At 56.2% G+C, this 60,936-nt stretch overlaps 2 protein-coding genes across 3 annotated transcripts in view; one reads left to right on the top strand and one right to left on the bottom strand.

Moving 5' to 3' along the window:
- Positions 1 to 11,512: 11,512 nt before the first annotated feature.
- On the top strand, positions 11,513 to 52,590 carry SLC22A23 (solute carrier family 22 member 23). Of its 2 annotated transcripts, XM_028485218.2 has the most exons (8): positions 11,513 to 11,681; positions 29,009 to 29,136; positions 32,143 to 32,193; positions 33,482 to 33,584; positions 35,744 to 35,976; positions 37,571 to 37,603; positions 38,673 to 38,796; positions 51,130 to 52,590. In XM_028485218.2, exons 1-8 carry the CDS (start codon positions 11,554 to 11,556, stop codon positions 51,476 to 51,478), a joined length of 1,149 nt encoding a protein of 382 aa, XP_028341019.1. In that variant the 5' UTR covers positions 11,513 to 11,553; the 3' UTR covers positions 51,479 to 52,590. The 2 variants fall into 2 exon arrangements, with proteins under 2 accessions (XP_028341019.1, XP_028341021.1); XM_028485220.2 differs by lacking the exon at positions 32,143 to 32,193 and having other exon boundaries at positions 51,130 to 52,585.
- Positions 52,591 to 56,184: 3,594 nt separating this feature from the next.
- PSMG4 (proteasome assembly chaperone 4) overlaps positions 56,185 to 60,936 on the bottom strand; it is a 5,231-nt gene continuing 479 nt past the window's right edge. The window contains exons 2-3 of the mRNA XM_024121895.3: positions 59,368 to 59,443; positions 56,185 to 56,400 (exon numbers count right to left, since the gene is read on the bottom strand). Coding sequence (XP_023977663.1) covers positions 56,279 to 56,400; positions 59,368 to 59,443 — 198 coding nt within the window. The 3' untranslated portion in view covers positions 56,185 to 56,278. The remainder of the gene's footprint in view (positions 56,401 to 59,367; positions 59,444 to 60,936) is intronic.

The following is a 60,936-nucleotide window of genomic DNA, read 5'->3' as shown; positions in this document are numbered from 1 at the left end:
ACTTCTACAAAAGGTCGTTTGTTTCGTGGTTACCTGGAGCTAAAGGGGCGTTTTGCGAGAGCCTCTGCCGTGGCCGTGGGCGGCTCCCGCAGCCCCGGGGCCGTTGGACTGAGTCCCTGAGCTGTTACCCGGATGTGCTGTGTCAGGCGCTGGGGCACACGAGCCCGGCACCTCACCGCCTGTCACCGGTCCTTCCGGCGGGGACTTGTCACCCTCTCCCGCGACAGCATGAGCATGTTAAGTACTCAGCTCAAGACCATGAGGCTGGTACTTGGAAAAGGGAAAAGGCCAGCCCATTTCAGCGCTTCTGCTCTTCTCGTTGCCGCCTCTGCGCCACCTGTCTTGGATGATGCTGTTTCCGTGGGAAAGGGGCGGCCGGCAGCTGGATGCTTACGGATACAGCCCTTTTTAATTTCGTACAACTGCAGAGGGAGGCTGGCCTCGGGGCAGATATTCCTCAAGGTCATGAACTGGAAAGCTGAGACTTCGCCCCAGGAGGGCCGGGGCCGGGGCTTGGGAACCCGGCTGCACCTGGCGAGGGATGGTCAGTGTCTGTCCCTATCGAAGCCTGTGAGCATGGTGCCAGGTTGTCACATTGTGGGGGAGGGCTGGGGAAGGAACGCCGGTTTCATTTTTATCAAAATTGGGGCAATTTTAAAGGCCACGAGCACCAGTTGGCAGCAGGCTAACCTCCATTCTAGTCGTGGTGGGAATGGGAGCCACGCGGCTGCCCTGTCACCTAAGGGGTGACTGACCACCCTCTCCCCTGCTCCCTCTGCCAACATGTCCTCTCCCACCTGGTCATCATCCCCTCCACCACATACATCAGGCTTCAGTCTGGGGGTTACTTCTTGAGCCCCCTGGGCCCACAGACCCTCCTCCTGGACCCCCTTCCTGGGGCCTCTCTTGCCCCTTCTGCCCCATGCAGTTACTCTCGATGGAACAGTGACCCTGGGCTAGAAAGGTCCAGCGTTCTCAGACAGAAGAAGAGAACCCAAAAGGCTACATCTCCCTGTGGGATTGAGCTCATCTTAATGCCTCCACTTTAAATTCTCTACAGACTTTTCATTCTCTAACAGCATTGTTCTCTTTTGATAATTATGACAGAGATGATCACACACTTAGGAAATGTTACAATTTTGAGGCTGCACCTGGAGGGGAGGAAAAATCTCTTCTCTGCCCTCTCAGGTATAGTGCCTGGGGCCCTGCAAATTAAACTGACAGAAGACAGATTAACAGGAGGAAAGGCGTACAAGTTTTGTTTGATGTTAATATTTTAACTTTTATGTGTACACAGTTCTCACGGAAAAGGAAGTGAAAACCCAAGGAATCAATTAGGCTTGAAAGCTTATATGCAGTTTTAGCAAAGGGTGTAGAAGTGAAAGGACAAAGGGAAAGGGTTTGGGCTTCTAGGGGGAGGTGAATTGTGCAGAGGTACATATACGGGGGAAACTCGTGGAAGAGGAGGGCTCTCCCAGGGAGGCATGTGAAGCGGACTCGGATGGGCCCCGTCCCCGGTGATGAGTCGTCCAGTCTCCTCTTCCTGGTACAGGGGCAGGGGGGCCTGCACAGAGGAGGCTGTGCCCTGCCTCCCGGCGGCAGGGAGGAAAGCAGAGAGCTTTCCCTGCCTCTGCTGGTTTTCCGTTGCCCTCAGCTCAAAACCAACCTTCCGCCAAAGCGGCACCTTCTGATCTCCTTCACAGCTTTGTAATCTTCTCCAACGTTCCTTTTACAGAACAGAAAACTCAGCAGCAGAGGAGCACTGCGGGGCCACTGGGGCGGAGCCGGGCCCGGGGCCTTGCTGGGCCCTCGCTGGCTGCTCACCCCCCGTGGAGCCTTTACCGGGCCCTGTCCCTTTCCCTCCTGTGACCTTCCCTCCAGGCTCCCCAGAATCAGCCTCCTCCCTGCCCAGCTGTGTGTACAAGGAAGGCTGTTAACACCCGCGAGGAGGGGGTCCTGCGGATGAGGTTTGGGGCGTGTGTTAAGGTGCCTGGCCCTGCGATGTGAGAACCCAGGGCAGTTCCAAAGCTCCCCTGGCCCGTCCATCCCATTCGAAGAAAAAGATAACGACTGCCTGCCTCGTAGGTTCCTTCCAAGAGTAAAAAGAAAAGGAAAGGAAGAGAACAGATGCCACGCGCGTGCTGGCAGAGCAGGCCGGGCTCGGCGGTGACAGCTGCCCCCCCAGCACCCAGGCAGCAGACCCTGAACGCGCTGCCACAGGTGCCTTTTCCACTGGGAGCCGCGGGGGCAGGCGGGGGCGGCCCTGATCAGTAGGCTGCCAGCTCTTCTGTGGTTGGCAGCTCCGAGGGGCTCCTTGCATCTGAGACCCACCTGCCCGGCTGGGGAGGTGCTGTAGAAGCTGCAGTTCCTCACGTAGGCAGCTCTTGGGCTCCCATGGAAATGTGTGCCTCCCTTGTTTCTGGCATTTTAGTGCAGCGTTTTTTGAGCATCTGCTGGGTGCTGGATGCAGTGCTGGGCGTTGAAGGGACAGGCAGGAGCGGGCCTGGTTGCTCCCAGCGGCCTCTGCGACCTTACTCTCCCCGTGAATGAAGCCAGCAGGCCGGCAGCGCGTGGCGGACCCTGGCCCCCCCGGGTTCCGTGCGACCCAGACAGAGGTTTTCTTCTAATTGAATTTGAAGGGCTTTAAACAGAGCCAGCGAGCCGTGATTCGCTGCAGGTCCACCCCTCATCCCAGGCCGGTTTGGCACGTTTCTTACCTGCCTGGCATTGGACTCTGCCAGCCCCGGGGGGTGTTCTCTGAGTTTCCTCTCATCTGACTTAGGCTGAGAGTTGAACTGCTTTGCGACCCCAGGTCTTTTAAGCCTCTGCCTGCCTTGCCCTGGGGGCACTGGAAGAGCTATTTTCTTCAGTGGGAAAGAAAGTCACACATATGGTGATGGGGAAAAAAGCAGGCATGTAGTCTCCCCAAAGCCTGCAGGCCAACAGGTGTTCTCAGCTGCAGTGTAGCCTTGAGCTGTGTTAGTTCTAATACGCTAATGCTGCAAAGGGGACATTAATATGGGATCTCAGGGCTAAGATGTGTAGAGCTCTCCCTACGGTGTTCACAGCGCTGGGTTTCAGAGCGTGGTCCCTGGACAAGCAGCACCTGCATCACCTGGGAACTTGTTAGAAGCACGGATTCTGGAACCCTGACCCAGACCCCCCGAATCAGCATCTCGAGGCTGGGGCCCAGGAATCTGTGTTCTGTGATCTCTAAAATTTAATGATAAAATAGTGCTACCTCCTAGAGTTATTGGAAGGATTGAATGACGTGCTATTAGTCACGTGCGCTGTAGGGCTTGTTAACACGGGTTGCCAGATGCAGCCCCAGGTACGGATTCAGCAGGTCTGGAGCAGGGCCCGAGAACTTGTGTCTCCAGCACGGTCCCAGGAGCCACCGCTGCTGCTTTGGGGCCACACTTGAGAAACTTGAGAACCACTGTCCGGAGACACTGTCCCCTGTGCGGCGAGTCATCAGGAAGAGCTTGGGGAGATGAGACAGGGTAGGGATGGCTGTTTTGGGTGGCGTGGTCGGGCAGAGCTTCCCTGATCCGGTGACACATGGCTGGAGGGAGCGTGGGACACTCTGGGGAGGGTGTTCCAGGCACGGGGACAGACGGCAGGTGCAGCAAGGGGGCCAGTGGGTGACGGGCAGGGGAAGTGGCAGATGGGGTCCGAGGGGGACGGGGCTGGAGAACACGTCAGGCCTCAAGTCACCGTGAAGGCCTCTGCTTTTGCTCTGAGCACGGTGGGAGCCTCAGAGGTGACGTGACCTGTGAAATTACCCATCGCCTGGTGTGACTGTGGTTCCGTAGCGCGGCCCCTTCTGAACGGCCCTCCCTGGTGAATAAAAGTTCTTCTGTACAAGTATAACTGAAGGCGAAAAACAACGCGCAGTGAACGACAGAATTAGAAAATCTTGCATCCCTGATGAAATCACTGATGTGGGCCTTGCCCGTCGGGGGAAGTTGAAGCCAGGAGGGAAGGCAGTGAGCGGCTCCGGATGGGAGGCTGAGACACCACCACGCGAGTCTCTTGGTCAAGCTCAGCATCTTCCAAAGTAGGTGCCCCTCCTGGGGGGCTGCAGCAGGAAGCACGGCCCCACCGCGAGCCATTCTTAGCGAAAATGTTGCACCTGCGTCCAGCTGGACCTTCAGGTCTAACTTACTGTTCAGAGATTAAAACAGCGAATGAAGGAGCAAGTCAGCACCCCCCGGGAAGTAGGTATTCAGACAGAACCAGAGCCCGTCGGGCCTCTTCAACAAGACGGCGCCCCGGGAGAGGGGACGGGGAGGGGCTTTTCTAGATTGAAGGAGACTTAGAGCCGAGCGTATGAATTTCGTTTGGACCTGGTGTTTTAAACATACACCCATAAAGAGATTTGGGGGGTAATTGAATAATTAGAGCATAGACTGGAGAATAAATAACATTAAAGAATTAGCAGAGATTTTGTCAGATGTGATGATGGTACTGGTCTTTACGTAAGAAAATATCCTTTTTACAGAGAGACATCTGCGGGCTTAGAAGTGAAATGACATGATTTCAAGAATTTGACTTCAAGTATTACAGGAAACAGTGAAAAAAAAAGTGGCAGAAGAACCAAGAGAGGCAAAATATTGATCATTGCTGACGCCACACGTGGTCTTCGGGGATTCATTACACGATTCTCGCTTCTTGGTGAATGTGTGAACTTTCAAAAGTTTTTAAAAATGCAGACATAAGAGAAACGGGAAGGTACGAAGAAGAGGCAAATGAGAAAAAAGGAAGGCCTTGTTTAGAAAGACTAATTGCTAAGAATTCCTCCCTGTTTAGGAAGAGTATGCTAAAGAGGGAAGTACACTGACCATTACCAGGCAGGTATTATACAGTGATGATACCGTGACCTCACGTTGAGATGTGTTCTGTTTACCATAAACCCAGCCCCTACTTCCCTGACTGCTTGTCAGGCTCATAAAACAACGACGGCGTCGGCGGAGCTGTTGAAGAGAATAAAAGCTGGGTGACCCTCCCTGCCCCCGACACCCGGGGAGCCGCGTGCCGCTAACGTGAGGCAGAGCTGGAAATAACTTAGGGCTGTTCTCTTGGGCCGCCTTCCTCCGAGGGTTCAAATCCGCCGTCTCTGAGGACTCTGCTTGGATGCGTAGTCTAGTGGTGCAGACGTGATAGGTCAGTGAGTGCGATTTTGACCCACAGGACGGGTGGGACCGAAGAAAACGGGGATGAGGACTGTCACCTTGGAACTGGCAGCTGGAAACCTGTGTTCTGGACCCGAAAATCACCCACTCTCTGTAACGGCTCCTTCACTCAGCAGGTGCAGAACGCAAGGATTTCAGCGGGCCTGAGGCTGTTCTGACGTCTCGAGTCCCTTCTCTCGCTGGGTTTTTCCTCTCTTACTAAATGCTGGGAGGCTGAAAGTGGCATTAATGTAAGTTCTTAAGCGTGCGCTGCTGAACCTCAGTCACTGTTTTGTTTTTTTTTTTGCGGGACGCGGGCCTCTCACTGTTGTGGCCCCTCCCATTGCGGAGCGCAGGCTCCGGACGCGCAGGCCCAGCGGCCGTGGCTCACGGGCCCAGCCGCTCCGCGGCACGTGGGATCCTCCCGGACCGGGACGCGAACCCGGTTCCCCTGCATCGGCAGGCGGACTCGCAATCGCTGCGCCACCAGGGAAGCCCTCAGTCACTGTTTTTAAACGAAGAGATGGCCAAGCGGAAACCGTGAGCATTTAAACCCTCTTTCCTCGTTTTGAGGAATCATAACGCTCGCTTAAAAGAGACAGAAGGCGATAGGAAGAATCCATCATCTGGGAGGGACGCTGGGCTCAGCGGCTCCTACTGCGTAGCTGGGCTCTGTGGCAGTGTCCCCCCAATAGCGATCCGCGTGTGAATCTGTGAACGATGAGCTCCCGTGTTAAGACCAGCTTCTGCAGATTTACTAACCAGTCTCAGCTACCGTGACCCTAATTGATTCCATCATAGAAATCTAAGGAAAGGAGAGCACAGGTAAAGGCACTGAACTAGACAGGAAGAGTCCATCACGAGGTTCTTCAGGTGACAGATAACCTGAGTCCCCGCCGTGTGCCAGGCACCATCCCAGGCTCTGAGGAAGGGCAGCGAGCAAAGCCGAGGAGGCCTGACCTCCAGGAGCTTAGATTCCGGTGGGCGCAGCAAAGAGGCCAGACCCACCAGGGACTCCTGTTGGAGACCTGCCTGCAGCCAGGCGGGTGGAGGCACCGGGGGACGGGGGAGGGGGGGGGGTACCTAGCTTCAGTTCCTACTCGGTTCCCTCCTTAGCTGTGTGATCTTGGACAAGTCACGTAATCACTCCGCGCTTTAGGGTCCTCTTGTGTAAAACGAGCGTTAAAAACAGTACCTACATCAGAGAGTTATGCAGATTGAGTGAGTTTAATGGATGAAAAATGCCCAGGGAGGGGCAGATGTGCCTTAGCCCAGCGCTGCAGACCTGGTGGGTAACGCAGCAGGTAGGTAATGTGGTTCTTCTGCGTTTGAGCATTAAAGGTTTGAGTCTGTGTGTCTGGCAGGCACTGGAATGTGATTTGTAGGAGATATTTACGTTTCCATATTTTTTTATCTTCTTTTCTCTAAATGGAGGTGGTTTTAACCGTTCCGCTGGGTTGGCAGGTCCTAAATTGAGAGGAGAAGGAAGTTTTCCACGGGGAAGGGAAGACATGGAGCTGTTGTGATAATAGCAGCCTTTTACAGTCACGCCCTCAGATGCTATTTGAGTCTCCGTGACTGGCGATTTCAGGCGCTCTTGCTATAATAAGGAATTCCAAAATCACATGTCACAGGTCTATTTTCCGGGGTTCTGGGGGCCCCGTGTCCTCAGCCAAGGCAGTAATTAGAGAGTGGTGTGTCCCCTTCCGGGCCAGCTTGGTGAGGGCAGGGAGCAGGGAAGAGGAGAGAGGCCAGCGGGTGTCGGGGCAGTGGCCCGTGAGCGCACCCCCCTTGCTGGGGAGGAGCCCGGGCCCGGGGCGGGGGGGGCCCATCAGCAGCCCGGAGGCTGGGCCGGGCCAGGCTGGAGGGAGCCGGTGCCCAAGGTGGGGGGCAGCGATGCCACCCCCTTCCATTCGGCGGGGCCCCCTTCCTCCTGCTTCGGGCAGTTTCTCCCCAGCGGCCCCTCAGCTACTCGGCTGATGACAGGTGGTTGGGAGGGTAGGGAGGGGCTCCACGTAGAAGGACGTGGGTCTGGCCCAGTGGCCCCTGAGTGGCCTGTGCTGCTGCCACGGGCTGCGAGGGGCCCGGCGGCCCTTGGTGGGCTTTCCCCTTCGTGGGGATGGCCGAGCCGCTCGGCGGTGCCCTGGGCTTTGATGGATTTCTCACTCCCCGGCGGATCCAGAAGCATGTTTCGTTCTGGTGCTTGAACACAGTTTGGGGGAGACTGTCCTTTCCTGAGCCCGTCTCCCTCCTCCAGCGAGTTGAGTCCCCCCAACCCCTGTCCCAGGTGGGGTGACGTCTGGGTCCAGCCGCAGTGACCCGGGTGGCGCCCCAGGGAAACCGCAGGGGCTGGCGCTTCTCGAGAAGTCGCGGGGACAGGAGCAGGGCTTGAAATCCTGCTGGGCTCGCTGGGGGCGCGTGCTGGCACCTGCGCGCAGGCTGGTTTCTTGCCAGTCCGGACTCCCTGTTTCTTTCCTGGGGCCCTGGTGCAGGAGTTCGTGAGGGTGGGGGGAGCTGGGTGTGGGCCTCACAGCCAGAGGGCAGGCGGAGGCAGCGAGAGAGGGACCGTCACCCAGAGGAGACTGTTCTTTCCACGCAGCCTCGTCAGCATCCCTGGAGAGCAGAGGCTACTGACGTCCAGGAATCCTGTCACAGGGGCTTGTACGCGTATCGTTTTGTCGGTTCCGACCGAGTTTTGCCTAAAACCCAGGATCGTTCAGGTCCCGCATGGGAGCGCTTATTTTACTGGCGTTAGTCTCTGGGGGACATGAGCCCACCCGGAGCCGGACCCAGACGGCCAGAGCCTGAGGTCTGTAGGGACGACAGCCTTGAATGGCGGTTGGATGTGCGTCACCTCGTGGCCGAGGAATGTTATCCACTTTGTAGGCCAGGAAGGAGCAGCACGGAGAGGCTGAGCGACTTCACCCGGACGGGAAGGGGCAGGGAAGGGGTCCCACGCCTGCCGTGCGCCCACGCTGGCGCCCCAGCCTCTCCCCTGCAGGGCGCGCTTCCTCCCCGTTCTGTGCGGATGCTGTCAGCCAGCTGCATGTGTTCCCTCCTCACGGCCGACTGCCATCCAGAAAAACCCTGGAGACTCATCTCAGAGCAGCTGGGAACACTTCGAGATCCCAAGAGAACGTAGACTCCCCGGACCTGCAGCAAAGCACGCACAGCTTTTTAAAAGTGCATTTAAGAAAGGGTAAGGGTTGAGTGCTCCTGTGCGCAGAGCTGGGATCTGACCTTCCTCGGGTAGAACCATCTACCTGCAGCCCCCGCCCCCTCCCAGATGCGGGGACTTAGGACGTTCTCGCTCTGATGTATTCCTTCCTCTCCTCTCTTCAGAAAAGCTGACTTCTCATCATCCAAAAGGAGCATGTGATTAACGGCAAACCCAAAGTGCCTGAGGTGCTTTGATAATTGCTTTTTCTTTTCTAAACATCTTTACAGCCACCTTCAGAACATAGTTGATTTCAGGCAGTTCGGAACGAATTCCTGGTGAGTCAAGGCAAAAGGGTCATTGTAAGTGTCATACCCGTGTCCTTACATCAAATGGCTGTGTTTTTCCATTGCCTCGGCAGGAATACTAAAATACTGTAGATCTGCTGGAATGCTTTACGTTTTTCTGCCTGATGAGATAAAGCAAAGTCTCTGCTAGGATTCCTAGCAAAACAGAAGCCCTGGAGAGGTCGGGAAATGATTTTACGTATTCCGCTCTCATAGACGTGTGCCTGGGAGACAAAAGCATTTCTCCTGCTGTGGGTGAAGCCCACGGTTTGGGAGAGGCACAGTGAGCCCCTGCTTGTCAGGGAGGCATCTGGGGCTCTCGTTAAAACGCAGGTGTGATCCTGGGGGCCTAGGCGGGGCCTGAGGCTCTGTGTGCCTAACAAGCTCCCAGGTGAGGCTGATGCTTCCCGTCCAGGTAGCTGGGAGTTAGAGGATGGCTCGGGCCACTTACGGGCGAGGAAGGAGGGACCCTGTAGAAGGAGAACCATGACAAGGTAATCATCGCCTGAGCAATGGTAACAGGGAGGGTAGAGAGAGGAGGAGCCAGACTGTGGAATCATCTGCCTATCGAGGGGCGGTGCTCCTTTGTCGCCCACAAACCTCGACCCGGGTCTGGGAAGTTGCCTGTGATCCTCGGTGTGACGGCACGTGGTGTAGATTGATGTGTGGGATTAGACGTCCCACAGGGGGCCTGGGGGGACAGAACGATAGCTGCAGATATCTTCATACTTAGCTGCGTTGCGAAATCAAAGAGCCAGGTAGAGGAGAACCGCCGGCCCCGCGCGGGGCCCGTCGAAACGGCAAACCCGAGGACGTGAAGCCTTTATGCCGTCTTGACGTTACCTCTGTGAGTGGCCAAGTGCTAAATTTTCTCTTCCGATCCTAACCCGTGCCGAGCCTCAGAGCATCACACTCGCCCTGGCTGATGCCAGAGTTCTGGTTTCCATAGCAGCGCGTCCACTGCTTGTGCTTATTTAATACGTGAAAACTAGAACCTGCAACTGTTAGTCTTTTCTAAAAGACCCTGATCTCTTTATTATGTTTACGAGCAGAAATGCCAGATGGGCCGGGGGAAGGGATAGTTAGGGAGTTTGGGATCGACCATATTTAAAATGGATAACCCGCGAGGACCTACTGTAGAGCACAGGGAGCTCTGCTCCATGTTATGTGGCAGCCTGGCTGGGAGGGGAGTCTGGGGGAGAATGGATACATGTAAATGTATGGCTGAGTCCCTTTGCTGTGCACCTGAAACTCTCACCACGTTGTTAATCGGCTATACTCCAAAATAAAATAAAAAGTTAAAAAAACAAAAAACAAAAAAAAAACGCCAGATGTGGGGTAAATACCAGAGCCCCGCTAGGAAGTGATCCTTTATGTGAACCTGGCCTGGGCGCTGCAAGGAACAGCAGCACAGTAAATGGCCAGAAGAGAACTGTTTGATCCTGTTTTCCTAATTAAATAGCAGAAGTTCTGTATTAGCCAGGCCAGGTTTCTCTCTCGCTCACAGATAGCTGTGATGCTGACCTCTTTGTCTGTGGCAGGGCAGGGACGGAGAGCCTGGTGACTGTTGTCTCTTCCTCACAGACGAGCTGGCGTAGGTATTGGCTGGCGTAGCGCGTGATCCTTGTTAACGCCGATTCCGTCCTGTGGCCAAATGTAGTCTGCCTGTTCCGCCCCCTCTCATCTGCTTCCCTTCTTACTGCCTTTTGACCTCTGACCTCTGCTCTGGCCTCTGGACAACCAGCAGATGGGCTGTAGCCACTGATCTACGAACAGTCTCTGGATACAGAGACGTGAGAAGTATTCTCTCCTGAGGGTCTGTCTTCTTCTTTTTTAAAAAATCATTTTAATTATGCTTTTTTTTTTTTTACAAAAAAAAAGAAAAAGAAAAAAAAGCTTTAGGGAATCCTGCAAACTGTTGGGGAAGAATAGCAGGCAAGTTGCAGGCTCTATCGGGGAAAATGCATAACACCTGGCTGCATTTTCTAGTACTGGGGACTTCTGTTCCAGGAGTTCTTGTAGTGGGTGGGCACTGGTTGTCACTTGGGTGCTGCAACTTAAGGTTTCGTGACCATCTTTTTTTGCACAAGGTCAAATTAAGAGCATAGATTCTTGCAAGCAGGAGGGACCGTGATGTCCTTGACATTTATTGAAGGCAGACACCGGTGTTTTGGGAGCTATGAAGGTGAATCAGACCTGCCCCTGCTGGCAGAGCCGTCATCCGAGGCGGGTGCGTGGGATGCCCAGGTCACGGGGGCAGCAGAATTCTGAGAGGGAGGCGGAGCTTGGGTGAGATCCGCCCTACGTGATCCAGTCTGCTTCATGGTTTGGCTTCTGTCTTGTTCGTTGGGTGCGACTGACCTGTCTTGGTCTCACGTGTGAGTGGGTTGCCTGGAACTCAGAGCTCGGGGAGCGCTGGGACGGAAGGAGCGGTGGTGAGGTGGGGGGAGCTGGGCTGGGCTTCCTGTGCCCCGTGCGGAGGTTGGGAGGGCCACGCGGTCCAGCAGCGGAGACGGAAGGAAGGACGGCAGAGGAAGCTCAGAGAGGCCGAGAGAGCAGAGGTATGGGGGCCGCGTGTGACGCACACGCTCCGTCTCCCCGCGAGGCAGCCCCTCCTAGTTCCTGGGCCGGCCGCCCTCCATCACAGCCTTCTTCGGCCACGACTTGCTCTGTGACCCTGAGCGATGATCTGGCTCCCTTTGCAGGGGGAGCCTCAGCTCGTCCAGCTGTGAAAACGAGCATCTCAGCCTTGACGTACCACCTTGCAGTCCTTGGCCAGATGGGAAGCGTGCTGGCCCGGCGCTCACGGCTCTCTTGTCCCTTCTGTGTTCCAGGCATAGAGCTCTGCCCCCCGGGAAAACGGTTCCTGATCACGATGGTGGCGAGCTTCGTGGCCACGGCAGGGCAGCTCCTCATGCCCGGGCTGGCCGCCCTGTGCCGGGACTGGCAGGTGCTGCAGGCCCTCATCATCTGCCCCTTCCTGCTTATGCTGCTCTACTGGTCGTGAGTATCCTCCCTGCCACCCCCCGGGCCACCTGCATCGCGTCCCAGGGCCGCGCCCCGGGCTTGGGCCCCGCGGTCCCCAGACGTCCCGCCAGTTTCAGCTTGTGGTTTTTTTAATGAGGGAATTTTCCTCTCTTTTTAAAAAAATTTCCTCTTCTAAACGTTTCATCTTGGAAAACGTTCTAACATACACAGAAGTAGACGGAGGAGTGGAGTGACACCTAGGCGCCCCTGCCCGGCTCAGGCGGCCTACCCTCCACGGTCTGGCTGAACACACGCTTGCTGGGTGTTCGACATGACTTTCATGACCGGGTTTGCAAAGGGCGGGGTCTCGTGTTGGGAGGGGAAATGTGTTTGGAGGTGTTCAGGAGAGATTTAGCAGAGCCACTGTCCCCTGTCTCCTCTGGGCTAGGGATGGGCAAACGCCAGCCCGTGGGCCAACTCTGGCCCGCTGTCTGTTTCTGTAAATAAAGTTTTATTGGAACACGGCTGTGCTCATGTGTTTCCACATGTGTCATCCGTGACCACTTTCATGCCACGGTGGCAGAACTGAGCAGACATGACCAAGACGATGTGGCCCTACAAAGCTGAAAGCGTTTAGTCTCTGGTCCTTTGCTGAAGAAGTCTGTCCACCCCTGCTCTGGACGAGCCCACTAGGCCTTTTAGAACCGTGTGTAACTTTTAGTGTTTGCCTTGCTGACTTTAGGGAAAAAACAACAACACGCTGGCCTGGCCCGGGGGTGTGAGCTGGGCAACCAGATGCTTTTAAACCCCTCAGGGGATTAATGTTTAGCCAAGGTTGAGAAACACCGCTCTCGGATAGAGAGGTGTTTACCCGAAGAATGCGCGCTGTGCCCTTTCTGGAAAAACCTCTTCTCTCTTTCCTTCCCTCCATCCCCATCCTGTGCCAAACTCTCCCGCCGGCCCGCACCGGGTACAAGGTACTGGAGAGGAGATTTTACCCGCTACACCGTGTTTCTCTTATTTAGTCACTAATGAAAACCCGATTTGTGGCCAGAAGTCAGTTGTGTCTTAGCTTTAAATGCGCGGCCGTAGGGGACACGGCTGTTAATTGGGCTTCGTTTCCTAAGGTGCGGGGGAGGGGAAGAAAGCGCGACCTTGCAGCTTAATAGGCTGGCCCCGCCCTCACCCTGGCAGCAGACCCCCCCCCAGCAGAGAAATCACATGAGCCAGACTCACGTGTCTTTTCCTCAAGAGCCGGGTTCTCGCTCACAGTGTCCTCAGAGCCTCGGCAGTGGTGGGGAGGCTACAAGGACGGATGAGAAAAAGGCCACCTGTCAGGAAAAGCGTCTCCCGCCCGAGGCTGGACGGCACCCGTTCGGCAGGAGCCCGCGTGTTTGGGGACATCCTGCTCTTTCCTGCAGGGTCTTAAGAGGCAAAGAGCGAAGTCGATCCCCAAAGCAGGATGGAGTGGGCAGCCCTCCCTTAGATCCCTAAGGAGGCTCTTCTGGTCCTCCCCTTGCTGCCTCCAGAGCTGGGCTTTGCTTGGTTTGGAATTTCGGGACATTTCCTTATTGAACACTTGTTTGTACCGTGTTTGTGCCAGATGCAAATGGCAAGCACCGTATTAATAGTAGATCATTCACTCTGGGCATTTCATGGCCCCATTGTACAGATGACAAAGCTGAGGACAGCCAGCTGACCCTTGAGCCCCGAGTTTTGCTGTCTCCTGCTCTGCAGTCAGGAATCCCCCCACCCCACTCCTCTGGCTTCCTGGGCTCCACTGCGCCCAAGGGCAGTGGTGCTGTCTGCCGGCCCCTGGAGACACAGCCTCTTGGAGACTCACACACCTGTATGGATAGGCAGCGTTGTCTCCATCACCTCCAGGCTTTGAGGCTCGGCCCAGGCTCTGCTCCCACCTGTCCCAGGTAGGAGGAAACCTGACAGAGAGAAAAGGCAGAGAAGGGTTTCCTGGAGCAGGTCTGGGGGCCTGGCCCATGTGGGAAAGCATTAGGGGTTTTGTTTATCTTATTTTTTTATTTTAAAATTTGAAAATATATCAAGGTTTAGTGTTAGGCAAGGTAAAAATGTTCATTTATTTAAATCCATTGTAAAACATAAAAAATAATTCTTTGAAACACACAAATGTAAAAATATGACTTTATGGTGCACAGGGCACCCAGGTACTTTGATAAGTGAGATGTGTGTGTGGACAGACAGATGGACAGCGTCCGCAGGCACCAGGGACCCCGGTGTGGGGTAGACCCGCTCCACCCACCCGTGTACTTGTCCCTTGTGTTATTACGTAAGGCCCCTGACGCGTGTCCGGCCTGCAGTAGCGCTTGCAGAGGCCAGCTACTGCTCTTACTGTTACTCTATCCCCGCCTTCCCAGGTGGAAGCCTGGGTGTATCCGGGCCAGTCGAGGGAATCGCGGTAACGGGTGTGTCCCACCTCGGCCTGCAGTGGTGGGCGGCTCCGGGGGTGTCACTGGCTTTTAAAGGCCATTGAGGTGCCCCCTCTTTCTCGCCCCCTAATGACCACCCTTCCTCCCCTCTGCTGCGGTGGAAGATTGATCGCAGAAGGCTCTGTGGTTTGACAGGATGAACTGGCCTCTGGGGAGAGCAGTGAGCTGCAGCGGCCAGCACGACGGGCTGTTGGTGACAAAACGTTGAAAGTCACTCTTTCCTTTAAGAGAGAGCAAGTATTTATCGCATGTGCCCTGGGTGCCCGCAGACTGCTTGGTGCTTTGGAGCAGCCCTGAGGAGCAGGTGTGTTAGCAGGGCCATAAAGCAGAGCGCACGACATGAAGTCCATAAAGCAGAGCGCACGACATGAAGTCCCCGGGACGCAGGGTCGGGTCAGGAGCACAAAGGAAAAGGGTGCAGGTGAGGGATCTTCTGGTCCAGATGGAAGCTGGGAGCATCCAGGCACACCAGGTAAGAGTTGACACTAACCAAATACGGACACAGTGCTGACCTCCAGCACAGGGAAGGGGGTGCTGGGGCAAAGACCCAGGACAGCATTCAAGCTGGAGTGACACAGAGGCCACCGCAGGGCAGCCGAACCAGAAAGGGGCCCAGGGGCCTGGGTTAATAACCCCTGCGCGGGGCCCGGGGCCCAGGGCTGAGATCTCAGGCCCCTTCTGCACTTAGAACTGAGCCCCCGGGACGAAGCCGGGCCTCAGAGCATCAGTGATAACAGACCTCTGCGCAGCACAGGGCCTCAGCTCCAAAGCTGGCCAACTGCCCCCGGCCGTGGGCGGGAAGGATTCACCCTCAAGACATCAGCGCCTTGGAGTCTGCGCCACACATGGCTACATGTTCCGTTCCAAATTCCAGCTGCTCTCCAAGGCTGACAGAAGAACCAGGGGAGCTCGCTGGCACCTCGGGGTCAGAAATGAAACCTCCGAGGGAATCGCCGGAGCCGAGACTCACACGGAAGAGAATTCTCACCAAGGATGAGCTCACCGAGCCCAGGGGACCCATTACCAGGGCCACAAACTGGACTTCAGGGAGTTTGCATCTCAGGAATTCTGCAAAACAGACCAATCTGAAAGAGAAGTTAATTCACCTCATTTATTATAAGTAGTTTCCACTTACGCACACCGCATGCCGCTCTAGACACGAGGGATTCTGGATACTGCCGTGTACGTCCCAAACCTCTGCCCACTAAGACGAACTTGATGGGGTGATGGGGGGCCCACAGCCCATAACTCACAAGTCAGCCAACAACATGCTTTCAAATAACCAGCACTAGGAAGAAATGGAATAAAGCGGTGGATGAAGAGGAACAGGTGGGGGTCAGGAGCAGCCTCTCTGAGGAAGTGGCTTTTGGGCTGAGACTAAATGCCCGGCACACGGTGACGGCCAGGGTGAAAGCTGGCGCCACTCGGCTTTTTGTGGAAGAGGAAGGCGGCGGTCAGTGTGGCCGGAGCCCGAGTGGCCACTTGGGGTGGAAGATGACCCTGGACACAGAGGTGGGTCAGACGTGGGGGGCCTTGGGCACTGAGGTTCCTCTGCCACCTGAAAACGCCAGCGGGCGAAGTGGGGCAGGGCGGTGCCCTGAGAGCCTCGCTCTGGCCGCGGGGGTGGGGGGACGGTGGCGCCTGCGCTCCAGTGGGCATGGCAGTCACCTCACGGGGTCTGGTTCCAGGTCTGTTCTGCAAGTAGCCCTGGGAGGTCTCGTTTGTGGATCCGCTGGGGCACAGGTGGGTAAGAGGGCGAATGGCCCGGGCTTGGACCGGCTCCCGAAATGGGAGACTGGGGGCCTCTGAAACGTGGAGCCCCGCTGGGGAGCAGAGCATGAAGTCCCGAGGGAGGAGGCTGCAGGGTAACCGAAATGCGAGCGGGAGCTGAGGGAGGGCTTGGAAAGGGAGGGAGGGTTTTGATCCTGAAACGTGGAGCCCCGCTGGGGAGCAGTGCCAGCGGGAGCTGAGGGAGGGCTTGGAAAGGGAGGGTTTTGATCTCGAGGGAGACGGAGGAACCAAGGGAAGAGCTTAGCTTAGTGACTTGGTCGAAACCACGCCCATGTTGAAATGTAGGGTGTATCATTATCCAGGGGTGGGGAGAAGACAGCTCCCAAGAGGAGGGGCCTCCCCACGCCATGGGGGCGGGGCCACGCGAGGAAGCACCAGGGTCTCGGGAGGCCGAGGGAGAGAGAGAAGGCGGGCAAGAGGCTTCATTATGGTTTCTGGGGAGACGGAGGGGTGAGGCAGGTGAGCAGGCTTGGGCTCTGCTAGGCTGAATCATTTCAGTGGAATCTGGGGCGTAGGGCTGTCTCCGTCTTCTGGTGCCCGGCCCTGGCTGGTGGGCGCGGCCAGGGTGTCAGAGCCCACGGAGGGGGCTTGGGATGGATCGGTTTTGCATCTGAAAGGTGCTGTCACGGGCAGGTTGTTTGCTATATCTAGGAACTAGCTAACTCTGGGAGGGGCAGCCCTCCCTCCCAGAAACATCAGAAAATACAGACAACAAAAAGGCATGATTAATACACAGCCCTAGGGCAGCTACAGGGTTACAGAAAGCTCTGGAATGAGGTGAGCCTAGGGCTGGAGAAGCAGCTGGGAGAGGTGGCAGCAGCAGAGGTACGAGGTTCCTGGGGACTGGAGGGGCTCGGCGGGGGTGTAGTGAGTGCAGGCGGGTCTGGTGGGGGGTGTGACGTGCAGGTGATTTGTGCCCCAGCAAGTGGAGCTGCCGGAGGTGTGAGCTGCTGTCGTCCCGTGGCCTTTAGGTGGAGGGATAGCTTCGGGAGCCGAGTGCTGGGATGCCGTGCCCCAGACGGCTTCTCAGAGTCAGACTGAAGCAGGAGAAGTGGTGGGGGGGAGCCCTGGGAATGTTGCCTACCTGGACGTGAGCCCCATCACGGCTGCTGGCGCTTCCACTGACAGGTGTCAGTGCCGGAGGTTAGACCCACACAGCCTGCGCACCCCAGACCTCAGGACCGGACAGAAATGCTGGTTCCTGCTTGGGCATTTGCTGTCGCTTGAGGAAGGGCTGCAGAGTTTCACTGCTAACCTGGAAGGAGCTCATCCTGATCGATCTGTTTTCCGGAATAAATGTAGAATTCTTCCAGGGCCACAGAAAACAGGATGCAGAATACAAGAATGATGGAGACTTCAGGAAAAGCTCTGCTTAGACAGACACGCTGGGGGTATAGCAGTAACGCCAGGATGGAGAGAGGCTGGCTGGCTTCCCAGTGTGCAGGGCCCACGACAGGAGTCCCTCGGGGGCCGAGCCTGCTCCAGGGCACGTGCTTTTGGAGCCAGAGGGCCTCCCTCAGCCCGGAGCCCCATGGGCACAGCCTGTATTCGGGCTGTATTCGGGGGTCCGGGAGTGTGTCCAGTGAGAGCATCAGGGAGACTGCAGGGTGGGCGATCAGGAAGGTGTACACGGAAGACGTGACCTCGGCTTTCCTGGGCGGAAGTCACTGTTGAGGAGTGAGACGGGGGAGGAGGAGGTGGAGGGGGCCACCCACATGGCATCTGCCTGTAGCGTTTGGGAGGGCACCCCGGGAAGAGGCATTCCGGGACATGATGGAGATGTTCCGGCCACTCTCCCAAAACGCCGGTGCGTGCCGCCACCTGCCTTAGAGCATCACTGTTGGTGCCGAGTACCTGTGACGGTTTGTGAGAGGAAGCACGTCTGCTTTGGACCTGGCATGTGCTGGGCACGGTCGTGACACCAAGGCAGCGAGGCCTCTCCTCAGGCAGCGTCTGCCAGGTGTCGGGTGCCACGTGCCCACGCCCCTGCCTGGTGGAGCAGCTCACCAAGGAGGGCAACCTCACGTGCCTCCTTCGAGGCAGGTGCACCGTCACGTATGGCGATGTGAACACATCTTAAAGTTTGCAGGACACGCTTTTCCCGAGATCAGCTGCAGGTTTCTATGTGCGAGGCTGTATCAACCTGATATTTTCGGATTAGGTACAAGCTGCTGGTTGGTGGGATTATTCCTGTTTTTAGCTGGGGAAACCAGGACATGAAAAAGCTGCACCAAAGACACGAGTGTGGCGAGTCATTAAAAACTGGTTTCTGAATGTCAGTGGTTCTCAGAGTGTGGCCACCGGGCCAGCGTCACCACCACCACCTGGGAACTTGTTAGCAATATCAGTGCTCAGACCCCACGCCAGGCTGACTGAGTCACAGCGTCTGCGGGTAGTTTAAGAAGCCCTCCAGGGGTGCTGGTGGTGGCTCAAGTCCCAGAGGGCTGCTGTACACCAGGCTGCCCAGTGAGAAGGAAAAGCCAGACATCTGCTTATGGGATAAGGGACCCGGTCCACTTCCAATAAAGTGAAAGATGTTGTCAAGGAGTGGAAGGAGGTGTGGGTGGGCTGGGGTGACTCACCCTTCTTAAAAGCAGCGGTTCTTGGGTCTGCAAGGACGTGAAACAGTTGCTGTCCTTGAGGGTCTGTGAGGTGCCACACAGGACCTAGCTGCCCAGTCCAGCTCCGCTGTGAGTCACCTCAGACGGCAGAAGTCATAGGCCTTTCCTGGATCTGACAGACGAAGACAAAAAACCCTCAGTACTGAACCCAGTGATTTTTATCTGCACTGTGAGAACATAAACCCACGTGCGTGTACGTCCGGGAGTCTTCAGCTGTGTCCCGTGATGGAAGTTGCTGGAGGGAAAGGTCCCACCTTGCTTACCTGTCCTAGAACCCGTGTGTCCGTCACCCCTGCAGGGAGCCTGGGTGCGGTTTTCCTTCACACTCCCAGACTCCCAGCCAAGTCCCTGGGTAGGACAGGGTCTCACCCGAGACTCACCTGATGTGTGTGTCGCGTGAACTGCCTCGAAGTTTCAGAACGTGGGAAGATGCTGGATTATTAACCGAGTGCTGTTGGGAGTCAGCGTGATCGTGGGAAACGTTGGGGAGAACGAGAAGGAGAAAATGAACGCCGTGGGAATAAAATGAGGAACTTAGAGGAAGATCAAGCTGCGCCGGTAACACTGGAGAATAAGCAACAGTGTCCATTCCTCAAATGGAAGATAAACCTTGAAACCCAGCACGTTCGAGCGGGCTGAGCTCGGGACTCACTGGTAGAGGAGAAACAATTAAAACCCTCGGGAAAAAGGCATGTGCTAAAGGCGATCTTAATTTTTAAAAATTTCAAGAAACAAGCCATTGTATTGGGTTGGCCAAAAAGTTCGTTCGGTTCTTTTCCTGTTAAGATGTGATGGAAAAACCCAAACGAACTTTTTGGCCAAGCCAATAAAACATTTAAGGGACCTCATGTTAGGTAGATATCCAGAAAAAAAAAAATCACTAACAATTCCAATAGATAAGCGTTCCTCAATATCACTTGGCTCTTTTAAATAGCATCGGAAATCTTCTGGCCAAAATAAGACTACTTTTTAACGTTTCTTGAGGGCCTGCTCTGAGTCAGACCCTCTGAGGGAAGTTCCATGGCGCATGGAGAATCAAGGCACAGAGATTGGAACCAGCACTGGTCCGAGGTCAGAGCCGCTAGGCCACTCCAGAGCCAGCATGACGATCGGTGTATACATGCGTTCCAGCGGCTGCCAGCCTTTTTCTCTTGCCTGTACACTTGAGGGACAAAACACCTTTCTCCATCAAAACCAGTTTTACTTCAATAGGGGGTCAAAATAACACTATGCAAACAGGCAAAACAAGGGCCTCGGGGCGCCCCGCACACCAGGAGGGAGACCGGAATCAGTTACACCATCACCAAAGGTTAAGCCTCACAGGACGGTGTTTTCCTTCCAGGAACGCGGAAGCAGTGAGAAGCTTGAATGAATCTGTAGTAATTATTTGTACAGGTTATCGGATAGTTCATTTGGGGAGAGTTTCAGGAAACTTAGAGCAAAAAAACATTTTTTAGCCAAATCCTGTTTGTCTACAGATTATCTCGATGGGGGAAGACTAGGGAATACTGACAAAGGCAAACGTAGACATAAAAATGATAGCCCGTATGTCAATCGTAAGCATAGGGTGAGCAGTGAAAAGTGAGATCAAAGTGTTCTCTAAACTGGCGTTTGGGGGATTTGCCGATGGTGTGGAATTTTCAGGAGCCCTCAGGCCAGAGGCAGCCCCATCTTTGCCTTCTGAGCGGGCAGAGATTACGTGAAATACTAGGAACCCCTGCAGTTAACTGACATGCTTCCAAGTAGATGTGGAGAGAGGCGCTACCACAGGGTCTGGCCTCCGCTCTGAAGGCCAGCGTCACAGACCCCGGAGCCACACCGTGGTCCACGCGGACCCCGTGCCTGGCACGTGCTCCAATGTTCCATCCCACCACCACCCCCCGCCCACCCCTAGGAGGCTGGGGGTCGCTTAAGGCCAGCTTGAGGAGCTCCGAGCCTCGAGACCAGGCAGGGTTCAGGCAGCGTGCGTGCGAGCCTGTGTTTTCAGGTGTGCGCGTGCGCGTGTGCGTGTGGTGGGAGCGGTGAGGTCGAGCTGTTGGCCGCTGGCAGAAATTGGGGAAATGGCCCTCTGGTGACGGGTGGCTAGTGAGAGCTGCCAAGTGTTTGCCCGGCTGGCAGCTGGCGAAAGTCCATGTGGACGGATAGAGAGAGAGGGGCCAGGTGCCAGAGCCGGGTCTGAGGTCAGGGCAGAACCAGCAGGGGGCCCCCCGATGGTGAGTGGCGTCCGTGGCCTCCGTTAGCATAATCCTGTCGGGACGAGACTGCAGCCGCAGGTCGGGGGAGGCTGGGCCCCCGGGGAGGGTCTGTGGAGCCCCCTGTAACCGGTTGCTGATTCAGAGGTGCCGACAAAGTTCCAGTTAGAAGCAGGACCACCCAAAGCCTCGGTTCTTTCTGCCCACCTATCTCCTCGAATTGCTTTTCAACATCTCATTTTATTTTTATCATTTGCAAAAATGCCAAATTAGTTCCCCTACCGTATTACGTTTTACACGCTCTGTGTGCCCTGCACCGTCTTCGGCCTGGTCACTGTGCACGCGGATGAGTTAGTAAAAGGGGTGGAAGGAGAGAAAGTGGAGAAAACCAGCCCAGATGAGTTCCAAGTATTCCCGTTCCTCGTGCGAACCGAGGAACATCTTAAATTTATCGCAGCCGTTACACACTGTCGTACGTTCCGAGCTGCTTAGCCTTTAAAAGGCCAGCTCCGGGGGCTTCCCTGGTGGCGCAGTGGTTGCGCGTCCACCTGCCGATGCAGGGGACACGGGTTCGCGCCCCGGTCCGGGAGGATCCCACATGCCGCGGAGCGGCTGGGCCCGTGAGCCGTGGCCGCTGAGCCTGCGCGTCCGGAGCCTGTGCTCCGCAACGGGAGAGGCCACAACAGAGGAAGGCCCGTGTACCACCAAAAAAAAAAAAAAAAAAAAAAAAAAGGCCAGCTCCGAAGGCATTTTAGGAGCCAGCTCCACTCCTCCTGGCAACACCTAAAGCAGCATTAGGATATTTGTTCAAGTGCACCGCGTGAGCAGCAATTTCTTTAACTTTCAGAAGGGGTCATGGTTACCGTCAGCCCCTTGAAATAAACTAGGGAGAGAATGTTGGAGCTGGGGCGAGGCCTTGGCGTGACTCCACACACCCCACGCCCACCCCATTCTACAGATGGGGAAGCAGAGGCCCGGAGGTTTAGGTGACTTGTCCAAGGTCACGAAACTGGCCTACAAACCGGCCTCCTGATATAGTCCCTCCACAGTTTTGCTGTAGTGGAAGGACTCTAGAGCTTAGGTGTGTATCATTTTGAAAAACAAGAGATGCAGTGTTCCAGATTTATGTGACAGATAAGCTAGTGCGGTGGCCATTTAATTATGAAAGAATTCCTTGTTCTACAAAGATTTACAAGAAGAGTTGATTTGCCTTAGGAAGACTTCAGGGTTTAACCATCCTAAGAGCCAAATTTTCTTTAATTTCATACTTGTCCCTAATCTACTAAATTTAACTCAAGTCATGACCTTGACTTTTTTTTAAAGAGCTAATTCATATCCATTTGCTCTACCCTGAACTGAACCTACTTACCTTTTCTTTTTTTTTTTAATACACCAAACAGAACTAAAGTTTAAAAAAAAAATTCAACTGAAAGCTTATCTACCGGAACCGAGTGTATATTTTTGTAAGAGCTTTGAATCAGAAACTTAGGATATTCTCCCAACTGGTGTTTAATTCAATTCTAGTCTCTGAATTTTTTCATTTTGAAAATCTTTACAGAATGTCATAAGTTTGACACTTGGTAATACCCCAAAGCATTAACAGCTAGAATCACCTCTTTCAATCAAAGCACCCTTAGAACAACTGTCTAAGACTCTTTTCACACACACGTTCAGGGAAACGGCAGCTCTGCAAAGCCTTTCATGGCTGTGCTCCTCCAACTTCACTTACGTGCTTCCCTCTGTGTTTTCTAACCTGTTTGATAGAAGCCCCTCCCTGTAAGGCATTTATTAATTTACATGTTTTCGCCCCCGGCAGGCTGATCACGTTCAGTACACATTTATCCCAAGAGTGCAGTGGTGTCACATCACCAGTACGAGAGCACACCTGTCGACAGGTGTGTCGCCCAAAACGAACTACATCAGAAACACAGACAAAACAACTTGAGGGTAAAATTAATTTCCAAGAGCGTTAGCAGTTAGCCTTACTTCCTGTCCATATTTTCTTTGTGAGTAAATGTTCCAGTTCGGTGATTTGAAGAGAGAGACATACTTGGACTGTAGAGCGTCTCCAAGCGCAGGTGTTAGATGGGTGTCAGGTCCTCCAGTGGGGTAGAAGGAATACTTGCTTTTATTGTTAAACGTTAAGGAAAAAACATCAACTTCATAGTATTATGAAAGGATCACAGTATCGCATTTTAATTTCTGATTCTTCTGAGAGACCGTACAGTGCAAGTAAAAGAGATCCAGGAATGCAGGTCAGACGTACTTGAGACAGAGCCGGATAACAGAGAAGGCAGGAAGGAAGACCGAGATGGGAAAGCAGATCAGAAGCAACACGTTACTATTCAATCATAAAGCGTCGAGGTCCGAGAAGCATGTGGTGAACCAGAGGCCTAAAGAGGGGAAGCCAGCAGGGTCCTCCTGTTGGAATGGCTTCTGAGGCTTAGCTTGAAGGAACAACCCAAGGGCTTCGATCAGAAAACAGGGAAAGGGCTTCCCTGGTGGCGCAGTGGTGAGGAATCCGCCTGCCGACGCAGGGGACACGGGTTCGAGCCCCGGTCCGGGAGGATCCCACGTGCGCGGAGCAACTAAGCCCGTGTGCCACAACTACTGAGCCTGCGCTCTAGAGCCCGCGAGCCACAACTACTGAGCCTGCACTCTGGAGTCCGCGAGCCACAACTACTGAGCCCGCGCGCGCCTAGAGTCTGTGCTCCGCAGCAAGAGAAGCCACCACAATGAGAAGCCCGTGCACTGCAACAAAGAAGAGCCCCCGCTCGCTGCAACTAGAGAAGGACCGCACACAGCAAAGACCCAACGCAGCCAAAAATAAATAAATTAATTATTTTTTAAAAAGGTTCTTCCTTTAAAGAAAAAAAAAGAAACAGGGAAAGCTTTCTCTCTTGATAGAGTAACATCATTTACATTGGTACCATTGGAAAAGTAGTTCCACGTAAATAAATTTTCCATATAATTCTTTAAGAATCGATACTTTATTGTAGCTATTTAGGGTGGGCATCTTTCTAAAATATTTTTTTCCTGCTTTTTAAGTAGTACTGTAAGCCTGAAGTGGGAAAAGTGACGCTGCCCTAGGGATTCAAAGGCCAGGTCCCAGACCTGTGAATCAGTGCCACCAGGGAAGGGCTAAGTGCAAATCAGAGACCCCCTCGGGCTTCAAGTGCAGATGTGTGACTCTGCCTTCTTCTCTAAGTGATTCACGGGTTTTCATGTCAGCAGACGCGCGTGTGCTGCAGAAGCGTGATCCTGCAGCAGCGTCTGTGGTGTGGGGTGCAGTCTGGTGCCCCCGCAAGGTCGGGAAGCCCGTGCCTTCCCAGTTGGGGGTTTCCTGCGGCCCCCGCCCAGCCTCTCTGCCCCTCTCCGCCTCCCCGACCCCCATCGCCGCCTGGGGCTTCCTGACCCAGGACTCGGTTGTCTGAGCGAGGCCTGGGGGTTCTCCTCTGAAGAAAGCCTGGGTTTGCAGCGCGTCCTCTGTAACCTCCCTGGCGTTCAGTCAGAGCCTCTTCCTTAAATTTCTGGTTCTTGGCTTTCGTGGAATAACGGAGGCCACGGGGTTCACGGCCTGTAGATCCAGGCGGAGTTCGGATGTTCTCGGGATGCGCTGGGAAACGAGGTGGCCCAGGTAGGAGTGACCTGCGTTGGTGTCCCCAGTGCACAGGTAGGATGTGAGCGTGGCTTCTTCCCAGGATCTCGGGGTGGACACCACCGTGCACACCCCTCGGGTGACGGTCTCCGGACCCCGACGGGGGCAGGTGTGTGCCCACCTGGAAGGAAGGGGCTTTCGGAGAAGGGCGGAACTGGCATTTTCCACTGAAGGTGGGGGCGGCGTGACAGCCGAGGGAGCACCTTGACATAAACGGGGCTCCAGTGGTTGGAAGGACGCGCACCCACAGGGCAGGGGTCCGCTCGGGGCGGGGCGGGGAGGGCAGTGCAGGGGCGCCGGGACTGGGGCGGGAGGGCGGCGGAGTTCCCTGGAATATTTTAGTTGCTAAGTAGAGAATGGGTTTATCTGTGATTTGCTTAATTAAAACTTAGCTTCGTGGCTGAAGTCTTTAAGCACGGCTTCCTCACCTGTGACTCATGCCCGCTGCCGGGAAGACGTGGCAGGTGACACGGGCAAGGCGGGGGTGGGGCACCGTCCACCTGCAGCCCCTCCACCGCCCGGGGGGTGCTGACTGGCCACCGGATGCTCACACTTCTGCAGGGAAGTGTCTGCGTCTCAGGAGAGCGATGCCCGAGGCTGACGCCCATAGCCGTAGGCCCCGTTCTGCCTCAGGGAGTTCAGGCCTCTTCCCAAGTGAGTTAAAGGAAGAGGTTTTAGATTTCAGAATCTTCTGGATTCTGGAATTGTGAATGAGGGATCCTGGACCTTCTAACCATCCTGAGTGTACTTCGGAGGCCTCAGGACCACGTGCCTTGGGGCGAGAGGTCCATCAACCTGTGACCACCCTCAGGGAGGGGATGGGACTTCCGCCCAGGGCTCTGCGTGTGCCCTTCCTGTGCCGCTCGCTTCCCGCCAGGGCCTTAGGACTTGAACTGGTCGAGAAGAGACTTGTAGTTTTGCCCACATCCTCCCGCAGAAGCCCTGGAGCCATTGCACCCCTGGCTTTGGAGGGATCACAGCCTGGAAGTCTCCTGCGTTCACATCCAGCTCTGCCCCTTTAACAGCTACATGCTCCGGGCAACGCGCTTGAACCTGCGCTGCCTCGGTTTTCCCATCTGTGGAAGAGGGGTGATAATAGTTCTGCCACACGGTGCGCTTGAGAGAACCAGATACTTCCAGTTTTCAGACACTCCTGTCTCCCCACCCACCCCAGGGGCCACTACCTGTCCCCGTAGCCATCGCCCCTTCTGGCAGCAACGGCAGAGCTCCCTCCTAGAGGTGCCGCTGTGGCTTTTATGCACATTACTGTGTTCGCAGAGGTCGTCCTCAAGGTCGCTTTTCCTTAGTATCCACACGGGAGGGTCCACCAGCAGACGTGGGCTCCAGCCACCGGCCGTGCTTTTTCATTTTTGTTGAAAACGTTGGGTATTTTTGAGGCTCAGGTACACTCCTGCCAGATCCTGGGCCACTGGCCAGTTTTTAAATTTTCATGGTGTTACTACATGATGTGCCTGTCAGCAGACATTTCGTTAAATTCCCGTAACATGGCCACACTGCGCATTATCCAAGCTAGAACCGCCATCTCTGGGCTTTCTCGTAGGCTGACAATTCAGCGAGTTCTTTATGACTTTGCAGCAGGTTTAAATACCCAGAGGGCAGCGTGGCATCTGGAAGGGCTGAGGAGGTGGCGCTGGAACAGTATCTCCCAAACCCCAGTCATGGGAGCGACGTCTCCGCACGCGGGTTGGTTTCTCTGCTGCATCCCCCGGGGTTAAGGATGTGGGGTCCTGAGTCAGGCTGCCTGGGGTCAAATCCAGCTCTGCATTTCACTGCCCTGGAATCTGGAACACATCCTTGGGTGCTTTGCCTGAGTTTCCCCATCTGTGAAGTGGGGATAACGTTACAACAACATGATGAGCTGGAAAGATGCAAATTCATGGGAAACGTGTAGAAGGGGGAGTGTAGGCCAGGCAGGCGTGGAGGAAGCGGCCTGCAGTGCTGTCCGCCACCGGAGACGGGACGTGTGGCTAGCAGAGTCCTCCTGGTGGCCCCGTGCCTGGGGCTCCTGGGAGAGCCCTGTTTCTTAACTCAGCTTCATTCCGGCCCGAGGGCTCCTCCAGAACCTCAGGTCCTCCCCTCCCTGGGCCCTGCCTCTCTCCTCTCCTCCTCTTTCCTCCTCTTGGATCCAGGATTCTGGTTGTACCAGTTTGCAGTAACACAGACTGTGTTTTCTCAAAATGACTGAATAAAATTAAAAGTCAATGAGGGCTTCCCTGGCGGCGCAGCGGTTGAGAGTCCGCCTGCCGATGCAGGGGACGCGGGTTCGCGCCCCGGTCCGGGAGGATCCCACGTGCCGCGGAGCGGCTGGGCCCGTGAGCCGTGGCCGCTGAGCCTGCGCGTCCGGAGCCCGTGCTCCGCAACGGGAGAGGCCACCACGGTGAGAGGCCCGCGTACCTCAAAAAATAATAATAATAATAAGTCAATGAAACAAGATTGTAACCCCGCCACTACCCCCCTCTCAAAACTGGTATGTTTGGACACGTTATGTGTATATATGAGCTATGTCTGTCTCTCTAACTGGCTATCATAGGTTAAGGAAGAATCCTGATAGAAATCACAAAATATTTATAATCAAATCGCAGCAAGAACTATTTATCAAAACTTGTGAAATGTTGCTAAAGTGATACTTAGGTGAAATTTTGAAGTCTGAAATGCATATATTAGAAAAGAATTAAAGTTATAAGAAATGAGGGGGCTTCCCTGGTGGCGCAGTGGTTGAGAGTCCACCTGCCGATGCAGGGGACGCGGGTTCGCGCCCCGGTCCGGGAGGATCCCACGTGCCGCGGAGCGGCTGGGCCCGTGAGCCGTGGCCGCTGAGCCTGCGCGTCCGGAGCCTGTGCTCCGCAGCGGGAGAGGCCACAGCAGTGAGAGGCCCGCGTACCACCAAAAAAAAAAAAAGAGAGAAAGTGACACTAAACCCAACTAAATCAGAGAGATGGATGGAGATAACATAGGTGAGAGCTATAGGGGTGGGCATTTGTGTTACGTTATTTCATTATAAAGAGAAGATCTGATAAAATATGGCAAGATGTTAATATCTAATATTGATGTCTGTTATGTTATATTCTGAGTGTTTCTGTTGGCTTGAATTATATTCAAAATTAATTTGTAAAAACTAGAGGCTAGTAAAGCAAACATTAACTTGTATTATTAAAAAAAAAAATCAGTGCTTACAGTTTGAAACCCGTGTTTTATCAGCTTTCCAATATGGGCTCCTGGGCGAAGAGACACGAGACTTTCTGGGCCCGTCTTAATGCTCCGGCCGCACCTCACCAGGGTGGGCCCCCAGCTCACCTGCACCTTTGTGCGGCCACGTGGGACGGTGGCTTTGTGACGCCTGGTGACAACCCAGGTCTCCCAGCGTAGGTTAACACTCTGATCAGACCACCCCAGCGTACCACTGAAGTCAGCTGCTTCTGCAGAATACATCGTGAACGTTTAGAAACTTGATTTTTGTTCAAACAGGTAAGGGAGTGGACAGCCGTTACATCATTAGTGATACGACCATGAAATAGAAATTTACCACTGATAGCTTCTGCGCGTCTGGCTTCCTTTGACTAGCGGCTCCCCAGAGCTGCTAGGGCAGGTGTTGGGTAGTAGCAAAGGTAACTTCTTAGCAGCAGCAGCCATGATCCCTCGCCACTCTGTAACTGACATGAAACACAGGGATGCCTGGAGCGCCGGGCCCACAGAGGCTATGCTGTCAGCCCAACCTCGACTTCCAGCTTTTGCTTCTCCCACTCAGGGGTGCCACCTGCTTCAAAATCAAGTCCTGAGGGAACACAGCCTCCATCGCTGGGCATGTGGCAGTGGCTGGTTTCTCAAGAGACCTTGTGACCTGCAAAGTCTAAAATAGTCACTATTCGGACTTTGACAGAAAAAGCAAGCCGACCCCCTGCTCCACACAGGCACGTGGTTCTCCTTGACGGACTTGCAAATCTCGCTATAAACGTAAAATTACAGAACGCATTGATAAGACACTAGTCTTGTTTCGTTTTGTTTCGTTTTTCTTACGGGACTCCTCACCAGATTTCATCCTAAACACGGACAAAGCAGCAAGGAGTCTGTTGCTAATTACACTTGAAAACCATCACCCACCTCAGGGAGGCGTTCTGGGCAGATAGCAGCAAGATGAAAATAATTCTACGGTTGAGCCCTGGGAAAGTCAGCCTCCAGATGTTCAAAACGGAAAGTGCCTGTCAGGTTGCTAGGATGGGGGGCATTTCTTTTAAACTTGAAATCATTCTATGAACATTTGTTTTTTGAGACAAAATATCACAAAAGCAGCCCTTCAGTGAATCGCTGGAACGTGTTTTAGTAATCCAGCGATCTGGTGAAAAGTATACGCAGATTTCTTGACACAGCTGGGAGGATACTGCTCCTTTCTGCCTCATTTTAAAAATTGCAACTTCTACACTTTCTAAGAGAAAACCAGAAATATCCAGGGCCACGGTCTTCTCTCGTCTGCTTGGGCCAAGAGAGAGTCCTGAGCTAGCCTCCACCGCTCACAGACGGATACCCAGTCCTACCCGGCTGGGCGCTCCCAGCCCCCGACGGAGCTGCGCCTTCGCGCCTCCCCCGATGGCAAGAGCCTCACCCGCTCCCTGTCTCTTCGCAGGATCTTCCCAGAGTCCCTGCGCTGGCTCATGGCCACGCACCAGTTTGCATCGGCAAAGAAGCTGATCCTGCGCTTCACCCAGAAGAACCGCATGAACCCCGAGAGCGACATCAAAGGCGTGATGCCTGGTGAGCATGCGTTCCCTTCAAACCCACAGCCCCGCCAGGCTTGGGGGACCCGCCACCCATCCCGCCGGGACCGGGAGTCACCCCACATCACCCCTGGTGCCTTCGTTGCCCAGCCAGCTGTCCAGCTTCCTGTGACGGTCGGTCCTCAGCTAGACCAGGAACACGGCCAAGTCCAAATCCAGAGGGAGGCATGACCTTGCGTGCCCCTGCCCCCCCCGGGGGAACCTTGAGGGCTGAGCCGCACCTGGCACACAGCCTTGCCTGCCTGCGGTTCGGTGCCGGCAGTCCTGGCCGGGGGCCGCTGGCCTTCGCTCCCTCTGTCTCCCAAGCAGGACCCTCAGAGAGCTGCTGTGTTGTCTGTGTCTGTCAGGACCGATTGGTTGGGCCTCTGAGGAAGCGGGAAAGTTCGGATCCATAGAATCCCCGTTTATCAGGAATATCAGCACAAGCTAGATCAGATCCAGGAGAGCACCTGGAGGGCGTTAAACCAGACTCCTGGGCCCCTCCCGGCACCCAGAGATTCTCATCCAGTAGATCTCGGAAGGAACCCTGAACATTTGTGTGTTTAATAAGCACTAGAAGTGATTTACTGTGACCTGCAAAGTCTAAAATTTTGACTATTTGGACTTTTACAGGAAAAGCAAGCTTCTAATATCAATATTAGAAGTGTATTTATATTAACTTAAATCTTTTCACAGCAGTTCTGTGCAAGGTACTGTAATTATCCCCATTTGCAGACGAGGAAACTGAGGCACAGAGAGGTTGAGTATCTTGCCAGAGGTCACACAGCTAGTGAGTAGTATGCTGGGACTTGAGCCCAGGAAGCCCAGCAGAGGCAGCTTCCCTGTGCTGCTTCCGAGAGAGAGGGAGACGGACGTGCTGGCGTGGCGGGCAGGGGGGTGAGGGGTGAGTGGCCCTCGCTCATTCCAGGCCACGTTGGCTCCTTTCGGAGTGTCTGGCTCTTGTCCCCGAACTTGTCCAGGCCCATCCATTAGCAGGTCAGCGCTCTTAAGTCAAAGTGCCTTGTTTCTGGCATTTCCCTAATTAAATCACCACACTCCACTTCTTTCAGGTTAAAATATTGTCTGCGAGAAGCTTGTTTTCTCCATCCTAATTATGCTGATTCATTTCCCTCCTGTTTTTAGAAAGTGGTATCCTCGTTCAGGAGCCGGGCTGGTGCTGGTCTCTGTGCTGGGGGGCAGGCAGCAGCATGCATGACCCCCCCTCCCGACTGGGGGCTGGGGTGGCATGCGCTCACGCCCCGGGGCACGCGGCTCTCACCCGCCTCTGGGTCTCCGCTCCCTCCCAGCTGTCAGGCGCACGGTGACGGTGACGGTGACATGATGGCACCAGGGCAAAGCTGGAGGAAGGCGGGTGTCTGTTTCCTCAAAAGTGGCCCCTTGCACCTCCCTAGGCTGGACCGGTTTGCCTGCTTGAATGCTGCGTCCCCGCATCTTATCTAGGCCACCGACCAGCATCCCGTCCCCGACGCAGGCTCTCACCCGCCGCCCTGACTCTATCCTGCCTCCTGCCCCGCCCGCAGCCCTGCCTCGGGGGCTGAGACGCCATACAGGCGTTTGACCCTCATCGGAACCTTTACGGTGGGTCAGATCGCCCCTGCTTTACGTACGGGAAAGGCACGGCTTCCCGGCTCCCCTTTTCCTCCTTGGACGTGAGCCAGGTGCAGAGAGGGGGTCCCCAGCATCAGGCCCTCTCCAGGCAGCCTGACCACAGGGAAGCAGCCGAGTCCGGCGTCACCAGGTCAGGCGGCGAGTCAGGGGCTACGAGGCCCCCATCAGGCCCACAGGGGCCTTACCCGAGCCCTCTCGGTAACCGAGCGGGGATCCCACCCCACGTGCCTCACTCTGTCTTGTCCGTCCGTCCTGAGCCCGAGGTGAGGAGCGGGTCCCTGTATCGGGCCACCTCAGGGTCCCCAGCGTCAGGTGACTTGCACCAGTCGCGCCCCAGCAGGAGATGAAGCCAAGGCGGCCCCAGGCAGCCGCGCCCGGCGCCCTGCCTCTGACCCTCCGCCCTGCCTCTGACCCTCCGCGCCTACTTCCTGCTCCTGCAAGAGGCCTCGGGCCGCTGGAGCCTCGCGTTGAGAGGGAATCTCTGGGGTCAGCAGGTGTCCCCGCAGGCCCAGGAAGGAGTCTCCGCAGTGGGTGGGGAGAGGCCAGGATGGTCTGGGTCGGCCGCAGCGCGGGGCCAGGAAGGCCTCACGGCTTCTTGCGTGTCCGTGGTGGTGTCAAGAGGCTGGGCGTGCATGTGACAGGCAACATACCAACAGCCCCGGAGAGGTTAGTGTAATTCCACTTAGAATAATGCAGTTACCTCTGTAGGCTACAGTCAGCTTGGGCTCCAGAGTTTAAAGCTTTAAAAAAAGAAAGAAAAAAGGTCATAATTACAGTTACTACAGCTTCTTAACATCTATTTCATACGCTAGAAAGAATCAGGAATTACGTTTTAGCCGCATTACAAAAAAAAAAAAAAAATTTAAACCTATACAGCCATGCGAATGCACATTTAGTTTTTCTTCCTGGAAGGTTTCCATGGTGGGCAAGTGTCGCTGTGATAAATAGGTTCCTGACCAGTTTCACAACAGTGAGGATACTCAGATCGTTGGATCAACGCTATGTGTTAACCATGTTCCCATGTTCTTTAAAAGTTTTCTAGTGTTTTGACCATGGGGAAAGTATGTCTGTAAGTCAAATGAGCCTGTTTTTGCAGAGGGGGTAATAAAGGTCAGGAGGATCTCAGGAGCTGAGCGTCCATGGATGGATGGCCGAAAGGCCAGCCGTTCTGGCTGGTGCACAGGCCTCCAGCTCTGTGCCTGAATATTGACACGGAAGAAAGTTCTGGAAACTGAGGGAGCATGGTATCCCTCGGACGTAGGACAGGTGTCCCCTTCTCCCTTCCGTGCCCCAGCTGGTGACACTGATCCAAACATTTTTTTAAATAAAAAATTCCTAAACCGTTAACGGTTAAGCAACCTGTTTTTCCTTCCAGCTGTAACTAGTGAGGTTGGTGACCCTCTCGCCATTGGATGGCAGGAAAGAGGTAGGACGTCCAGGGGTGAGAGTGCCCCTAAGAAGTACAGGGAGGGGGACACACCTCAGAGACCCTCCGAGGGGGCTGCAGCTCCTGGGCCCCCCTTGAGGCAACCCCACTTCCTCCGGGCCTTCCCACCCCACTGCGTGCTTTGTTTTTAGTAAACTTGTTTTGGATTCATCTTAGGTTTATAGTAAAGTTACAGAGAGAGCACAGAATTTTGAAAAACCCCCAGTCAGTCTCCCTGTTGTAACATCTCACATCCCCTGCACCTGTTACGACTGGGAAACTGCCATCGCTGCACTGCTGTCAGCCCAGCTGCAGCCTGGACCGGACGTCACCCCCAGGGACCCTGCCATAGGGTCCCACCCAGGGCTGCCTGCTCCTCTCACCTCCCAGCCGCCTTGGTCGGTGCGCTGTCAGTCTTTCCTTGCTTCCCCTGACCTCGGCAGTCGTGATTGGTTAAGTCTCCTTTTTCTTCTCTGGCCCCTGAGAAGGGGTCCACTCCCCCAAGGGCACGCCTGGCCGGGGAGCAGGGACAGACTCGGAGGCTGAATGTGCGGCATTTCTGCTCACAGATGCCGGGAGATGGGGAGGCTGGGGCGTTTCCTTGTTGGATCTTCCCTGTTGAGCCGTCAGCCCCAGGACGGCGGCAAACCCCTCGACCTCGCTGACACGGGCCTGGCGTCTGCTCAGAGCTGGTCTGGGCCCCCCGAGAAGCTGGGTCTCGTGACCAAGCTGTAGTTGGTCCCGTCACCTGAGCCGAGACGCCGTCTGTCTGGCTCAGCGCACATATGTGCACGGGCCGCGCCTCTGTGCACGCGTATGCACACGCGTTCATTCAGTCACTCATTTCCCCTCCTAATATGCGGGCCGTGCAGGGGCAGGTGCAGAGGAAGCAGCCTCAGCCTGTCTGGCCCACGGAGTTGGTTTGGGGACCAGAGCAGCGCGTGCGTCTCCTGGTCCCTGCGCAGAGGGGTCAGACCCCGTAAGGAAGAGGAGCCCTGCCCGAGCCCGACCAAGGTCTCCGCGCCCGCCAGCGGCCTCCGCAGCCCCGACAAGTGGACGGAGCCCGCGCGGGTGGCTGCTTTGTGTGTCCTGCTGCCTCCCTGCGGGCCCCGTGGGCAGCTGCACCTGCCAAGTCAGTGTCTCTGTGGCGAGTTTTCTACCCTGAGAGCCAGGCCCTACCCCGGCCTTAAAGAAAAACACTCTCCTTCTCCTGACCCCCGAATCCGCGCATCGGGCCGTCGGTGGGGCCGCCTGGCCGAGCGTGGCTCACGGGTCCCCCTCCCTGCAGAGCTGGAGAAGGAGCTTTCCCGGAGGCCCAAGAAGGTCTGCATCGTGAAAGTGGCGGGAACCCGGAACCTGTGGAAGAACATCGTGGTGCTGTGCGTGAACTCGTGAGTCACGGGCGCGGGCGGGCTCGGGCCCGGGGCGGGGGAGAGGCGGCAGGGCCGGGGTGAGCCTGAGCAGCCCCGTCAGAGCTTCTGAGCAGCCGTGTGAAGGGCTACGAGTGCCGGCAGACGCGGACCCCCAGCCTCGGGGCAGCCCGGCATCTCCCCCCGCGTGCCACTCGGGGCCGCGCAGACGTGTCCCGGGGGGACGGGGCTGCCGGAGAGCAGGCTCACGTCCAGGGGCGTCCTGGGAGCACGGTGGCGGGGGGCTTGGGGGGCGACGGGACCCCCACGTGTGGGCCTCCAGGCACCACCACGGGCAAGGGGAGCAGGCTGCTGCGTGGAGCCAGCGCCGGCAGAGGCCCCGACCCCAGGGCCGCCGCGGGTGGTGATGGGCCGGCCCGGCCCTGGGTCTGACCTCCGCGCGTGGCCAGAGGCCCTCCCGCCTTGCCGACCACATCCAGCCCGGCGCCCCAGGTTTGGACCCGCACCCCCGTGGCCCACACGGTTTCCTGCCATCCCGGTCCTGGGTCCGGTGTGCACCGGCAAGCCTCTGCCGCTGACGCACAGCTCGTAGCCCCGCCCCTCCCTGCTGCTCAGGCGGGGCCTCGTTCAGGGTCACAGGTCATCTAGGCGGTAGGGGGTTAGCGGTCACGGGGGAGGGGAGCTTGCTCCCCTCCGTGCACAGTCTCAGGACTGCCGTTGTCGGTAGAGAGCAAGGCCCGGGGGCGGGCCTCTGGCCCTGCGTCCCACAGCTGCTCCATTTAATCAGCTCTCGGGAGTGGGGTTCCAGGTTAAATACTTTGGGGGAGGATACAAAACATCCCAGCACCAAAGCAGTGGAAGCGCCCGGATCTAACGGACACCTCGTCCCGCAGCCGAGCGGCCGAGGCCCAGGCAGGGGAAGGGGCAGCCGCGCCGCACGCCTGGTCGGGGCCGAGCCCTCCGGCCCGTCTCTGCACAGAGTCAGCTCCAGCCCGGCCACCCGCTTGCCCGGTCTCAGGCAGACGCCGGCTGGGCTAGTGGGACCGTTTACGGTGGGGTCACCTCTCCAACTTCTATTTTGGAAAAAACACAAATGGTGACATAGACAAGATGGGGAGTTTCCACCTTAATGATTCTTGTTTTGGGGGAGGGCGAGCCAGTCTCTCCGGCTTTGTTGTGGTCGGAGGACGTCCTTGCACCAGAACAACAAGGTGGGAGACCCGCCCTGAGACCAGGAGCCCCGCCGAACTCACAGCTGTTAGGCTGTCCAACGTGGCCCGGGGGAGCCGGGTCTGCCTGTCCCCAAGGGGAAACGCATGGGTTTGGCGGAGGGCGGCTCCCTCCTGCAGGGCCGGGTCTGTAGTTGACCTCGATGCGTCCTCAAGTTCTGCTGAAAGCACGGAGGGAGGCTGGGAGAGAAGGGCGTTTCAGCCCAGGGACGGATGCAGCGATCGCAGCCCTGCTCCCACGGGGCACGTCCACCGGGGCCTCAGAGCCCCGCTGCCCCGTGCTCCCAGGGAACACGACACATCTTTATTCCTGAATCCAGAGTGGACATCCGCCTGAGCGGCTGGGACACACGTTTCCCTACGGGGTTTTGTGACCCTGTGGGGCGGGAGGGGGCTGAACCCGGGGCAGGGGAGGGAAACGGTAAATTAAGCGTTGAACGGCCTCCAAGACCAGATGTCCTCACCGGCCTGACCCTTCCCGCCCCTCCAGGCCACGTGAGCCGCGGGTAGCAGCGCGAGGGGGGGAGGAGCCAGTTCTCGGGGCGGGTCCCCGAGTTGCCAGAACCCCGGGAGAGGCAGAGGTGTAGACGGGCGGTGCGTCCTGGAGGCTGTGCTCACCCGCTGTGCTGTCAGCCCGTCGGCCCGCCTGGAAAGTGGGTCTGATGGGCCCCCTCGGTGCCCACGATGCGGGCTCGAACGCAGGGACCCTGGGGGTGCCCGCGTCACACCTGGACTCCGTGAGAGACGGCGTTTGAGCAGAGGGTCTCCCTGCTTTTACGCCCACCCCCCCGAAAGGCCACGGCAGGGAGGTGACCACGCACATGCCCTCCCTGAAGTCCTCTCTGACGTGCGTTCCCCACCGCCTTCCGAGTGGCTGCTGAGCCCCTGGACGCGGCGCGGTGTGTCCGCGCCCGCTGGGAGGCGGTGGCCCCAGGCGCTGTGTCCCCGCAGGCTGACCGGCTTCGGGATCCACCACTGCTTCGCACGCAGCATGATGGGGCACGAGGTGAAGGTGCCGCTGCTCGAGAACTTCTACGCCGACTACTACACGGCGGCCGGCATCGCCCTGGCGTCCTGCCTGGCCATGTGCCCGGTGGTGCGGTTCCTGGGGCGCCGGGGAGGCCTCCTGCTGTTCATGATCGTCACGGCCCTGGCCTCGCTCCTGCAGCTGGGGCTGCTCAACCGTGAGTGGCCCGGGCCCCGGCGGGCGGCGGGCAGGGCCCGGCATGCCGGAGGGGCGCTCCAGAGCCCTGGGTGGGTGGGCAGCCCGGGGTGTCCTCCCAGAACCCCCAGCTGCAGGGGGCCGCTCTGGGAAGGACGAGCTTTCACTGGGACACGCGCGCGGCGTGGCCCCTCCTCCCGCCCGACCCCAAGGCTTCTCGCCGCCCTGGGGCTCCCTGGTACCCGGGCCCCCACAGCCCTGGTGGACGTGGTGACCCCGCTGGGGGCCACGCTCTCCCGTTGTGATCCATCACACGAGGAGGAACGGAGGACTTTTTCCTCGTGTGAAATCAAGGGCGAGATAGATACACTGTGACACCCTTGCACTGGGACACCGCCTCTCAGTACGTGTTTCCAAGTTCCTCAGCTGCTCTTGGGGCCAGAGGGTTTCTCAGTAAGCGTTAAAAGTAATTTAAAGAACAGCTAGCCAATCCGTGTCGCCCACCCAACTCTACGAGGCAAGCTCGGTGCAGCTCCTGGTGAACAAAAGCCCTCGCCGCGGGGACGGGCCGCAGGGTATCCGACCGCCTGGGGCGAGGCGGGAGTGAGCCGGGCAGCCGAGCCTTCTCGCCCAGGACCGTGCCCCCCGGCGGACTCAGGCGCCGCGGGGACCACGTGGCTCTGGTGGCTGCCCTCCCCGCCGAGCTGTCAGAGCTCCATCAGCGCTGCTGGGAAAGTCAGAAGCCTGCAGTAGTGTCTCAGGTCTGCGTGATGTCCAGGTGGGGAGGGGGTATCCAGAACAGAAGGAAGAGAAAGAACACCGAGGACTTTCTCAGCCTCGTTGTGCGAACTGGATTCTAGAGTGGCCAGCGTCAGACTCGGGAGCGGTTTTCTGACTTGGGCAGGTTCACGCGCGTTCCGCATCTCGCCGGGAGACCGGTCTCATTTTCAGCTGTGACTACATGGGGTCTGTCCCCTGGTGGGGCCGCCCGAGCTGCCCTTCGGGGAGTCTTCTGCAGCTCCCGCTGCTCGGGCGGACGTGCCAGGGGCACGGCAGCCCCGGGGCTCACAGCCGCCCTTCTTAGTCCCTGAGCAGGGATGCCCAGGAGACCAGGGACCGTGGGGACCAGGCCGGGAGGGCATAGCAATGCCGTCTGCCAGGTCTGCCCACAGCACTTGGTGCCCCGCACACAGACCAGCAGTGGCTTGAGTAACTTTGGACATGGCGAGATGCCCCCTTTGGCTTGAGGGCGGGCGCTGCGCGAGGGCCCCCGCTCTCAGGGGCTGGCATCCTCCCCAGGTTATGAGGCCAGAGGGGCCCAGCCCTCCCTTCCGAACAGAAGGAGCTCCATTTGGTCAAATGCCAGCCCTGGTGCCCTGGACCCTCCCCCACGTCTGCGCCACGTCCCTCCTGCTCTCCGGCCCCTGGCGGCGTCAGCTGGGCTCCCCGAGTGGGCCTGGCGGGCTGGCTGCAAGGCCACCCCCGCTGGTCCCGGAGGGGCTGTGCTTAGAAACCGGTCACGGGGAAGCACGCGGTGCTAACTTCCGTCCGACCTGCTCTCTTTCTTCCCTCCCTGCCCGCCTTCCTCCTCGTCTGCCGCCGTTTCTGCGGTCCAGTGATCGGAAAATACAGCCAGCATCCAGACTCAGGTGAGCCGAACGCACGTGCGGCACCGTTGTCTTCTTTATTGCCCCTGCAAGGTGTTTTCACAAAGACTCACAGACCTGTGGTTTCCCTTTCCTCTCTCTCCCCTCCCCCTTCCACCCCAAGAGTTGCAGCTGAAGTTGGCCGTAGGTTGGACACGACACGCATCCACTTGTCCTCTCCGCCCCTCGCGCCTCTAGAGAGTCAGGCTGCCCCCCGCCCCCTTGTGCCCGGCTTGCACGCTGCCCTCGCCCCTGCCCCTGGCACCAGTGGCCAGCACAGCCCAGCAGCCTCCACTGCGATGCAGGGCCTTGGGGACAGGCCTGGGCTGGGCCCCACGCCGCCAGGGGAAGCAGCCGTCCCCGCCTGAGAGCGACGCACGCCCGCTGCTCTCGGCCTCTGGGACGGCGTAGCCGCTGCCCCGCACGCGACACTGCTGCGCACACGTGCCCGGCTGACCGAGCCCACGCCGCCAGGGCTCCCAGGGAAGCCTCGTGGGGAACCGGGCTGCACCCCAAATGTGGGACCCCAGCGGCTTGCTGTGCCCGCCTAGCGCCACCTGGGTGTGAGGTCAGACCCGGTGCCACTGGCAAGATGCTCAAGTTGGTCCAGCTCGTTCCCTCCAGGCCCCTAAGTTCTCCTCGTGGGGTTGAGTTCTCGTTCCCCTCAGTCAAGCCTGGGCTGCCCTGTCCCTTGTATTGGACTGGTCAGGCCTGAGGCCAGGATGGCCAGGCTCTCTGGAACCAGAGACCTTTCTCTGGAGCTGAGCCGGAAGGCTGGACAGGAGGGCGTTGCCATAGCGTCGGGGAGACCGCCAGCCTCCCTCCCTGCCGGCCGCTCTCTAGGCTACGGCGTCCGGCAGAGTCAGCCTGAGCCCCACGTTTTAGACCCGCAGGGACTCCCGGGGGACCCGACAAAGGCTCCTGCCAGAAGGGCTCTGACCTCCCACCCCGGGACATGCTGCTGCATCTCCCACGTCTGCACCTCAATCCGGGCAGAGGGGAGGAGGGGAGGACCCTTCGTCGGCCCCAGGCCGCCCTCCGCCCCCCTCACCACCCCCTGGCTCTCCCCCAGGAATGAGCGAGAGTGTCAAGGACAAGTTCTCCATCGCCTTCTCCATCGTGGGCATGTTCGCGTCCCACGCAGCGGGGAGCCTCAGTGTGTTCTTCTGTGCAGAGATCACTCCCACAGTAATAAGGTGCGTGGCGGGCCGCCGGTGCAGGGGCGTGTTTCTTCTGAGGACGCGGGGGGCGGGGCTTCCCGTCTGGCAGGGCTCCCGGTGAACGAACCACCAGCTCTGCTCCCGCCTCCGGACGAGCTGCGGCCCGTGCTGGACACGGAACAGGCCGCTGTTCCGCCCTGACCCCCAGGGAACCCAGAGTCGGGTGAGGACTGGACCCTGGCTCCTGCCCGGGCAGCTGGAGGGACGGGGAGCGTTGGGGGCACAAGCAGCACGGCAGGGCCTGGAAAAGGAGTGGTGAAGTGGGGAGGCCGCTGAGTTTACGCCTGTGCTGCAGCCCGAACGCTGTGCACCCTCCTAGGAGGACTCAGGAGACGGTCTGTTTCACATGCAAAGCAGAGTAGAAAGGGCCTTGGTTTTCTACTGGCCTGAGAGGCCAATGTCTCAAGTCCAAAGAAGGGCCTCGGAGAGAAAGCCCAGCAAGTTACATCACTGATTGGTTTGACAGATATTTGTTAAGAAACCCCCGTGTGTCCGGCAGAGGCCGAGTGTGCAGCCCGGCCCCCAGGAGTCCGTGATGGGTCTGTTTTCTGAGAGGCGGGGTGACCTGCACTCGGCTGCCTTTGCTCTCCTGGGGTGGGGGGCGGGGGGGCGTCTGCTCCGTCCGGCACCGTCCCGGGCAGCGGTACGCGGGCGGGCACACCCTCTGGTGCTGTCGAGGTTACAGCGACACGGAAGGGTTTCCTTTTGCAAAGGGCATCCCCTCCCTGCCATCACGCTGTCTCCCCGGTAGCAACTGTTGCGACTTTCGATCAAGCTCCTGAACTTGGTGTGGGAATGTCCGCAGCTTGCCCAGCGCACATGCTCCATTAAAGTGTAACTGGGAGTGTGGCAGCTCATCGGCTGTGGGATACCGCCCAGAAGCCAGCATGACGGCGCCCTTCCATCCTCCCTTTCCCACGTGGGCGACAAGCAGCGGCCAGTCCCATTCAGGCAGGACGCCCGGGACTGACCATCTGGCCCCTGGTGCCGGGCTCTGGGAGGAGGCCCACGTCTGCTGGCGTCACGCTGACGCAGCATCTTCACTGGCCTCGCTCTGATTCATCCTCCTGGATTCTTACATACAGACGCCAAGCCTGAAGGCTGCCCCATACCCAGGGAATAAAATGCCAGGCAATTGTGCATTTAAGAAAAAGCAAGCAAATGCAAGTAATTCACCCTGGTTCAACCCTCTGCTTAACCTGACACGGGAAGTGAGCCTGGAGCTCATTTCACGCGGGACGTCGCAAAGCACCCCAGGCAGACAGCAGCCCCTCGGTGTCTTTCTTTACCCGGTTAATGTCCTTCCTTTACCAAGGAGCCCAGCAAGGAGGGCTCTTTCAGGAGACCAGAAGTCGAGGTCAGACCTGTGCGTGGTTGTGTCTTTCTCTGCGGGTGGCCGCCCTCCCCTCCAGCGGTCGGCAGACCTCGTGAATCATCATTAGATTTTGCTGAAGAAAGCTAAACAAGCTAAACTGAAGGAAACGCAGTGTATCCTTTTTCTCTCTGAGGCAAACCTGCAAAGATTATTTTGGGGATAGAAAATGTCCTCGGGGTCAGCCTGCCAGGATGACAAACTAGAAAACATGTTCACTTGACCCTAGGTGATGCGTTTACAGTTGCAGAGGAAGGAGATGAGGTCCGGGGTGGGGGGGGGGGTCTCCTGGTGGGGACAGAAGGCTCTCTGGTGTTGCCGCTGAGTCGCTCTCCCCGCTGGACACCCCTCGCCCCGGCCCTTCCCGGCATGCCGACCCAGGGACAGTCCCACGGAGTCGCTGGGAGGAAATGGACTTCCTGCCCTCCCCCGACTTCTCACGGGCGAGCCAGGAGGAGCGGGAGGGCCGCTCAGGTCTGCGAGCTTCGTGTTGCCTAGTGCAAAACTAGCCTCTTCTATGGCACGGCGTTAAAAACACACCCCCTGAACAAGAACAGTAGCGAAGGTTAGGGGTCGGCCAACGAGAAGCGAAGTAGAGGGTAAGAACTCCTTTGCACAGAGCCCGGGGGACGTCGGCTGTCCACACGTGACAGCTGTCCAGCGCGCCCACCCAGACGCTGACGGCGCCCTCCCCGTGGCCTGCAGCTACAGCAGGCGCTTCTCGGCATCCTCCCCTCGGGCCTCGGCGGCGTAGGGGCAGCTGGTGGCTTTGGTGCGTCAGGCCCAGTGTCAGCTGGAAGCTGCAGCCGGGTCCTTGAGGCCTCGCTGTCTCCCTTTGCCCTCACAAAGCCGGGCGGCGGCGGGGGGGGGGGGGGGGCGGGGTGCAGGGCAGGCGCTGGTGGCAGGGACGCAACCTTCACCTCCCGACACCTCCTCAGGCTCCCTGAGCACCAGGGCCCGGCTGCAGGGTATTTCTTCCTTTTTTATTGAGATATAGTTGATATACAATATTATGTTTCAGGTGTACAACATAGTGAGTCACAATTTTTGAGGGTTAACATATAGCAATTTAAAGGTAAATTATAAAATACTGGCTGTAGGCCCCGTGTTGTACAGTACATCCTCGTAGCTTGTTTCATACCTAATAGTTGGTACTTCTCACCCCCTACCCCTATTCGCCCCTCCCTGCTTCCCGCTCCCCACTGGTAACCACTAACTAGTTTGTTCTCTATCTCTGAGTCTGTTTCCTTTTTGTTATGTTCCCTAGTTTGTTGTATTTTTTAGATTCCAAATCTAAGTGATATCATACAGTATTTGTCTTTCCCTGACTTGTTTCACTTAGCATAATGCCCTCCAAGTCCATCCATGTTGCAAATGGCAAAATTTCATTCTTTTTGATGGCTGAGTAATATTCCACTGCATATGTGTACCACATCTTCTTTGTCAGTAGACCTTTAGACTTCCATGTCTTGGCTATTGTAAATAATACTGCTACGAACACAGGTGCATGTATCTTTTTGAATCAGTATTTTCAGTTTTTTGGGATATATACCCAAAAGTGGAATTACTGGATCATATGGTAGTTCTATTTTTAGTTTTTTGAGAAACCCCCATACTGGTTTCCATAGTGGCTGCACCATTTCACATTCCCACCAACGGTGTACGAGGGTTCTTTTCTCCATATCCTTGTCAACATGTGTTAACCTGTGTTCTTTCTGATGACGGCCATTCTGACAGGTATGAGGTGATACCTCATTGTGGTTTTGATTTGCATCTCCCTGATGACTAGCAGCGTTGAACATCTTTTCATGTGCCTGTTGCCCACCTGCCTTTCTTCCTTGGAAAAATGCCTATTCAGTTCTTGTGCCGTTGTTTCAATCGGGGTTTTGTTTTTGACGTTGACTTGTATGAGCTGTTTGTATGTTTTGGATGTCAACCCCTTATTGGTCATATCATTTGCAAATAGGGTCTGCCATTCAGTTGGTTGTCTTTTCATTTTGTCCATCGTTTCCTTTACTGTGCAAAATCTTTAACTTTAAAAAGTTAAATTAGGTCCCATTTGTTTCTTTTTGCTTCGTTTCCTTTGCCTGAGGAGACGGGCCACTTCAGCTCCTGACACCTCCTCACCCGCTCCCTGGCTGCTCACCCCTTTCTCCGGCTGAGCTCTTCCCTCCCCTCAGGTGCCCACCCCTTCCTCCTAGCATCTTCCTTCCAGAGACCTTCCTTCTGGCTCCTCCTTGTACCCACCCCCAATGGACCCCACCCGCTGTCACTGCTCCAGACTTGCCTCAGGAACGGGCACCAGGGACAAAGATGGCCTGTGTGTCACGTGACACGTGGGGTTGTTTAGCTTGTTTTAAAATTTGCATCATATATATATATATATATATATACATATATATATATATATAAATGTTTACAACACATGCTCAATGAGTGACCGCAGGCCGAGGGGATGATGGGTAATCCTCACCGTTAAACAGCAGGAGGGGGACAGACAGGACAGGGGACAGCCAAAGCACACAGGTCGCATCCCCCCAGAGCCCCCGACTCGGGCCTTTAGCGGGCAGGAACCTGCGTTCCTCCATGGCCTTGGGCACGTCCTTCAGCTGGGCTCATCTCTGCCCCAAAACAAGACTAGTCATGACGGCCTTCTCGTGGGGGGGGACTGGTGGGGGACAGACTGTACACAGAGGGTCTGGCTGCAGTAAGTGACAACTGGTGGTGTTAATTATTCCTACCTGAATATTTTTGGCAGTGATATTTATTTCTGTAAAGGTCGGCAGAAATATTTGTTCGTCCTTGACTTCACAGAAAGGTAGTCAAGACAAATTAATACAGAGAAGGAAGTGGAAAACAGGAGGTTTGTTTTCTGTGTTAAAGACGCTGGTATTAACATGGTTAAAAGAATGATTTGAAGATTCTTTTTTGTTGTTGTTTCTGTTTTTTTGTTGTTTATTTTTTTTCATTTTTTCCTTTATTCTTTTTATTTTTTTCTGAAGATTCCAGAATTCTTGTCAAGCTTGCTACTTCTAAGAAGTCTGCCTGTATACCTATCTTTCTATCCTCAAAGTAATTTAGGTATTATTACCAGTAAAATAAAGACAACCAGTAAAGGCCTTTGAGCTCCGAAAGCACTAGAAGGCAACCTTGCTCCAGGTTCTCCTTTATCTGTAAATCGAGGCGGCTGCCGCTCTCCTGTTTAAACGTGAGCGTGTGCTGCCCTCTCGTGACAACCTGGAGAAAAGCAGAAAATGTACAGAGTCAGCATTTGCGGGGAGAAAGATGAAGTTAGCACCTTAGAACCAAGCACGTAATGATCCCATTCTCTAAACTGAGATTTCTAAAAGAAACACAGATCCAAAAAAATGGAATACCAGATTCTGCCACAGTTGTTCATAACCTTACTAATTTCAAGGTCTCCTTGATAGAAAACCAACAGAAAATTGCTTTTGTGGAAAAAAATACATAAGGCTATATTGCATATTACATATGCATGTGTACACATATTGCATTTTAATTGCATTTATATATATGCATCTGTAGATATGTCAGTACTTTTTAAAAACAAGTCATTGAACCCTACTATATAAATCAGGTACGTTCCATCTCATTTGACGTGACTTGCTACCATGACATAGTTCACCTGGACTCTGAGGGGAAGCTGGCTCCTTGCTCAGGAATTCCTCGTGGGCTGTGTACTCACGTCCCTGTGCACTAACCACGTGAGCACTTTACTGCACTGAGCAGGGAAGCCTCTCTCATGCTCATCAGCACCACCCCACGCAAGTCACGGGAAGGTCAGGCAGACACCTGGGCAGTTTTGTTTTGTTTTGTTTAATTATTTATGTATTTATTTTTGGCTGCGTTGGGTCTTCGTTGCTGCGAGCAGGCTTTCTCTAGTTGCGGCGAGTGGGGGCTGCTCTTCATTGCGGTGCGCAGGCTTCTCATTGTGGTGGCTTCTCTTGTTGCTGAGCTCGGGCTCTAGGCATGCGGGCTTCAGTAGCTGTGGCATGAGGGCTCAGTAGTTGTGGCTCGCGGGCTCTAGAGCGCAGGCTCAGTAGTTGTGGCGCACGGGCTTAGTTGCTCCGCGGCATGTGGGATCTTCCCGGACCAGGGCTCGAACCTGTGTCCCCTGCATTGGCAGGCGGATTCTTAGCCACTGCACCACCGGGGAAGTCCCACGTGGGCAGTTTTAGAGAAAATGGTGTCTCACTGGCATCAAAGGCCCATGAAACATGTCCTTTATTTCCGGTGCCCCATATAATCCCTTGCAGCCTCCTGTGGCTTCCTGGAGTGGCCAGACTCACAAGGACTGAAGAGCTATTTCAGGTGCTCATTTATTCACCTTCCAGGTGGCGTCAGTCACACCGCTCTTTGTAAGGGTCGTCATGTTCACTCTGCCCCATTCACTGGGACAGTGGCCCTCTTGCCGAGGAACCAGGGTGATCTGATCTGCAGCATCCCAACATTTATGAAGCACAGTGTGTGCCATGGATGTTCCAGAAAAGAATCCTTGACTGTCTTTTCTCCATTGTACATTCTTGGCTCCTTTGTCATAGATTAATTGACCATAAGAGCGTGGGTTTATTTCTGGGCTCTCTATTCTGTTTCACTGATCTATGTGTCTATTTTTGTGCCAGTACCATACTGTTTTGATTACTATAGCCTTGTAGTATAGTCTGAAGTCAGGGGGTGTGGTTCTTCCAGCTCTGTTCTTCTTTCTCAAGATTGTTTTGGCTATTTAGGGTCTCCTGCGTTTCCATTAAAATTTTTAAATTATTTGTTCTAGTTCTGTGAAAAATGGCATGGGTATTTTGATAGGCATTGCATTGAATCTGTAGATTGTCTTGGGTAGTATGGTCATTTTGACAATATTAATTCTCCCAATCCAAGAACACGATATATCTTTCCATCTCTTTTTGTCGTTTTCAATTTCTTTCATCAGTGACTTACAGTTTTCTGAGTAGGTTTATTCCTAAGTATTTTATTCTCTTTGTTGCAATGGTATATGAGATTGTTTCCTTAACTTCTCTTTCTGATAGTTCATTGTTAGTATATAGAAATGCAACAGATTTCTGTATATTAATTTTATATCTCGCAACTTTACCAAATTCATTGATGAGCTCCATAGTTTTCTCGTGACATCTTTAGGATTTTCTATATGTATTTATAATATCGTGTCATCCACAAACAGTGACAGTTTTACTTCTTCCTTTCCAATTTGGATTCTTTTTACTTCTTTTTCTTCTCTGAGTGCTGTGGCTAAGATTTCCAAAACTATATTGAATAAAAAAGTTGCCAGACTGGGTATGTCTTGTTCCTGATCTTACAGGAAATGCTTTCAGCTTTTCGTTGTTGAGTATGATGCTAGCTGTGGGTTTATCATATATGGCCTTTGCTATGTTGAGGTATGTTCCCTCTAGATGCCCACTTTCCGGAGTTTTTATCATAAATCGGTGTTGAGTTTGGTCAAAAGCTTTTTCTGCATCTATGGAGATAATCATATGGTTTTTATTCTTCAATTTGTCAGTGTGGTGTATCACAATGACTTGCAGATATTGAAAAACCCTTGCATCCCTGGGATAAATCCCACATGATTGTGGTGTATGATCCTTTTAATGTTGTTGGATTTGGTTTGCTAATGTTTTGTTCAGGATTTTTACATCTGTGTTAATCAGCAGCCTATAACTTTGTGATATTTTTGTCTGGTTTTGGTATCAGGGTGATGGTGGCCTCATAGAATGAATTCGGAAATGTTCCTTCCTCTGCAATTTTTTTGGAATACTTTGAGGAGGGATGGGGGTTAGCTCTTCTCTAAATGTTTGGTAGAATTCACCTGTGAAGCCATCTAGTCCTGCACTTTTTTGTGTTTTGGGAGTTTTAAAATTACTGATACACTTTCATTACTGGTAATTGATTTGTTCATATTTTCTGTTTCTTCCTGGTTCAGTCTTGGGAGATTGTACCCAGGAATTTGCCCATTTCTTCTAGGTTGACTATTATTATTGGCATATAGTTTTTCACAGCAGTCTCTTATGGTCCTTTGTATGTCTGTGGTGTCGGTTGAAACTTATCACTTATGATTTTATTGATTTGGGCCCTCTCCCTTTTTTTCTTGATGAGTCTGGCTAATAAAGGTTTATCAATTTTGTTTATCTTTTCAAAGAACCAGCTTTTAGTTTCGTTGATCTTTTCTATTTTTTTTTTTTAGTCTCTATTTCATTTATTTCTGCTCTGATTTTTATGATTTCATTCCTTCTACTAACTTTGGGTTTTGTTTGTTCTTTAGTTCCTTTAGGAGTACGGTTAGGTTGTTCATTTGAAATTTTTCTTATTTCCTGAGCTTGTATCACTGTAAATTTACCTCTTAGAACTGCTTTTGCTGTGTCCCATAGGTTTTGAATTGTTCTGTTTTCATTTTCATTTGTGTCTAGGTATTTTTTTGTTTCCTCTTTAATTTCTTCAGTGATCCATTGGTTGTTTAGTTGCATATTGTTTAGCCTCCTTGTACTTGTGTTTTCTGCAGTTCTTTTCTTGTAGTTGATTTCTAGTATCATAGTTTTCTGGTCAGAAAAGCTGCCGGATATGATTTCAATTTTATTAAATTTCCTGAGGCTTGTTTTAGGGCCTAGCATGTGATCTGTGCCGGACAATGTTCCATATGCACTTGGAAAGAATGTGTATTCTGCTGCTTTCAGATGGAATGCTCTCTTTATATTATATCAATTAAGTGCATCTGGTCTCGTGTGTCATCCAGGGTCAGTGTTTTCTTATTGATTTTCTGTCTGGATGATCTGTCCATGGATGTGAGTGGTCTGTTACAGTCCCCTATTATTGTGTTACTGTCAATTTATCCCTTTATGTCTGTTAACATTTGCCTTATATATTGAGGTGCTCCTGTGTTGGGTGCAGATATATTTACAATGGTTATATCTTCTGTTTGATCATTTTATCCATAATGTGGTGTTCTTCTTTGTCTCTTGTAACAGTCTTTATTTTAAAGTCCATTTTGTCTGATATGAGTATTGCTACTCCAGCTTTCTTTTCATGTCCATTTGCATGGAATACCTTTTCCATCCCCTCACTTTCAGTCTGTGTGTGTCCCTAGGTCTGAAGTGGGTCTCTTGTAGACAGCATATATACAGGTCTTGTTTTTGTATCCATTCAGTGAGCCTGTGTCTTTTGGTTGGAGCACTTAGTCCATTTACACTCAAAGTAATTATCAATATGTATGTTCAACTGCCATTTTGTTCATCGTTTTGGATTTGTTTGTGGAGGTCTTTATCCCCCTTTCTTCTTTTGTTTTTTTCTCTTGTGATTTGATGACTATCTTTAGTGTTATGTTTGGATTCCTTTTTCTTTTTTATGGGTGTATCTATTACAGATTTTTGACTCCTGGTTGCCATGAGGTTTTTATATAGCAGTCTATATATACATGTGACTGTTTCAAGGTGCTGATCTCTTCATGTCAAATATACTTTTAAAACTCTGCATTTGGGACTTCCCTGGTGGCACAGTGGTTGGGAATCCGCCTGCCAACGCAGGGGACACGGGTTTGAGCCCTGGTCCGGGAAGATCCCACATGCCGTGGAGCAACTAAGCCGTTGTGCCACAACTACTGAGCCCGCGAGCCTAGAGCCCGTGCTCTGCAACGAGAAGCCACCGCAATGAGCCCGTGCACTGCAACGAAGAATAGCTCCCGCTCACTGCAACTAGGGAAAGCCCGCGTGCAGCAACGAAGACCCAATGCAGCCAAAAATAAATTTTTAAAAAACAAACAAAAGGGCTTCCCTGGTGGCGCAGCGGTTGAGAGTCTGCCTGCCGATGCAAGGGACGGGGGTTCGTGCCCTGGTCTGGGAGGATCCCACATGCGGCGGGGCCCGTGAGCCGTGGCCGCTGAGCCTGCGCGTCCGGAGCCTGTGCTCCGCGACGGGAGAGGCCACAGCAGTGAGAGGCCCGCGTACCGCAAAAAAAAAAAAAAAAAAAAAAAAAAAGAAAACCCTGCCTTTGTACTCTTCTCCCCTCACGATGACTGTTTTTGACATATTTTACATCTAATTGTTTTGTGCATCCCTTAACTGCTTATTGTGGATATAGATGATTTTACTACTTCTGTCTTTTAACCCCCCCTACTAGCTTTGTTTGTGGATGAATTTCTACCTTTACTATATGTTTGCCCTTACCACTTAGTTTTTTCATTTCATAGTTTTCTTGTTTCTAGTTGTAGCCGTTTAGTTTTCTTCTAGAGAAGTCCCTTTAACATTTGTTGTAAAGCTGGTTTGGTGGTGCTGAACTCTTAGGTTTTGCTTGTCTGTAAAGCTTTGATCTCTCCATCAAATATGAACAAGAGCCTTGCTGGGTAGAGTGTTCTTGGTTGTAGGTTTTGTCCCTTCATCATTTAAAATATATCATGCCATTCCCTTCTGGCCTGCAGTTTCCACTGGAAAAACCAGCTGATAGCCTTATGGGAGTTCCCTTGTATGTTATTTGTTGCTTTTCTCTTGCTGCTTTTAATATTCTATTTTTCATTATTTTTTGGTATTTCAATTGCAGCGTGTCTTGCTGTGGTCCTCTTCGGGTTGATCCTGTTTGGGACTCTCTGTGCTTCCTGGACCTTGATGTCTGTTTCCTTTCCCAGGTTAAATAAGTCTTCAGTGGTTATGTCTTCAGATATGTTCTGTGCCCCTTTCTCTCTCTGCTCCTTCTGGGACCCCTATGACGCAAGTATTAGGCGCGCCTGGTGTTGTCCCAGAGGTCTCTTACGCCGCCCTCGCTTCTTTTCATTCTTCGTTCTGCTCAGCAGCAGTGTGGCTCCCACCGCTCTGCCTTCCAGCTCACTGATCCTCTGCATCACTGAGTCTGCTGCTGACCCCTTCCTTTCAGTTCCCGTAGTCTTCATCTCTGTCTGGTTGTTCTTTATATTTCCTGACTCTTTGTTAAAAGCTTTTAACTCCTTGCTCTGTACATCCATCCTTCTCCCGAGTTCTTTCATCTTCTTTACTATCATTGTTCTGGACTCTTTCTTGGGTAGACTGCCTATCTCCACTTCACTTAGTTGTTCTCCTGGGGTTTTATTTTGTTCCTTCGTCTGCAGCATGTTCCTCTGCCACCTCATCTTGTCTGAGGTGCTATTTGTACAGTGTGTATGTGGTAGGTCACGCTTCTCGACCTCAGAGGAGTGGCCTCTGTAGGAGACATCCTACGCATCCCAGCAGCATGCTCCCCCCATCACCCAGGCTGTACGCTCTAGGGGTGCCCCCTATGAGGGCTGCATGTTTCCTTCTGTTCTGGAGGGCTGTGTGGGTGGTCTGGTGGGCTTAGTTGGCACCCGGTCTGGTTGACTGCCAAGTTCTGCCTTGTGTGGAGGCCACTGGTTGGTGGGGCCTGGTCAGGAGGCGGCTGACTGCAGAATCCCCGGGGACCCTGGGGCTAGTGCTGGGTCACTGATGGGTGAAGTCAGGGTCCCGGCGACTCTGGAGCCGTTGACCCCCTACTGGTGGGTGAAGCCAGGTCCTACTGCTGGCAGGCAGAGCTGGGTCCTGGAGTCTGGCTGCAGGGCCCAGGGATCTCAGAGCTGGTGTAAGATCGCTGGTGGCTGGGGCCAGTTCCTAACACAGTTGGGTATGGGGTCCGAGGTGTCCAGAAGCTTGCACTGGCCTGCTGGGAGCAGCCGAGGTCTGCAAGCCGCAGGATTGTGGTTTTCTTGCTTCTGGTTTCTGCCCCGTGGTGGGTGAGACTGGTCTAGAGGCTCGTGCAGGCTTCCTAGCAGCAGAGGCCGGCGCCTGTCAGCTGGTGGGTGGAGCTGAATCTTGGCCCTCTGGTGGGCAGGGCCGTGTCCAGAGGTGGCTGTGCGCTCAGGAAGTCTCTAAGCAGCCTGTCCGCCGAGGGGTGGGGCTGTGCTCCCACCCTGCTGGTCGGCTGGTTGGCTCAAGGCGTCCCAGCACCGGCACCTACAAGCGGTTGGGTGGGACCAGGTCTCGGAGCTCGTGAGCCAAGACGGTGGTCGCCAGCACCAGCGTCCCCGTGGTAGAAAGCTCCCAATGTGTCTGCCACCAGCATCTGTGTCCCCAGGGTGAGCCGCAGCCGCCCCCTTGCCTGTCCGAGAGACCCTCCAAGTCCCGCAGGTACGTCTGGCCCAGGCTTCTATCAAGTTCCTGCTTTGCCCTTGGTCCCAGCGCACGTGGGATTTTCTGTACTCCCTGTAACAACGGAGTCTCTGTTTCCCCCAGTCCTCTGGGACCCCTGAAAGCCCCCCATCCCTGGCCTTCAAGCCACACGCCCTGGGGGCCCATCTTCCTGGTACAGGACCCGCAGGCTACGGAGCCCGACGTGCGGCTCAGAAGTGTCTCCTGTGGGAGAACCTCCGCGACGTAACCGCTCTCCAGCGTGTGGGTCGCCCACCCGGTGGAGGTCATGAGCCTTGATCATCTCGCACGTCTGCTCCTCCTACCTGTCTCATCGTGGCTCCTTCTTTACGTCTTCAGTTGTAGATCTTTTCTGGCAGGCTCTAGTCCTTTTGAGTCCGGCGTGCCCATGGGAAGAGGCGAGCTGGGGGGGTCTTTCGGCTCCACCACCTCGGCAGCTCTCCTGTCGACGTGTCCTTAATGCCTTCTTTAACCCCCGGCCGCCCTCCCCGCTTCTAAATGAAGAGCGAGCCTCGGACAAACAGCGTAAATTGATACAGCGTTGATAAACAAAATGTTACGTTATTCACGGCAAGTGAGGCCGGTTGTCCCCTTACGGTGGTGTTTATTACAGTCACCTTTCAAACTAAATGAAGTAAGAAGTTTTGGGCTGGCGAGGAAAACGTTCACTGAATAGCGGTGGCAGCAGATGCAGGAGGTGAAGGGGGTCGGGGGGGAGCCGGCCGTGCGCCGGTGCCGGGGCCCGCGCCCGTGGGTCCGACCCGCCGCCGACCTGTGCGCTCCCCGCAGGTGCGGCGGCCTGGGGCTGGTGCTGGCCAGTGCAGGCTTCGGCATGCTGACGGCGCCCATCATCGAGCTGCACAACCAGAAGGGCTACTTCCTGCACCACATCATCTTCGCCTGCTGCACGCTCATCTGCATCATCTGCCTCCTGCTGCTTCCCGAGAGCCGGGACCAGAACCTGCCCGAGAGCATCCCCGACGGCGAGCACTACACGCGCCAGCCGCTGCTGCCGCCCAGGCGCGGGGAGCAGCCACTCCTGCTCACCAACGCCGAGCTCAAGGACTACTCGGGGCTGCACGCCGCGGCCGCCGGGCTGCCGGACGGTGCCACGGCCAACGGCGGGCGGCCCATGTAGCAGGGCCCTGGGGGCGGACCGGGCTGAGCGCGGCCACGGGCGAGCCCACTCTGCCGAGGCCGGCGTGGGGACCCCCGAGGAGCCCATGTTTGAGGAAGCGGACTTCGCAAACGACCCTTCAAGGATTTTCCTTTCTGCCATTAAACGTTTGTATTTATTTTGGTCATTTCTACAAGAAGCACTTTATTCCCTTCCCTTCACGGATCTCGAAATGGAGCCACCTCCTCGGGAAGGGGGACGCGGTGGCCGAGGACACGCGTAAGGACCGTGCAGCCCAGGCCCCCCGGGAGGTCGGCTGCGCCCTCAGAGCCAGCCGTCCCCGAGGCCATGCGCAGAGACCGACCAGCCACCGTCTGGAGCACTCCCACAGCTGCGCTTTTGTTCAGACTGAAACGTAGATGGTTAGGGTTTTGCTGGAGTCCGTGTATGGGTTCTAAGGGTTCTTCTGTAAGGTAAGACCTTCTGCTCCATGTGCTGGGGGAAAGCAGCTCACAGCACCATTAAAACCAGCTCAGTCTTTCCTGCGGGATCATCCTTTTATACTTCATGCTGGAAGCTCTTTGGGGGAGAAGCTTAACCATTTCATTAGAAATCCTGATTAGTGACGGCACGGCCACGGTCTTCCAAGGCAGGTCTGCCCAGCTCAGCCCCCGAGTAGCAGACGCGCCGAGTCGGAGACAAGTTAGTGTTATCACCCCTCCTCCCAGTTCAGCTCCAGCAGGCAAGTCCCCTCTTGCAGTCAGCTTTTCTGCCAGCACGACATGAACACACGGCTACTTCCTCAACGAAAACCAATAGGAAAATAACTAAATAGGCAACTAAGGCAGCCCCCCAGGAGGGAGCGGTGCTCTTGCAAATACGTCCCGTCAGCCACGTCCCGAGCACACACCGCGCAGAAATCACCAGCTTGGAGGCCTCGGCTCCGCTGGCCACCGGCGCAGAGCCCAGAGCCCGCGGGGGATGGCCCCGTGCCCTCTGCTTCCGTCAGCACGGAGCCGGGCCTGGGGCAAGGAGCGGGCCCCTCACCGGGGAGCCCAGCTGACCGCAGCCTCCGAGAGCATCAAGACCAACTGAGAGAAGCAATAACTCACCAAAGCTCGAGCCCCACCCCGTCCCCGGCGTGCGAGGGTTTCGTTGTGTTCCTCACTTCGTCCCCCTGCCTTTCCAGGTCAGGCTCTCTGCACCTGTCTGGAGCCGTTTCAGAGGAAACGCGGGAGATGCTGAGAAACAGCCCTCGCTGGCCAGGCAGGCACTGCCTGGGGGCGGCGCCGGGACAGCCTGGGTTCTTCCTGGAAGGGTCCACCTCCCCACGGTGCCTCTGCCGTGGGCTCTTCTTCAGGGAAGCCGTGGCCCCGGGTCCGTGGGAAGCAGCGAGGGGGCTGCCAGCCCACGGCTGCTCGGACTCCGAGGCCCAGGAGAGGCGGACCGCATCCCCGCGCGCCTCCCGTCCCCTCCAGTCTGTCTTACCATCCCCCCACGGCGCCCCTACAAGCTGGCGGCCACAGGGAGGAGCCGCTGGCTCGCTGAGAACGTCGTGAGGCGGTGAGCAGACCTGCAGGCCCGTGTGGTGCCGGCAGCCACACCGCACGGTCCCAGGGCCACCGGCCCAGCTCCTCATGGCCCCTGCCTGGCGTCTTGAGTCACGTCTGTTCTGTTTCAGCGTCCGTCCGCGTTCACCTTAATCCACAAGGCCTTTCTCTTCACACCTGTGCAGCTCGAGTGCCAAACCTGGGAAGCCCCTCAGCCTCTCTCGGCGTGCCGGCTGCAGGGTCCCCGGTCCAGGGCGGGACGTGCGGCGCAGGACCAGGGGGGTCCCTGGGCCACACCTGCCAGGTGTGTCTGCACCCATCACCCCAGCGCCAGGACACCTTGCAGCCAGGCTGCTCGCCGGACCCCGGGCCGTGCGTGCCCTCCTGCTGGCCGTGTAGACCTTTAGGGACCGTGCTCAAGCCGCAGGGGGCGGCCGGCACCTCCAGGAAGGCAGGCACGGCACTCCCAGACCCCCGTTCCAAGGTCTGAGGTCCGTCTTAAGTGACAGCAGTAGACGCTGGTCCCACAGAGCCCAGCACTGTGACCGCAGCGGTCAGAACCAGTGGACTAGAAGAGAAGCTGGCTGCGAGGGCGGGGCTCCCGGACCAAAGTCCGGCGGGTGTGAGGGAGGGAGGTTCCTGGCTCCTCCGCGCCCCCTCCCGCGGCCCCGGGTCAGGCTGGTCCCCTGAGGGACAGCTGTGAGCGTGGCCAAAGCAGAAAAGCTTCCTGCGGGCTGAGCCCCGTGAGACCCCACACCACGCGGGCGAGGCAGCCCCAAGCCCAGCCGGGGCCGGTCCCGCCTTGCTCCGTGAGACCCCCCCCCCCCCCCGTAGTCACGCGTGGACCCCTCGGCCCAGGTCCCTCCGTGCTTAGTAGAGAGACGCTTCTCAGGCGCCTGCCGCTGCACGTCCGCCGCCCGGCTCCCCCGGCCCGCTGCCCGGGAAGGTCCAGCTCCTCCTCCGGCATCACGCCGCGCCCTCCGTCCCAGCCAGCCGGGAGCCGGGACCCCCTTCCAGCGAGTCAGGCACAAACGTGATCCTCCTGCCTTCTGTTCCTGTCCGGAAATCAGTAACAGCTCATCCGATACCCTGCCTATTAGCACCCAAAACACAGTAAAAGTCTTAAACGTTGCATTTTCTGAAAGACTACATGACCACTTGCGACTAGGGGCCGGGGGGCTGGCAAGCTGGTCCGGCCACAGAACAGCAGGAGGAAGAAACCGCCCAGAGGAAGGACAGCTGGCGCCGCACAAGGGCAGCTGAGGGGCCGCGAAAGGACAAGCCCCTGGGCCACAGGGTGGTGCGGACGCGGTGCGGCCTGCGTGCCTCTGGGGGTGCCCTGGTGGCCCAGCAGCCCCGGGCCGGAGGTTTCTGTGTGAGGACCGTGGGGGCCGCGTTCGGACGGGACGCCTGGAGGTGCCTGCCCCCAGCACAAACCCGCACCCAGTCCCAGCCTGTCCCTCCACGTTCCTGTCTGCATGACGTCACAGCTGTTACACCCTGGGCGAGATTTGTATGTAAACGTACAGAAATAAAAATGTTGCCCCGTTAACAAAACAAACTTCCTCTGGAGTGCCTTCCCTACCTCATCGGATGGTATCCAGTGAAGGGCATTTCATGACCACTGGCTACGAGGAATAAACCGTTGATTCAGGTCTCGCTGTGTCCCTACTTTAGCGCCTGTGTAAACCCAGCCGCGGCTCTGCCCCCGGGGGACCGCGGGTGGCTTCTCTGCCTGCAGATTCCCCATCGTAAAGGCGGGCAGAGGCAGAGGAAACATCAAACTGCCGTTCGCAGACCCCGAGAAATGGGGGGCAACGGCAGATTTCAGAGTTCTTTTCTCTTGTTGTGTGGATGTCCTGCTAATCTAATCCGTGGCCTGAAGGTTCCTAGAGAGGAAACGATTCTCACACTGTGATTCGGTCAGGAGAGACTGAGAACCCAGAGCGCTCTTTAATGTAGTATTTTTTAACAAGAAAGCAGTACTTCTTTAATAAAGTATTTATACCAAACTCTCCTCTCCATAGCCCTGATTGTGCGTTGCCTGCTCTTCCCGGAAAGGTGCCGCTGCGCCTCCAAACCGCGGCCGGCCAGGGCCTTGCAGCTTAACGTCCTGAGCCCCAGACCCGGTCCCCGTAAGGGCCTTTCCGTCCCGGCCAAAGTGTCACCGCTCTGGCTGCCTGCGCTGGCTCGACACGGGACTTGCCACGCGTCGCGTGAACCGTGTCACGGGGCCCGAAACCGTCCACCTCTCGTGACCAAAGGGGTCCACGTGGACCCCAAAGATCAGAGAGTCCTTTGCCTGTAGTCCTCGGCCTTGGCCGTGCTGAGAAGCACGTGGGGGGCTTTCCACCCCCACAAAACCTGGGCCTCCGGCCGCCTGAGCCTGGGGAGGGGAACCTGTAAAAGCTCCGCCAGCAATTCGACCGGAAGTCAAGTTAAGAGCCACTGACCTGAGAAACGCCGGCTTCTGGAAAGGAGTGCACATACCACAAAGACTGGACTCCACCTGAAGCGGCAGGAAGAGGCCAAGGATTAAGACAACGCAGCGGGGGCCTGGGACTCGGAGGAAAGAGGGGACGGAAGGACAGACCAGGGCAGCAGGAAGCCCAGGGAGGGGCTGACACACTCGGATCCGTTCAACAAAGAGGGTAAAACCGTGACCCAGGTCCAATGGGTTTGCGAAGCGTTTCCAGCAATAACCCAGCCAGGTGAGACCGTGCCACTTCACAGGTGAGGAGACAGCGCCCAGAGAGGTGAGACTCGAGGAGCGGCGGGACGCGGGGACACACGACGGAAGGACCTCACAGACCTCAGGCCTCGGGCCCCGGTCCTGACGAGACGGGCCTGACGGAACCGCGACCGCCACTTCACAGGTGAGGAGACAGCGCCCAGAGAGGTGAGACTCGAGGAGCGGCGGGACGCGGGGACACACGACGGAAGGACCTCACAGACCTCAGGCCTCGGGCCCCGGTCCTGACGAGACGGGCCTGACGGAGCCGCGACCGATTTCCCCTCCGGGGACGGAGAGCAGCCCCTCCGTCCCACAACGGCCCCGAACCCCGCCCCCCAGGATCGCAAGGAACCTTCCCTGCCCTTCGCCTGCCTCCTCCTGCGGGTGCAGCCCTGGGGCCCAACTCCAGTGACAGCGGGAAGACCGACCCTTTAAAAACAAACGTCACGCGTGACCCTGCTGCCGCTGGCAAGACCCCACACGTTTATTCAGACGTCCGTCCGGGCGCGCGCGCCTGCATCCTTGCTGCCGCCTCGGCTAGAACTTCTCGGGAAAGGCCTCCATTTCCTCCTTGATCCTGTTTTCTACCAGCAACGTGAAGCTGCTGTCGGTGTTTGGAAGGTTATAGCTGACAAACACCTGTTTGCTGGTCTTCCTGGCTGAAACGAGAGAAAGCACACGGACGCGTGCGACCCACTGCGGGGAAAGGCCAGAGGAAGGCGGGCTTCCAGGGAGAGAAGCAAGCTCTGACACCTGTGGTGTCACGGGCAGTTGCTGCAGACCAGACTACAGGCACCGGGCAGCGGTTCTGAAAGCCCGGTCGGTCCCCACGGCCACGGCGCCGGGACCTCGTGAGAGGTGCAGACCCTCGGCCCCGCCCAGACCCACCGAGTCTGTTCTCAGACTCTACCATCTGAGACCCACCGCTCTGCACACGGGGCTAGCTGGTTGTGCTGCTTTTTAAAAAGCACAGATAATGTGCAAGTATTTAAAACACTAACGTCCTGGGACTTCCCTGGCTGTTCAGTGGTTAGGACTCCACGCCTCCACCGCCGAGGGCCTGGGTTCAAGATCCCGCGAGCAGCGGGGCACGGCCCAAAAAATCTATCTATACGTCAGTACCGCCCCCTCCGGCAACTCCCCCCGCCCACAGAGGGGAGCCGGCGTTCTACACACACACACACACACACACACACACACACACACACACGTGCAGGCGCACGCGCGCACACGTACGATTTCTCAACGCGATACGAGAGACGTGTTTTAGCTCCTTTCTACGGGTTCTACACAGACACACACACACACACACACACGTGCAGGCGCACGCGCACACACGTACGATTTCTCAACGCGATACGAGAGACGTGTTTTAGCTCCTTTCTACGGCACCGTTGATGGCTGACGTGCGCTGCTCCAACCGCCAAAAGCACGCGCGGTTGCACACCCATCACCTGAAGGCAGGACAGGTCCCGAGGACGAGCCAGGCGGTACCGGTACCGGTCCCCTCTTCCTCTTCCGGTGAAATAGCTCCTCCCTGGGCCCCATCCCACCGGGGGTGGGTGCAAGCCCCTCCTCCCCCCACCAAAGTCAGGGGCTACGTCAGTCCCATCGGCAAAGGCGAAGAGGTGGGGACGGGGGAGAGCCGGGGCAGTCGAGCCACAGCCGCTCAGCCTGCCCGCATTCAGCAGCAGGAAAGTCCCCGGCCCCGGGGGCCACTGACGCCAGTCCCTCCGCGAGCCAAGAACCATCCCGCCTGCACGGTCCACCCAGCAGCCCACCCCGCCCCCCAGAGCCACACAGGGCAAGCGGTCCCCGTCCACACGAGGCCCCCAGCGCCCCCAGGCCGTTCACCTCTTCCACACACGACACTGTCTCGGGGCACCTGTCTCTTCTCAGCACCCTCCAGACAACCAACGACGGTTAATAACGCATTTTCAACTGCAGGTGACCTCCCTGCAGAACGGTCCGCTGTGGCCTCAGCACACGCGTCGCCCTGGGGTGCTGGCATCTCACCACGTGTGCCCGTCGCTGCTGGGCGGTGGCCGAGGGCCGCCGGGTTTGCCGATACGGGCAGGTGGGAGCCTCCATTAACGTCTGACTTTAAGTTAGAAAGAATGTATTTTTTGGTCTGTGTTGTTTCAAATTATGCAGATTATAAATCGACGTAAAACCACGTGAGAGAACGTTGAAAAGAGCCCCAACGTTTGCACAAAATGCCCCAAACAAGAAAAAGAACCCTAGTTTTCACACACAAACTGCTTCCAGGCCTCATCTCGAGGACGCCGGGAGCCCATCGCACTTCACTGGAATAACCCAGATTCGTGGCTCATCAAACGAGCTCCCACCACCCTCCTCTCCTGGACTCTGTCCACACTGGGGGGACCCACCAGTCCCAGGTCCACAAACCGGCAGCCTCCCTCCCTTCTCCACCAGGCCCGGCACAGGGGGCCTGCCTGCTACGGGTGCGTCACCCCGAAACGCTGGCAAATACGCAGTGAAGCAAAGGGGCATCAGGCCTTCCACCTGCTCTCACATGGTTCACAAAAAACTAGCAGCTCGAACGCAGAGCAGGAATGACAGCGCCTGGGAGTCTGGGCGAAGGCTAGGCAGGAATCGTTTATATCTTTCCTGTGGCTTTTCTGTAAATTTTAAATTGCTTCCTCATAAAAACCTACCAAGGTAACTTACTAGTCAGGCTGCTCTAGCTTCAGGCTAAAGGACAAGTGCGGTGGACGTCCCCGAGACGCAGCCGCCAGATCTCTGCCCCGTCTCGTGCGACCTGTGGGCCACCTGTGACAGCCCCGGCCCTCGACGCACTGGCAGTGCCTCCACCGCGTGGCCGCGCCGTCCACATGCGTGCATCCCGGAGCGACCGACACACACATCCCCACTCCCCGGAGACCAGGCTAACAGGACTATCAACACAACTACAAAATAAGCTCCTCAAAATCAGGGCCCGGGCCTCATCACCACACCCGAGCCGGGACCCGGGGCTCCACACGTGGCTGGGACACTGTGAACACGAAGGCCAGACGGGGGCAAGGCTGCCCTGCCAGTCAAGGTCCCCGGGCGCCTGGGACCACCCGACGGTCATGGGTACCAGCTGGGGGCATCTTTACCTGAACCACCTGGGCATCTGCAGGACGCGTGTTTGGGGTGCTGGAGCCCTCAACCTCGGGGCCCTGCGTGACGCCCTTTCAGGCCACCCTCAGGCTAGGCCGTCACCCTTCTGAGCTCTGAGCGACGTCACCTGCGGCGAAGGGCGGTGCCTCCTGCCCCGCGGGGCCCACCGAACCCCCGGAGGCTGCCTGGAGCCGCTGCCCACTAGGCACCGTGCGCGTCACTCGCCCCGTCCTCCCACGAGGAGGAGGAGCGAGATCCCCCGTCACTGGGCGGCCGGGACGGCAGCCAGGGTGGCACGGGAGCAGGTGGGCAGCACAAGCCCCGAGCGCTGCTGCTACCAGGTCAGCTCCTGAGAAGCCCGGGGTACAAGGCCTTCCTTCCCGCAGAGACCGGGGGTCCGCCTCCCAGACAGTCTTCCTCCTCCAGTGACTCGTCTCCCGGCTCCGCTGAACAACCAGGTCCCCACCCAGGCACTCGGGCAGCTAAGCTGCAGGACCTACCTAAGCGCTGGGCGAGGCCAGTGGACGTCGTGTCGGACAGGTCCCCAAGGAGGGCAGTGGACACGGGGATGGGGTCCTGCAAGGAAAACAAAGAGCAGTGCTGCCCCACCTGCAAGGCCCAACGCTCCGGGATCACCTGAGCACCCAGGGTCCCACGGCTCCCCTTCCTGTCCCAGGCTGGCCTCCCCCTGCAGTGGGCCTGCGTCATCCAAGTTCTGCAGCCTCTCCTGGCAGCAGGCAGGCCTGCCCGGTGAAGGGCTGGAGCAGCCCAGAGGGGCGAGTGGGTGCCAAGACAGAGGGGCAGGGGCGCCCCAGCAGCTGACAGGGCCTGGAGGTCAGCGCAGGCTCTGGACCCTCGGAAGGTCTGAGCAGAGGAATGTCGATACTGGCTGCAGCCCATGGAGAACTGGCCGTAAGGCAGCGCCAAGGGCTGAGCCACGACCTCCGAAAGGTGCGTCCAGGTCCTAACCCCTGGCACCCGTGCAGATGACTTTATTTGGAAATAGGGCCTTTGCAGATGTAATTGAGACGTAAGTTAAGGTGAGAAGAACCCTTCATCTAGTAGGACTGCTGTCTGCAGAAGAAGGGAAGAGACAGAGGCACACAGAGGAGAAGGCCTATGACACTGGCAGCAGGACTGGGGGTGACGAGGCTGCCAGCAAGGAGCACCAAGGTGCCAGCAGCACCAGAAGCCCAGAGACAGGGGACGACTTCTCCCCCAGAGCCTCCAGGAGGAACCAGCCCTGCTGACACCTTGATTCAGACTTCTGGCCTCCAGATCTGGGAGGGAATCAGCCTCTTGTTTGCAGCCACCCAGTCTGTGGCACTTTGTAACAGCAGCTCTGAGAAACCTATAACGTGGCAAAGGGGGCCTCAGCCGCCACGAGAGATGCAGCCTTGGCCCAGGCAGCAGGTGAGAAGAGGCTGGATTCTGCAGGTTCTGCTCACAGCAGGGCCTGCTGCTTCACTGACACTGGGCGCGTGGAGCGCGGGAGAGGGAATCCAAAGATGACCCCAAGGTTGCGACGGAGCCGCTGTTAACAGAGAGGGGCTGGCTGCTGGAGGAGCAGGGGCGGAGCCTAGAATGCCCAGTGAGAGATGCCTGTTACACTCGCCAGCGAGACGTGGGAGGGGAGGGGAAGGGCGGGAAACAGGTCCGGGCCGGAAATGTAGATAAATGTGGTCAACACGGAGCCGGCAAGAAAAACAGGGGCAGATGCCACCCACCAGGGCGAGTGTGAGCGGACAGCACAGGTCCCACGAGGGAGCCCTGACACTCCAACCAGAAATGGAGGAGGAGGTCCAGCCGAGCGGCGAGACACAGCTCTCCCCGGGTGGGGAGCGCAACCCTCTTCGACCCCGGTTCCGGGGAGCCCCAAGCGCTCCTCCCCGACCCGGGACAGCCCTGGGGGCCACCGAATCCGCGGTCTCCCCGGCGGGCACCTGGTGGGCACGGGGCGCGCGCCTGAGGCCCTCGGTCACCGTCGGGCCCCCACCAGCCCGGCCTCCGGGACCCCATCCCTCCCCCGCATCCCTAGCCCCCTCCGCTCCCTCTCCGCCTGCCCCTTC

The sequence above is a fragment of the Physeter macrocephalus genome, unplaced genomic scaffold, assembly GCF_002837175.3.
Source record: "Physeter macrocephalus isolate SW-GA unplaced genomic scaffold, ASM283717v5 random_286, whole genome shotgun sequence".
NCBI classification, from domain to species: domain Eukaryota; kingdom Metazoa; phylum Chordata; class Mammalia; order Artiodactyla; family Physeteridae; genus Physeter; species Physeter macrocephalus.
The sequence above is the reverse complement of the archived record's forward strand: the minus strand, read 5'-3'. Positions and strand labels throughout refer to the sequence as shown.

Excerpts from the sequence above, each read along its gene's own strand:
- SLC22A23 (XM_028485218.2), top strand. The coding sequence starts at position 11,554 with ATGGTGGCGAGCTTCGTGGCCACGGCAGGGCAGCTCCTCATGCCCGGG. Across the intron at positions 29,137-32,142 it reads CATCAAAGGCGTGATGCCTG|CTGTAACTAGTGAGGTTGGT; the intron begins GTGAGCATGCGT and ends TTTTCCTTCCAG. Across the intron at positions 32,194-33,481 it reads CATTGGATGGCAGGAAAGAG|AGCTGGAGAAGGAGCTTTCC; the intron begins GTAGGACGTCCA and ends CCCTCCCTGCAG.